Below are 72,089 nucleotides of genomic sequence, written 5' to 3'. Positions count from 1 at the left end.
CCGGGATGCACCGACAGAGGGTCCTTCGAGTCCTCCTGACTGGGAAGTGGAGCAGGGTGCCCATACTCGATGCGCCTAGCCAGGTCTTGGTTGCCGTGCACAGTTATTAGCCCCTAGGGTCCGGGCATCTTCAGACAGAGGTAATTGTGATAGGGTACAGCTCTGAATCTGTTCAGAGTTCCCCGTCCCATGATGACATCGTAGGCGTATGGTACGTCCACGACGTCAAAGGTGATGACCTCGGATCGTGATGCGGAGCCCTCGCCGAAGATGATTGGGAGTTCCATCTGGCTCAGGGCGTTGAGGGGGGCCCCATTGAATCCCTGGAGGGGTCTGCTGCTTGGTGAGAGCCGGCTTCATGGAATTCGGAGCTGTTCGGAGGCATGCACGAATAGGAGGTCTGCCGAGCTACCTCCATCAACCAGTATTCTTCAGGCCTCGACTTCGGCGATGTTGGCTAAGATGACTAGGGCATCGGAGTGGGGAAATTTTACTTCCTCGGAGTCATTGACGGTTAACGTCACGGGCTCGTCGACCCAGTTGGGGGCTTGTCGATGGATGCTAGTGGCTCCGATGCGATGTACCCCACGTGCGTAGTCTCATCGCTGTTGTTTCGAAGTGCAACCGAAGCTCCCTCCGCTAGTGAAAGGATCGAATCGCCCAAGAGGGGGGGGGGTGAATTGGGCGCTAATTAAAACTTCTACTGCTTTCTAAAACAAATAATAACCTTAGCCTATATAAAAGTGAATGCAACTACGTGATTTAAACTAGGACAAGGCAACTAAACAAACACAATAACTAAGAGAGAGAACGGTAAAGAAAGACTAGCAAGAACAAAGATACTCAAAGTAAAATGCGGGAATGTAAATAGTTGGAGAAGAGAACACCAATTTTTTCCCAAGGTTTTGAGAAGTTGGTACTTCCCCCTAGTCCTCGTTGGAGCATCCACCAAGGATGTAGCTCCCCCTTGAGTCACCAAGACTCAAGTGCTCCCTCTTGATTGCCCCTTCTCCATCTCCGGATTGGCGGGCATCAAACCAAGTACATCATCTCTTCCCGGGGCTCCCACAAGTCCTCCAAGAGCTCACCGAGAACACCTCCGATCACCAAGACCGTCTAGGTGTTGCCAACCACCAAGAGTAACAAGCTTCAAGCTTCACTTAACAAAGACCAATCCTAGACAACAGCTAGATGCACATTTGTTACTCTCCAAGCACTAAAGATGTCCTTAATCTTCAACTAAGAACTTGGAATTAACACAAGTGCTGTCTCTTGCTTCTAAATGACACACCAAGTGTATGAGCTGCTACAGGGTCGCAAGAGCACGAAATGAGACCAAATGAGTAGGTATTTATAGGCTAAGGATCAAGAATTAGCCGTTGCCTAACAACCTAGAATTTTTCTTAACGCCGGAAGGTCCGGTGTGAATAACTCTCTCCACATCGGAATATCCGGTGCTAATACCTCTGACAGAATAGCCGTTAACTGTTCCATTAGCCGTTAAAGATCCGTCGTTTCATCCGGACTAACGCCGGATCATTCGGCGTATTGAAATCGGCCAGATGATAGTTTGCAACCTTTCTGTATAAAAACATCCGGCGTTTATCCGACCATACGCCGGGCCATTCGGCGTGTAGAATCACGCCGAGACTGCACTGCAAAGATTGCTCCAGCGATCTCACCACTCGAACGCAGGACCATCCGGCGTGGACTTCAACAATTTTTCAACTCAGAACTCTTAGGAAATTTCTCCGGTGCTGATAACAATTTTGGCGCCGGACCATCCTGACCAAGCTTAAGAATTTTGCTGTCCTCGACCAAAATAAACTCCGGTGAGTACACTCGTCATACAGAGGATCATCTGGTGTGTTGAATTTTCGCTGAATTCATCCAATTGAAACAATCTTGAGTTCTAACTTCTTGGACACTCAACCAAAAGCTTGTATGAGCTACCTAGCTCTATAGATTCACAAGTGTGCATCAACTATGTCTAGACTCACCTAGGTCAAGCTACAACTCTTAACCCCCCTTTATAGTACGGTCAAAAGACTAAAAAGAAATAGAACCTATACTACTCTAAGTGTCCTTCATCTCCTTGTGACACTTAGAACTAGAAGATCCTTAATCTTCATGCACATGTCCTTTGATCATCCATATAAGCGCTTAAGGGCCAAGAGTATCAAAGCATCATTGTGAACTAAGTTTTTCTTTTTCTTTGATACCGTTTAAAACACATATATTAGTCACAATGATACGGTTGTCATTAATCACCGAAACTCTTACCACTTACCTAGGGGCCTAGATGCTACAGCCAGTAACAGCGAGGATGATCTATTTGCCCTGTGCCCCTTCGTCATTGTACTGCTCTTGGGATGACTGGGGTGGTAAAGGTAGGGCTAGCTGCGGAGGATTCTGCAGGGCCAGATGGTCGACCCCTCGGTTTGCTGATGGCCTGCAATCTTTGAACCACTCTTTGGGGGCCCCATCTGTTCAGGCGAAGGCTGCCTGCCTCCCGAGGTACTCCTCTTGGAAGGTGGTGAGGGTTCGGCAGTTGTCGGTATTATGTTCTCGTCTTGCGCTGTGTAGAGTGCACCAGGATTCTTCCTTGGAATGCTGGTTTGGAGTGTGGCTTCGCTCCAGGAGGCCTCCGGAGCGTCCCTGGCCGTGTCCCCTGGGGTGGCTTTGGTTTGGAGCCCCGTGGCCTGGGCTGATATTGCTGATGTTTCGGTGTTATCGCTGCCGCCCCCTTTGGGACCCAGCGGTAAGGGCCTCCTCGAAGCTCCTCTTTGCTGAGGGAGCGGGGGCGTGTGATGATCCGACCTATGAGTGTGGCCTCTCAAAATTGGCACGGGAAATTGACTCTCCAGCTACTCTTTCTCTGCCAACTCCTCCTATCACTAGACTCTCCCCCTTTGGCATCGAAGTACCAAAAAGAGGAAACTAGGACACGACTAAGCATCCGGAGCTAGAGGAGACTGAGGACCCGACGCTGCCGAAGAAGGTACCACGACGAACTGAGAGCTGTCGACCCCGGAGTCTGAGCTGGACGGACTGTGACCCACAGCTGCTGTCACCTCATCAATCTGATGCTGCACTGACTGAAGAGTAGCATCGGGCTCATCAAGTGCAGGCTCAGCGACTGGAGGAGGCACGACTGGCTGCTGCTGCTCGGTAACTGTCGGCTGTGGAGTATCCTCGAAGAGCAGAGGACTAGTGGGCAGAGGTGAAGTCAATGACGGTAACACTGGCCTCTGAGATGTCCCGACAGGCTCTGAGAGAACTCCGGTGGCCAAAAGAGCTGAGAGTGGAAAGCTGGACTCCGGAGTACTGAGCAGACTAGTGCTGCTGCTAGGGAGGGGACTGGGGACTAGAGCTGGTGTTGGAGCTAGTGCTGGCAACTGTTGCCCTGGCTACTGGAGCAAAAATGAGAATAACCGGGTGTTGTTCTCCCTGTCGGCCAACAAAGCCTGTTGCTGCTGCTGAAGGGCTGCAAACATGGCCTACTGCTGCTGCTGGAGAGACTGGATAATCAGTGTCTGCTGTTCCTGCTGGCGAACGAAATTAGCCTGATACTTCAACTGCCTCTCCTCCTAGGCTGCTTGCTGCTGAAGGATCATCTGCTGCTGCTACACCATCATCTGCTGCTGCATCATCTGCTGCTGCTGCTGCATCTGCTGCAAAAACTGAGAAAATTCTGAAGACTGTGCAGCAGGTGGTGGCACTGGGGGGGTCGTCTTAGGTGCTGAAGTAGAGACACTGAAGGCTGTGCACCCTGAGTAGACCCGCCTTTCTCGTGGTCGTGACGACGTGGGAGAGGCGGCAAGAACTCCTGGTCCTCGGAGTTTGAGTCACTGTCAGAGACTACGTCGAAGAATGCCTGTGGTAACTCAGCCTCGGCCTCTGCAAGGGCCTCATCCTCAGCAGCCACTCTCTCTCTCTCTCCTCAGGTGGGATCTGCTCTTGAGCGTGAGCCATCGCTCGCTGACCATGACGCCTGTCAGTAGGAGGAGCTGGAGCATACACCTTAAAGGACCGAGAAGACTCGTAAGCCTCAAAGAACTATGGGGGTCTGGTGGTTTGAGCAAGCAAGAAAGATATGATATGAGCATATGGCTGCTGTCTAAACATCGTCATCCCATCGGCGATCACATCCTCGATCTCACACAGAATGAAGTCCACAATATCAAACGGCTGGTGAGTGAAGATGGATAGAATCAGCCATTGCTGAAGACTGGTGATCGACTTTGCGTTCCTAATCCTCGGTAGCAAGCTATGCCTCAGAGCATTGTGAATGACTCGCACCTCTGGTATCAGCATATCTGGCAGTCTCCGAGAACCGGGAGGGAACGGCGGCCTGAACAGAGGTCGGATCAGGTCATCCGTTGGGAAGATCCCTCCAGTCAGACCACAGCAAGGAGCGCTGTCCTGGATAGACAATCTCGTGCAAACTCCTGTCAGACTCCTGTAGCCTCAAAGCCTCGAGAATGTCGGTCCTGTACAGCCTCTGAAACTCTCCCTGGAACATGAACTGCACAAAGGATCTGTCCTCTGAGATCCAAGCTATAGCATAGAAGACTCTCACCCAATCCTCAACATAGTGGTCTACATCTGTCAGCAAATCTGTAAGGCCTGGAATCGAGTCAAAGTGGCGCCTCACATCTGCTCCCCCTGCGGCTATCCCCATATACCTCCAGTTGAGCGTCTTGTGAATGCTCAAGCTGACCTTCAGCTTCTGATATGAAACAAAGAAGCTCTCCTGCAGGAGGGTATGGAACCTCGGGTCTGCTCCCTCTTCTCTCTCCTGAGGAAACCACTCGTCAACAGGTACAAACCGCAGCTTCTTGACCTTTGGTGACCTGTAGGAGGTCATGTTACGCAAATGTCTCTCTGCCCGTGGCTGAGGCTCCCCTGACTGGTGCTGCTGCTGCTCCTCCTCGGGCTCCGGCTCCTGACGAGCCCTCTTCCGGCTGCCTGATTGGCCGAAAGGCGTCGAGCTCACCCCTCTAGCGGAACGGGAGCGGGTGGATCGACGCACAGGAGTAGCGGTGTCTCTAATCTCAAACCCCTGCCCCTGCTACTGCCTATTGTAGGCATCCACTGCTGCATTTGCTCTCTCCCACTCCTTCTCAGTTGGAGTCCACTTAGCCTTCTCAACAACCTTGCCCTTGCCCTTGTCAGTGCGCTCACGACCCATCTGAATAGATGAAAGATAATGACGAGATGAGCGAACGCATTGGGTTTATGAAATTTTCAAGAAAAGAGCCCCAAACATACCCTAAGCATGTAAAATATGTGAAAATCAACAAACATGCTAGGATTAGGATTACGACACAAGGGAATTGATCAATTTGCAGAGTATTTGAGCCGAATTTGAGCAAATTGATCAAAAAGAAAAGAATTTAAGGCAATATTGGATGAACTTGACGAATTTAGCAATTGAAGCTCAAAAATTATGAACATGTCCTCAATTTATGATAATTGAAAGTCACAAATTGCAAGAATTTGACTCGGATTTGCATGAATATAGATGAGATTTGCATGAATTTGCTTGGATTTGCAAGAATTTGACCAAATTTAGCACAAATCGATGAACATGTACTCAATTTATGATAATTGAAATTCAATTGTCACAAATTGCAAGAATTTGACTCAGATTTGCATGAATATGGATGAGATTTGCATGAATTTGACCAAATTTAGCACAAATCGATGAATATGTACTCAATTCATGACAATGAGTGGGAATACAAGCTAATAAAACAAAGTTTGCCTCAGATTGATCAAGATTTGAAAGAAATTTGAGCAAATTTAGACAAAATTGAATTGAGTTGATCTAGGGTTTGGCACATTTGAGAAATTTTGATTGAAATTTGTGTTCACCACTGCTAAATGGATGTAGAGGCCGGTGGTGAGGAAGTAGCTTGTCGGAGAAGTCAGCCGGCGGCGCTGGACCACGGCGGCGCGGAGAGGAAGGCGGCACTGGAGAGGAAGGCGGCGCTGGAGCACGGGGGCACGGAGAGGAAGGCGGCGCCGGAGAGGAAGGCAGCGCTGGAGCACGGCGGCGTGGAGAGAAAGGCGGCGCTGGAGCTCAGCTCATCGGCGAGTCGGCGAGTCGGCGAGAACGAGCGGCGGCGAGGGAGAAAACAGAGGAGAGGCGGCAGTCGGCTGATGGAACGCTCATATGACAGACAGGGCCCGCTCAAATTTGTGAACACCGGAAGATCCGCTGATTTAGGAATTGAATGCCGGAAAGACACCGGATCAAAAATTCCCGAGAGCATTCAACCCAGGTCGTGAACGTCGGAGAGTCCGGTGACGAGGGCACTGAACACCGGATAAACGCCGGAACAAATTTTCCAGAGAGCACTCCATACTGCCCAAAAACATCTTCTGCACGCCGGAAGTTCCTCTGAGGCATGTACCGAACGCCGGACCTTCCGGTGCATATCCTTTTGAGCTCGTTTTCATTAAACTGACCGGAAGATCCGGTGATAACTTCAAGCAGACGCCGGATCATTCGGTGATAAAAAAAACTGAGCTGAACTAAAATCTCTCACTGCGTCCAAATTTCAAAAAACCACTCAACAAAAACACATATTTGGACTAGTTTGAGTGAAATCTTTATCCTCTCAAACACTCATTTGCAAATATATGCCAAAAGGCTTTACCATATATAATTTTTTTTCGAAATAGGCAACTAAGGACCAAAGAAAGAGGGAGAAAATTCCAAAGGAAATGTTTGAGTCACATTACCTATGAACTTAAAGATTAAGGTTTTAAATTCATTAGGTCATGACTCAATAGGCATTAAGCACTTATATCAATTTAAGCACACTTATAGAGTTGTATGTTCACATCAAGAATGAACAACAAACTCAAAGAGTGGTATTCTCCTTTGTGATCTCTCTACCGCCAATGCTTATGCAATGCAAGACATATGCATGAAAGTAAGCATGAGTGTATATTATGTGAATGCGAGGCATAAAATTAATCTATCTTGTCATATTACTTCCCTTCTCAAGCTTCTTCATGGTGAACCCAACAACATGCCTTGAGAAAAACTAGAGAACCACCATCTCAAGCAAAACCCGCGTTCACCACTATCTTGAGAAGGTCAGACAAGCTCCTATCATGAATGCATCTACATGACAAGGCATCACATGACATTAGAAGCATCGATCACATTTAGTTCATTTCGCAATCTACTAAAAGTGGCTTCATCTAGAGGTTTAGTGAAGATATCCGCCAATTGATCTTCCGATCGAACACAACTAAGAGAGATATCATTATTAGCCACATGGTCTCTTAGGAAGTGATGACGGATATCAATGTGCTTTGTGCGAGAGTGTTGAACGGGATTGTTAGCAATTTTTACGGCACTCTCATTATCACAAAGGAGTGGAACCTTTTCTAGACGAACACCAAAGTCTAACAAGGTTTTCTTCATATAGAGGATTTGAGCACAACATGCTCCGGCGGCAATGTATTCCGCTTCCGCTGTGGACAAGGCTACCGAGTTTTGCTTCTTAGAACTCCAAGAGACTAGGGATCGCCCTAGCAAGTGGCACCCACCCGAAGTACTCTTGCGATCCACACGGCATCCGGCAAAGTCCGAATCCGAGTATCCCAGGAGTAGAAAACTAGCGCCTTTCAGGTACCACAAGCCTATGCTAGGTGTATGCTTTAGGTATCTAAGGATTCTTTTTACCGTGCTAAGATGTGATTCCTTAGGATTAGCTTGAAAGCGAGCGCACATGCATACACTAAACATAATATCGGACCTAGATGCGGTAAGGTAAAGGAGTGACCCAATCATAGAACGATAGAGTTTTTGGTCAATCGATTTACCCGTTTCATCCAAGTCGAGATGTCCATTTGTAGGCATGGGGGTCTTGATTGGCTTGCAATCATCCATCTTAAACTTCTTGAGGATGTCCCTTGTGTACTTCTCTTGATGGATGAATGTCCCTTCCTTCAATTGCTTGATTTGAAATCCAGAGAAGTAGTTTAGCTCGCCAATCATCGACATCTCAAACTCCCTGGACATCATGTCACCAAATTCCTTGCAGAACTCTTTGTTAGTTGAACCAAATATTATATCATCAACATAAATTTGACACAAGAAAAGCTCATTGTCGATGATCTTTGTGAACAATGTGGTGTCCACCCTCCCGATCTTGAATCCTTGGTTAATAAGGAAGTCACGTAGGCGTTCATACCAAGCTCGTGGGGCTTGCTTGAGTCCATAAAGCGCCTTGACCAACCTATAAACATGATTAGGATATCCAGGATCTTCGAAACCGGGGGGTTGTTTAACATAAACGAGTTCATTAATAAAGCCATTTAAGAATGCACTCTTCACATCCATTTGATAAAGCTTAATGTTATGATGTGAAGCAAATGCAAGAAGGATACAAATGGCTTCAAGCCTTGCCATGGGAGCGAATGTTTCGCCAAAATCCAAACCTTCAACTTGTACAAAACCTTGTGCGACGAGTCTTGCCTTGTTGCGTACCACCATACCATGTTCATCTTGCTTGTTGCGGAAGACCCACTTGGTTCCAATCACATTCTTGTCTTGAGGCCTCTCTTCAAGTATCTATACCTCATTGCGGGTGAAGTTGTTAAGTTCTTCTTGCATTTCCAACACCCAATCCGGATTCTTGAGAGCCTCATCTACATGTGTGGGTTCCGAACGAGAGACAAACGAGTAATGTTCACAAAATGAAGCACACTGACGAGAGCGAGTTTGTACTCCCCTAGATGGACTCCCAATGATCAAGTCAATCGGGTGATCCTTGGAAATGTGTGTATGCTTCACTTGTGGTTGTTGAGGTGTATCTTGTGGTGGTCCAACATCTTGAGCTTGAGCTTGAGCTTCCTCTTGAGAGATATAGACGTCATGTGAAGGAAGTGGTTGATCATCCTTGTCTTCATTTTTATCAACTTGGGGTGCCATGGAGGTGTGCGGAATTGAAGTAGAGGGTACATCTTCATCATCCTCTTAGGCTTGATATCCCCAATTGCCATATTCTCATTGCATCTCTCAAGGGTTCATCACCTACATCATCACAAGAAATACCTTCTCCTAGGGAGCCATTAGATTCATCAAACTCCACATCACAAGTTTCTTCAACAAAACCGGTGGCATTGTTGAATACTCGATATGCTTTGGAGTTCGATGCATAGCCAACAAGAAAACCAACATCACAACATTTTTCAAACTTGCATAGGCGTTCTTTTTTCTTGTAGATGAAGCACTTACACCCGAACACCCGAAAGTAGGAGACATTGGGTTTTCTCCCAATGAGAAGCTCGTATGGCGTCTTCTTCAATAGTCGGTGGAGGTACACTCGGTTAGATGCATGACACGCCGTATTGATTGCTTCTGCCCAAAACTTCTCCGGTGTACCATACTCATCCAACATTGCTCTTGCAAGCGTGATCAAGGTCTTGTTCTTCCTCTCCACCACGCCATTTTGTTGAGGAGTGTAGGTGGATGAAAACTCATGCTTGATGCCTCTATCATCGCAAAAATCTTCAATTTGAGTGTTCTTGAACTCCGTGCCATTGTCACTCCGGATCTTCACAAGTGTGGACTCAAACTCATTTTGAGCCCTCTTTGCGAACTTCTTGAAGATCCCAACGGTCTTGCCCTTGTCATCTAGAAAGAAAGTCCAAGTGTATCTTGTATAATCATCAACAATGACAAGACAATATAGATTACCACCAAGACTTTTGTAGGTAGTTGGTCCGAAGAGGTCCATGTGTAGAAGCTTCAAGGGTCTTGATGTAGACATCATGAACTTGTATGGATGAGAACTTGCAACTTGTTTTCCCGCTTGGCAAGCACTACACAACTTGTCCTTCTTGAAAACCACGTCCTTCAAACCAACCACCATTCCATTCTTGAATACCTTCTTGAGTTGGCTCATCCCAATGTGTGCAAGTCGACGATGCCAAAGCCAACCCATAGATGTCTTGGTGAAGAGGCACGTAGTCAAGCTAGCTTCATTAGAGGAAAAATCCACAAGATAGATATGCCCATGTCTAAAACCTTTAATGATTAGATCATTATGCTTCTTGCTAGTTATGACAACATCAACATCACTAAATAAGCATGTGAAGCCTAGATCACATAGTTGAGCTACGGAAAGCAAATTGAAGCTAAGCGACTCTACTAAAAGAACATTAGAAATAGAGAGATCATTTGAGATAGACACCTTACCCAAACCTACCACATTTTTCTTAGAGTTATCACCAAAGGTGACTTTATCATGATCACCCACTTTATCTTCCAGAGAGGTGAACATCGTTACATTGCCGGTCATATGTTGTGTACATCCGCTATCAAGCACCCAATGTTTTCCACCGGCTTTGTAGTTCACCTACACATATGGGATCAAGCTTTTTGTTTAGGTACCCAACCAAGTTTGGTACCTTTCATGTGAGACACAAGAGATTTAGTCACCCAAAGTTGCCTAGGAAGCTTGCCCTTAGCTTGAGTTCCAATGAATTTTGCCATGATTTTACCACTTTTAAGCTGATGCAATAGAAAATGATGATCATTAAACATGGACTTATATTTATAAGGCAAAATAGGAAAGGGTTTAGTAGGAATTGGACACTCCCTCGTGTGGTGTCCGGTGAACCAACTTCCTTGATGAAACAATTCTTGATCTCCGGTGTCTTCATGACCCTTTTTACCGGGTTAGGGAAGCATCCAAGTCCTTTCTTGTTGTAGTATAAAGCATTCTTCATGAGAATTTTCTTGTGCTTGTACTCCCCCTTAGTCAACCGGGCCACACAAGACTTGAGACTTGCAACCTCACTCTCAAGCTCTTGCTCCCTTGCATGGTTAGTCTTAGAGGATGATATAACATCACATGAACAGGAGCATGGTATATCAAGAAGGTCATCACAAGAGGTAGATGCATTGACCTTAACTACATCAATATCAACCAATTCATTCAAGTTACGATCAATGGCATCATAAGCATACTCAACTTCTTGGTGTTTGTATATCAAGCCATTATGCTCAAGTTTTAGCTTGTAGTTACTAGCCTCAAGAGACTTGCTAGATGCAACTACTTCATCATGTTTCTTAAGCAAATTATTGTATTTAGCAAGCAACTCATCATGACTAGAACTAAGCATAGAATTAGCATTTTCAAGAGACTTGATTTTAGCCTTTTGCCTTTTGATAATAGTAGCATAGTCATTCATTAGCTTAGATAGATCATTAGGAGAAAGACCATCATCATCACTACTATCATCTTCCTCACTACTCACCTTGTTGTTACCTTTTGCTATGAGGCACATAGGTGGTGGAGGTAGAGGTGGATCATCATTGACGATGGCGAGGTCCGCGAAGTTGTTGTCTTCATTATCACTTGAATCATCACTTGAGATTTCACTGGAGACCCATTCATCAACAATGTAGGCCTTGCATCCTCCACCCTTCTTGTTGAAGAGCTTCTTCTTCCTCTTGTCTTGATCCTTCTTCTTGTGCTTGTTCTCATCCTCAATTGCATCAAACTTCTTGGACTTGTTCTTGTTTCTCTTGTCGGGATGAGGGCAATCATATGATATGTGGCTAAGGTTACCACAATTGTAGCACTTCTTCTTGTCTCCACCACTGAACTTGTCAAATTTCTTTAAGCGAAATTTGTTCTTCTTGGGATCATAGTTGTAGCCCTTCTTTTGAAACTTAGAGATCATCCTTGTGGTTCTTCACATGAGAAAAGCAAGCTCGGTGTCGGAGTCATCATCATCATCTTCATCATTATCATCATCTTCATCGCTTTCACTTGATGATGGAAGCTTCATCTTCATCTTCTTCTTCTTGTTGTCAACCATCTTTTCTTTGAGAGCAAGGTTTTTCTTGGATGATGACTCATGATCTCCAAACAAGAATATCTCATGAGCACATATCTTTCCCACGGCATCGGTGATGGTCATGTCATTGATGTCACTTTCATGAAGAAGAGAGATGACAATGTTGTATTGTGGCTTGGGAAGCACCATCAAGATCCTACGAATAATGTCTCCATCGAACAATTGGGTGAGTTCAAGGGAATTGATTTCTTCCACAAACATGTTCATACGAGAATACATGTCATTGCATAATTCATTTGAAAACATCTTGAATTGATTAAGAGCATTCATAAGCACATGATATCTTTCCTCACGAATTCTCCTAGAACCCTCATGAATTTCACAAAGAGCGGTCCAAATGTCATGAGCGAATTCTTTGCTTCTAACTCTAGAGAAAACTTCTTCACTAATTCCCTCAAATATAGCATTCTTTGCCTTAGCATTCCACCTAACTTCTTGTTCGGTAAAAGGTTGATCAAACCCAACAGAGGTGGCTTGCCAACACTCGGGGGAAATAGCCTCAAGATAGCTCGCCATGCGAACTTTCCAATAGGCAAAGTTCTTTCCCTCGAACCTTGGCACGCTACTTCCGCTCCCCGGGGCCATTTCTCTAGGATTTTAAGCCTATAAAGAGCACGAGGCTTTGATACCAATTGAAAGGATCGAATGGCCCAAGAGAGGGGGGGGGTGAATTGGGCGCTAATTAAAACTTCTACCGCTTTCTAAAACAAATAACAACCTTAGCCTATATAAAAGTGAATGCAACTACGTGATTTAAACTAGGACAAGGCAACTAAACAAACAAAATAACTAAGAGAGAGAACGGTAAAGAAAGACTAGCAAGAACAAAGATACTCAAAGTAAAGATGTCCTTAATCTTCAACTAAGAACTTGGAATTAACACAAGTGCTGTCTCTTGCTTCTAAATGACACACCAAGTGTATGAACTGCTACAGGATCGAAAGAGCACGAAATGAGACCAAATGAGTAGGTATTTATAGGCTAAGGATCAAGAATTAGCCGTTGCCTAACAACCCAGAATTTTTCTTAACGCCGGAAGGTCCGGTGTGAATAACTCTCTCCACATCGGAATATCCGGTGCTAATACCTCTGACAGAATAGCCGTTAACTGTTCCATTAGCCGTTAAAGATCCGCCGTTTCATCCGGACTAACGCCAGATCATTCGGCGCATTGAAATCGGCCAGATGATAGTTTGCAACCTTTCTGTATAAAAACATCCGGCGTTTATCCGACCATACGCCGGACCATCCGGCGTGTAGAATCACGCCGAGACTGCACGGCAAAGATTGCTCCGGTGATCTCACCACTCGAACGCTGGACCATCCGGCGTGGACTTTAACAATTTTTCAACTCAGAACTCTTAGGAAATTTCTCCGGTGCTGACAACAATTTTGGCGCCGGACCATCCTGACCAAGCTTAAAAATTTTGCTATCCTCGACCAAAATAAACTCCGGTGAGTACACTCGTCATACAGAGGATCATCTGGTGTGTTGAATTTTCGCTGAATTCATCCAATTCAAACAATATTGAGTTCTAACTTCTTGTACACTCAACCAAAAGCTTGTATGAGCTACCTAGCTCTATAGATTCACAAGTGTGCATCAACTATGTCTAGACTCACCTAGGTCAAGCTACAACTCTTAACCCCCCTTTATAGTACGGTCAAAAGACTAAAAAGAAATAGAACCTATACTACTCTAAGTGTCCTTCATCTCCTTGTGACACTTAGAACTAGAAGATCCTTAATCTTCATGCACATGTCCTTTGATCGTCCATATAAGCACTTAAAGGGCCAAGAGTATCAAAGCATCATTGTGAACTAACTTTTTCTTTTTCTTTGATACCGTTTAAAACACATATGTTAGTCACAATGATACGGTTGTCATTAATCACTGAAACTCTTACCACTTACCTAGGGGCCTAGATGCTACAGCCAGTAACAGCGAGGACGATCTGTTTGCCCTGTGCCCCTTCGTCATTGTACTGCTCTTGGGATGACTGGGGTGGCAAAGGTAGGGCTAGCTGCGGAGGATTCTGCAGGGCCAGATGGTCGACCCCTCGGTTTGCCGATGGCCTGCAATCTTTGAACCACTCTTTGGGGGCCCCATCTGTTCAGGCGAAGGCTGCCTGCTCCCGAGGTACTCCTCTTGGAAGGTGGTGAGGGTTCGGCAGTTGTCGGTATTATGTTCTCATCTTGCACCGTGTAGATTGCACCAGGATTCTTCCTTGGAATGCTGGTTTGGGGTGTGGCTTCGCTCCAGGAGGCCTCCGGAGCGTCCCTGGCCGTGTCCCCTGGGGTGGCTTTGGTTTGGAGCCCCATGGACTGGGCTGATATTGCTGATGTTTTGGCGTTATCGCTGCCGCCCCCTTTGGGACCCAGTGGTAAGGGCCTCCTCGAAGCTCCTCTTTGCTGGGGGAGCGGGGGTGTATGACGATCCGACCTGTGAGTGTGGCCTCTCGAAATTGGCACGGGAAGCCTCGCTAGCTTGTGAGCGCCTCCGGTGGAGTTTTTCCTCCTCCGCCCACTCGTATTCCTCGAATTTGCTCGCGAGGACTTCTACTGTGCGTATTGGGCGTCAATTCAGTCGATTGTATAGGGGGCCTTCAGCCAGGCCCTGGGTCATGGCATCGATCACCGAAGAGTCCTATATGCCCCTAATCTGGGCCTTGGTCTGGGAGAACCTTCGGAAGTAGTCCCGGAGGGTTTCGTCTGGCTCCTGCCTGATTGTGAACAGGCTGCTGGAGGTTACTGGTTCGATGAAGGTGCCCTGGAAGTTACTATGGAAGAGGTCTTAGAGTTGGGACTAGGTGCGAATGGTGCCAGGGTCCAGTGCCCAGAACCAATGTATGGCCACCCCTTCTAAGGCGAGGGGGAAGCATTTAGCCATGGTGGCCAGTCTGCCCCCGCTGGCCAATATGGCTAGGGCATAGGATCGGGCGAACTCGTCAGGGTCCGAATCGCCTTTAAACTTGGGCAACTTTGGGATCCGAAAACCCTCTAGGAAGGGTGTGGCCTACAGGTCAGCTCGCAGGGGAGAGTCGTGGTCTTGCAGGGGGTCCTCACGACATCGGCTCTGAGGCTCCGAGGACCGAACTGGCCAAGTCCTTGCACCGAGGGGTTCTTCTGTTTGTGGAGCTTGGGTCGAAACCACGTTGGCCGTCCTAGGAGCGACGGCAAAGGTGTTGGCAGCTTGTTGTTTGGCCCACATGGCTGTCCATAGTTCCTCCTTCTGGGACAGGATTGCTGCCAAGCGTGATTGCCGCTCGGGCGGAACGGTGTTTTTGGCGATAGCACCGGCCGCAGCCCATAGGGGCGCAGCCGGGGCCTTATCTTGGATAACTGCTTTCTACCCTATCTGGGAGATATATATCTACCATAGTAATTATCGTGGTGCCTGCCCCCTGAAGGGGGTGAGCCGGTCGCCAACTGCGGCCTGGCATCGCACTGTCAGGGGTGTCAGGATAGCCTCCATTACGTCAGGGTGTCAGAGCGGCGTCCACTAGCCTAGGCATTTAATGCCTGCCGGTCACCGCCTTGTAGGCAAAGTACGACCGGTGCTCCCCCTCTGGCAGATCTTTCCTGAGGCCTGATGACTCACCCAGTAGCCTCCAGGAAGCTGGCTCGTGTAGCGAGAGGCCGAGGCTTCGGGAGACTGAGCTTTATGGAGGCTAAGCCTTCGGGAGGCAGGACTCCAGAAGATCGGGGCTTCGGGAGGTTGAGGCTTTGGAAGACCGAGCCTTTGGGAGGTCGAGCCTTTAGGATGCAGAACTCCGGAAGGCCGAATCTTCGAGAGGCCCAGGCTTCGGGAGACCGAGCCTTTGGGAGGCTAAACCTTTAGGAGGCTGGGTTGGTTAAGCCAAGGGTCCATCGAGAATCCTTAACAACGACCACCAACAAACTTCTTGAAGAAATCCATGGAGGGGTGTGCGGAGCCCATGCCTCCTTTTGGACCCTGGTCAGAAAGGCTTTCAAAAAAGGTTTCTATTAACCTATGACTCTCCATGATGCGAGCGAGATGGTGAAGAAGTGGGTCAAGTGCTAATTCCATAGCAGGCATGTTCACCAACCCACCCAAGCCCTACAGATGATCCACTTGTAGTGATGGGGCTTGGATATTTTGGGGCCCTTCCTGGTAGCGCCTGTGGGATTTAAGTTCCTTTTTGTCGTAGTCAATACCTTCAAGAAGTGGATTGAAGCTGAGCCAGTCGAAAGGATTGTTGGGGAACGGGCAGGCTATGCTAGCCTAAAACAAAAAAATTTCTACCGCATTCACCCTGTAGATCATACTAGTAGGAGATCATAGATTGTTACCGCTCGATGCGCAGTGCAGTGGAAGAAGAGTTGGAGTAGACCAATCTAATGTCGTGCACATTAAACTCCTCGAGCAGCTTCTCAATCAGATCTGCGACTAGCCCCGCGCAGGTGGTCATGCTCCTCGACCAACTCCGAGCAGGTGGTCATGCTCCTCGACCAACTTCGAGCAGGTGTTCATGCTCCTCAACCGACTCTGAGCAGGTGGTCATGCTCCTCGACCAACTCCTTGACCACGTCATGTTCAACTCGCCGAGAAGATCAGCGCCGCAATAGCAGCAGCACCTTTACGGTATCCACACGTACTGGGTAGAAACACCGAGTGTTGATGTACAAGCACCCCACGCGCGGCTAGGGTTTTTTGGGAAATCATGTGGAAGGTTGCGGCTAGGGTTTCAGAGTGGCTCAACCTCTGCACGCCCTACCCATGCCTCTCCTTATATAGAGCTCGCCAATGGGCTCCCACGTTGGAAGTCCTTTAGGACTCTAACTTCTCATGGATCACAATACAATCAAGACCCATATACGAATCCAATTCACATGTTTTGTTCCAACCCATTAAGTGTGTGACCCGTTAGGTTCATGTACAAATGGCTACAACTCGGAAACCCTTTCCAAACCGAAATCAATAGCAGTCCCTAGCAGGACATGTTGACTCCTGAGTATACATAAAAGATTATATTAGCTGAACTTTGATATACACATGCACCGATCCCTTCCCACATGATACCAGTCAAGCTCAAGGTGAGATACGTGCCATCCTTGTGATAGCACGACCATTCACTCGATTAAATAGTGGGTTCATCATGATTAACTCTTTAATCATATTAGCATGGCCATGCACTTTCTCAATCCAACTACCTCGAGGGGGCCAGAGATATCTCTCCCATTATCAAGGAGGGGCAAATTCCATCTTGATCGCTCATACCCCACGACATGTTTCATGACAAACCTGAAAACTACCTTTATGACTACCCAGTTACGGAATAGTGTTTGGCAGCCTCAAAGTATGCCACTACACATTCTGGAAATCAGTGATGATCTCAGGTCTAAGGATCTTGCAGGTACACCATTTGAGATAACAACTGATGGCACATCATAAATAATAATCCCAACAATATCTCAAGGTGGGTCTATCCAACATCATGTTCTAACATAAATATCCACATTATTGACCTGATATCTCTATACCTATGATCTATGAAACGTGATCATCAATCAATACATGTGTTGATCTTATGTATCATCACAATGATATGTGACCAGGGATCGACTAAGAATAACATCATGATATAAACAAAGAGTTTCATGAACAAGTTACATACTTGTTAATCAATGTAAATGATAGTCACTCTTGGAATAACATATTATTCGGTAGTACATGAATACAGATGTGTGATACAATCATCTCTATGATTTCCTCTAGGGCATATCATCTCCAAGTATCACATCGGAAGCAGCCAAGAAGTTCATCTTGAAGAGCATCATGACAAGGTTTTACGTCCTTAGTAGGATCATCACTGACAATGGGATTTAGTTCTCCAGTGCGACCTTCATTGATTACTACAAGGAACTAGGTACCAAGGTCTGCTTCACATCGATGGCTCATCCATAGAGCAACGGACAAGTCTAGCAGGCTAACGACCTCGTGCTACAAGGATAAAGACCCACGTCTTCAACTTTTTATCCATCTACTCTAAAGTCTGGGTGTCCGAGTTGACTAACGTACTCTGGGAACTACGGACAACATCGAGCAGGGCGACGAGTGAAACACCTTTCTTCCTAGTCTATGGGGCTGAAGCCATGCTTCCTTGTGATCTAAGGATCAAATCTTCCCACATTGAGTTATACGCTAACACGGATGAAACTCTCAGAAGAGAGGATGACCTCAACAACATCGAGGAAAAGAGGAGTCAAGAGCTGATAAGATCGGCATGGTACCAACAAGCTATTCGGCGTTACTATGATCAGAATGTCCAAAAGCAAACCCTAAAACATGGGGATCTCGTTCTATGACTTGTTTAGAACCAACATAATAGCAATAAGCTATCCCCAAGGTGGGAGGGTCCTTACATTGTGGTTGAATCTAATCATCCTGGGCCGTATAGGTTAGCAATGGAAGATGGTCGAGTCCTCAATAACTCATGGAACATCGACCATCTTCATAAATTTTATGTGTAAGTATCAAGAGTACATATGTATTAATAAAGATCAAATTGCCTGAGAAGTTGCATGAATCCTTTTTTTCCTTATCTATTTCCCTCACACCTGAATATCTGGCACTAGGGTAAGCCACTAACCGGGTGTCTCTACCCATGAACACACTCGGGCATGCCCAAACAACGATATTATTAGGGTAACCCTAGGTTTCAAAAGTTTTCTATGACTAAGGGGTAGTATGAGTTTTTTTTCTTTTACTTTGTTTATCATAGCCAGATACCTAATTCCTCTCAGCCGATAGTTTACTTTTCATCTCTTCTTAGCCTCTTGCCTAGCCAGCAGAGTCCTTAACTGTTGGTTCTCCAAGCGAAGGGCATGCATCCTCGACATGGCCAACTGCAAACCTCTAGGTTGCGCACATAAGATTATTAATGAAATATTATCTTGCTGGGTAGGACTTACTATGAGAAAGGAGCCCAGAAAATCCTTCAGGTTACCACTGCCTTCGGACTGACCCACCTGGATGACCTCACCCCCAGGGCATCCGAGAAGGCATCCTAATGATAGTTAGTTCGGGCTCCCGAGGCGCTATGACTTTAGCCTCCCCGCTTCCTCCTATAGGAGACAAGGGCTCAATGGTCTCAGCCACCTGTCCTCTACCCGGGTTGCCTTCTCTGGGCTTAGAGATGTTATCCTTCGAAGCTTGGGACTCTGGGGACTCGGGACGGACACTAGTGTGCCAAGTGGTGAGTCTCCCTCTGATAGTCTATAAAAAAGACGCTAAGATCTCGTTCCTAAGCACAAGAATATTGCCAACGCCAATGATTTTATCTCATATCCAAATAGGGTTCTAAGCCTCACCTTCGGTTCCTATTAAATCAAACACTCCCTTCTTGGTCACAAGGAACTCAACTTGGCATTTAGGATAGGAAAGAGAACAAGTATTTTGTAAGGAGCTTTTAGTGGAAGTCTTTATCATTAAAAGATACATTACAAAAGCTTTACATCCAAAAGATTCTATCTAAGCATTACTACCTTCCTATGTTCCAATCCTACGACAACCAGGGAGAGGAAGAAAGAGAAGACCCTAGTAGAAGAATTGACACTTTAGGTTCCTCCCACCGGAGTAGCTAATGTAGTAGTTGGTTTCTTCGCTGTTGTCGTTGTCATCATTAGAGGGAGAAGGCAAAGAGGAGTCCTTGGCCTATTCCTTCATCATCTTCTCCTCCTGCAAGGGCTCCTCATGGTGTATCTCTTCCTCTAAAAGATCACAGCCCACCTCTTCTTGGCGCAAAGTCAAGGGATCGATAGATGGAACCCCAACCAGTTGCTCGATTTTGGTAGCAGCGGTGCCACCGACTACCTCTTCTTTCATTGTCTCTTCGTCAGAAGAAATGATGATGAGCTCGATGTAGGAGTCCGATTGCGCTGGTGATGGAGGTGGGGGCAAAGGTCCCAACGGAGATGTTGGAGGTTGTCCTAGACTAACCCTCACATCTCTCGAGTTGGAGGAGGATGAGGAAGCCATGGTCATGAACAGAGGCAGAAGCAAAAAGCTCTGGAAGGTAATGCCTGCTATCCCGGGTTTATAAAGACTTCGAGGCTATGAGACAGTCGTGACCATTTATTTTTACAGACCATACGTGGGTCAGATAACTTAATGATTCTTGGTATCCAAAGGTTCTGCCAGAGGTCAAACCATGTCAAATCCTACTCAGAGGGCATGCGCAGACAAAGAGGCACCTGACAATTCTCCGACTAGCCCGCTAATGGTTCCGATTACAACTCAGGGCCATGATTTTTTTGTGCTGGCGTCTTGTCATATTTAATGCTCAAAATCTGTTTCGACGCATGCTGGAGCAATTGGAACAAAATCCTAGGAAAACCGAGGCACTACCCCAACAGATGCGCACATTTTTCAAATGTCATCAGGGTCCTTTGCCAGGAAAGATTTTTTTCACCACTGCATGAAATTTTTGCTGTGATAGTTCAAAAACCATCAAGTGAGGAGTCACTTTCCCCAATCCTTTTCAGTACTCCAGAAGGTTGGGACAATATTTTTCGGTTGACCCGAAATCCCTACTCGAATGAAATACCCACTCAGTGGCTTACGCGGTCACCCCGAGATGTTTAAAATCCTGCCTAGATGACCTGAGGGCTCCCATATATCCAGATAGATGTACATCTTGTCCTGGGACCTGAGTTATCACTCGAAGAAATGGCCTGTCATGACGTCCCCCTTGATCGGGCTAAGTTTTTTATCCGTTTCATCTTCACTTCACGTACTAATGTGGGGCTTGGGGCTTGACAATGAGTAGTATAAAACTACCGTATACGATTATCCCCTAGGGTTTCCTAGATTCTCGCAACATATGAGTATATTTGGAAAGGAGTCCCTAGACATACAGAAACTGCCTGCGAGTTCGAGGATATCCCTTAAACGAAGAAGTCTATCCCTAAGATTAAGGATGACAGAATTCTACTCAGAAAGGAGTCCATATGCTACATAGTAACCCCATATATATACAGAGTCTGGGGACCCTACGAAGGACAAGCAATTCAAAAGCCAAAAACAAGCGCTCAACGAGCCCCAAGCCTTGTGCAATCGCAATCTACATCGACATCTCACCAAGACTACGCACAAGGAGCCTTCGACTATGTTTATTATGAGGACATCACTCCTTTAAATACACACAAGGTGAACTTATTCCTCACTGTTCATGCTTTCTTGGTAAAGGATGTGATACTGCTAATTTCTTGTGATGTTTTGTTTCTTAGGAACATGGGAGAAGCACAACAACATCATTTGGACATCACCCCTTGAAGTCCAATCTACTCAGACTCGAAGTTGTTCTCAAGTAAGACTCCAAATTTGGTCGGAGTCTCAGGACAACATGTCAATAAAACGGACATAACTTCTGCATGCAGAATCAAATTGAGATATCCTTGGACTTGATGGAAAGCTTATGATGAGCACCATCCAATAGATCTAGTTTCACCCTTAGATTCCTTAGGAATTAATTAGAGTTGATGAAATAAGGTTCTCCATCACTGTTTTGGACCATGCCGGGTATTGTAAGTGTGTTGGGGACCGAGTCCAGGTTGTGTACACTTCTCCCCATAGCCATGCAACCTTAGGTCGACTTCCTCAAGTCTTTATATATATATATATGTATATATATATATATATGTATATATATATATATATGTATATATATGTATATATATGTATATATGTATATATGTATATATGTATATATGTATATATGTATATATATATATATGTATATATATATATATATATGTATATATATATATATATATATATACAGTAGTTGTCATAGTTTAGGCTCGGATTTTTCTTAGATTATTCTATTTTAGACAGTTTTGCCATATATCAGTTTGTGGAACCTCAACTTTGAGTTCTTCATTGGTAATTAGCAATAATCAGATTGCATCTACCATGTTCTTGCTTGTGTTCTCAATTCGTTTGTAGAAAAAGCCTGCTTGGTAAGATTAACCACGTTCAGCACGATCAATAACTACAGAGTAGTGGTGTAGTGGTTGCGAGGGTTCTCTATCTGTTCTGGTCAGAGCCTTTGGATCATCAACATCGAAACTCCACCAAATCGACTTATCACATTACCTTTCATAAGATCAATACAAGAACACAAGACGTATGCCAATTATCCTTCTTGATATACTCCTATTAGTTTAGACCCATCTAGGTTAGCCAAGACTCCCTTATAATCTGTCTCGAAGATCAATATAAGAACACTTGATGTATGATAATTATCCTTCGGGTGGCCTGAACCTGTATAAATCTATGTCTTCTGGTGCACGATTCGGAAAGAGGGAGTATCCCCTACTCTGATCACATATTTGTAAGATCAACAGTTTACTAATCATCGACATTCATAACTACCAACAGGATCCTAAGTAGAAAACCACTCTATATATGGACATATATGAAAAGTGCATGCTGTATCAATAATCCAAGCAGATAGATTCCTCAAATTAGTAGTGCTGATGAGAGCCTCACCACCAGATTCATTTGCAACAAAACTAGCCTTGACAGATTTTTCCTTCTGGGACTCATTATTCCTTTCTTCATCAATTTCAACTTTAAGCACTAAGAAATATTATGTTTGTTTTTCATGAAGTAACGACAGAAAAGTCCTTATTTATAGTCTCTTGATTTAGATCTAGACTTTGATATAGAATAATTGCCTTTATGTGAGGATCTACCTATAATAATTAAACCCTTAGCTTTAATGTCAGAATGAGAATAAACATCAAATTTCTCCTTGGATAAAAAATTTGATATTCTCTCAAATCTAAGGGCATCATGATTGCCATAATGCATAATTTTCTTGAAATATTTAAAGGTAGCAGGCAAGAGGTAACCAGAAAATAACCTTATCCTCATCATTAATTTTCACATCTAACTTTTCAAGATCAATGATGAGCAAATTAAACTCATTAAGATAGGGACAAAATTCCCCGTACGTTGAGCAGTGCCCGTGTAGCAGTTTTTAGCCAAAAATCTAAATTGTGGAAACTGATAGGGACGAAACAGAGCATTGTGGGTGTGCCTATCTGCTGCTTGACCTAAGACCATCTCCAACCATATTTCATCTATTTCGTACCCTTTCTGATTCCCCTCATCGTTCACATTCCCTTTATTTTCTCTCATCTCCAATAGCTTCCCTTGGAAGGGAAGCGTGAAGGGAAAGGAGAGAGAATCCCATGGTGGAGGAAATGGGAGAGAGAATCCCTTCGTGAAGGGAACCATGAAGGGAAGTTGTTGGAGCGCTTAAGGGAATGAGAATTCCTTCGTGAAGGGAACAAGACTTGCGAAGGAAAACCATTGGAGATGGTCCAATACACGTGGAAGCAGTGGGCGATGAGGGTCATTGGTGGCCGGAAGAATGGATGAGCCTTGTGCGTGTGAATTAGAGCCACACATGATATCGGTTCATTGGCGACGACAAACACTGGGCGATTGGAGACCACATATGTGTATATCTCATCCAGGTGAATCCGTTTGACTATCTAAACATCTTGTTTGAGCACCTAGTGAATCTATACGAAGCCCAATAAATCTAGATTGTTGGAAAAGAAAAAAAAAAGGTTAAAAAGGTTGGATGGATCTACCATTACCCTGATCCATCTAGAACCTGCCCGACCAAGCCTGACCAAGCTCAGCTGAGTTGACACCCAAACCCTAGCCATCGCTAGCTGTCTCTGTACGGCCACCGCACCCCAGCCACTGACCGTTGCCTTCCCTTCACTTCTACTACCCAGCCATCGGCTATCGCTTCCCGCACGTTGCCGCTACTGCCTAGCCTGTAGAGAACATGGTCTTTTTAGGGCATGTATGTGATTTTGTTGATTAATAATAACATAGTTAATGGGACTAACATGTTTGTCAAGTATATGCCTTAGTAGGTCTCATCGATGCAATACATTAAAGAAGCCACCGAAGCGGGACAAATATTGGATTGAATCGGACAAGTCTCAGGAAAATTATACACGTTGGATGGTCCGACGCAGAGGCATTGGTACACACCGTAGCATTGTTCTTGGCTTCTTTATACACGTCAGATGGTCCAACGATGAAGAGTTAGCTATGCTAGAGCATTTTCCAGAAGTTGGTTTCAAGTGATGAAGAGTTGGCTATACACACCGGATGGTTTGATGATCAGAGGCTTCTACACGCCGGACAAATGCACAAGAGAAGTGGCTTGGTTGGCTCAAGTCTACACACCGGATAGTCTAGTGATGGAGTTAAAGGTAAAACCAGAACATCCGGTGTTCTCAATGAGTTTGAATGGAATTCCAATGGCTAGATTTTGTTACTGTACATGCTAGATGTTTTGGTGTTTGGACTAGTGTTAATGCCGGAACATATGGTATTCACAGTCTTTTTGACTATTGGAGCAATCGCTAGTTCGTGGGTTTGAGATTATAAATACCACCCACTCGGTCATTTGAGTGTGCTAGAGTCCAAAGAAGCTCACATACACTTGAGGAGACATCCAAGCCATCAAAGTGCTAAAAGTGGTCATCCAAGGTAATTAGCATAAGATTAGAGAGTGATTGGTACTATTAGGCCTAGAGAGAGTTGTTTCTACGTATTGCTGCCTAGAGAGAGATCAAGGAGTGATCTCACCTTGTACCAAGTGGTACGTCAACACCTTGGAGTCTTGGTGATTCACCGGCACTGTGAGTCTTGGTGGCTAAAGCTTGTCAACCCTCCGGCTTCGTGTGGAGCGGTGGCAAGAAGCTTGTACAGGGACGCGGAGACCCTTGCCTTAGTGGCGCAAGCTTTGAAGTGAAGACGGCAGCAAGTGACCAGAAGATGGGCTTGTGGTGAGTCTTGCCTTTGTGGCTTGGTGACTCAACCTACTCGAGGAGCAGAAGGGAGGGAAGAAGGAAGAAAAAGAAAGGAGAAGAAAGGAAGGAGGAAGAAGAAAGAAGAAGGAGGAAGAAGGGGAAAAGAAGAAGGAAAAAAGGGGGATTTCGTGGGATTCACCAAAAACCATTGTTGATCTATGACCTTCGCATCAAGGGTGGTGGTACCTCCGATCGTGTTTAGGTGAACTTCCTTCACTACCATCGATAATAGGCAAGTGATGTAGGGGTGTCGCTAATGTTGTGTTTATATTCATGTGTTTGCATCTATTGCAATTAAAATGAAGTAAAGAACATTAAGAACAATAATATGATCTACTTCCATGTTCAATCATGGAATGGGTATTGGTTGTTAAGCTTGCTTCCCTAATTTATTCAGATTATGTGTGTTGATTGCTCAATTGTGCATGGTCTACATTATATCACATTTGGAGATTTGAATCCATGTTGTTTCACTGATTTTGACGTTGCCATGATTTACACATGGATGGAAGATTTTGTCGGCATCCTCCTTTTGATGCTATTATGAAGTGTCGAGTAATCATGTCGATCCATGTGCATACATATGCACTTCATATGGTGATAAAAGGCCAGTCATCACCATCAAACCATGACTAGTACTGATACATGGATTTGCATGAGAAGTTGGCATCATCCAACATTAAACTCTCAAATGAAGTTGCATCATTGCATTCATACATTTTCATACCATCTGAAGAATATGAAACCCTGGAGAGTTGGTACTATGATATATGGGCATTTTGGGTGTTTGTTTGACAGTCACCATGTCGGAAGGTTGTACACCCTTGTTTGGTTATGTTTTTGCTTACTATTATGAATTGTCTTTTTTTTAAGACTGACGATGGGTAGTGTAAAACTATCGTATTCAGATACCCTAGGCTTTTCTACATTCTCAGGGTATATCTCTACCCCTAGGAAGGGAATCCCTAGACGTATAGAAACTACCTACACATGCCTAGGATATCTTGTAAATAGGGAATTTTATATCCAAGAATGATGAGGAGAGACTCCAGAAGTTGTACGATGACCCCCTATATATATGGAGCCAGGGGACCCTGCGGAGGACAAGTCCATCGAAGCCCATCCAAGTCATTCAAGTCTGCAGGAGCTTTGAACCCTCGAGCCTTCTGTAGTTTAGATCTGTATTAGTAACTCTCCTCGACTACTCGCAAGGGAGCCCTTCAATTAGGTTTGGATCCATCTAGACTAGCCAAGAACACCCATGTAAAAAGTCTCAGAGATTAATATAAGACCAACAAGATGTATGGCTATTATACTAAGGATGGCCTGAACCTATATAAAACTCTATGTGTGCTATGTGATTCGTCTATTGGAAGCATCCCCTATGCTTTCTACAAGTTAGTGAGATTGGCGGTTCACCAATCATGGACAAATATGTCATGGGAGATTGTGTTCACCAATGTTGTATCATGTGGAAGAGTATCTTTTAATTTCCCATGTCTTGGCCTATCTTTGAGAGTAAGCTTTTGCTTCAAAATCAGTGTTTCGTTTTAATTGAAGGTGAGATATGTATATATTTATAGTCAATTCTTACTGAGTTTATCCTACCCCGTTAATTCTTTTACATGTATGCTTAGGTGGTTTTGGCGAGCATAATGGGGCTAGGTTAGAAGCTTGCACGTTTCACACTGTTCACTCTATGAACTTAGCTAAAAGTGTGACACTTGTGCTTGAGATAACCTTTTGGTAAAGAAGTTTTAATCACGTTTGTACTGTAAAAAGTTGTATGGCTTGGTCGAGTCGTAAGGAGCCTTGTTACTGCTTATATCATGTTTATGTATCATATTTTTGTCTTAACCCGTTTTGTTGTGCTAGTTATATTTCAAAATACAGAGGAGGTGCTGTCCAAATTTTAAATTTTTGGCTAAAATATGCTTTAGTTGTAGAGTAGGATGTTACAGGCAGCACAAAATTTTGACAAGCGGTGCCATCTGAATGGCGGTGAAACAAGCTCAAGTACCATTTGTTAGGAAATTAGACATGAGAGACACAAAATTTAATATGGAAAAACCTCTAATACAGAGGTAAAAAATTACAAGAGACAAATCTCTGTTACTATGGTACATAGTTACATATATAAGGGTCAAGACTTCTATCTTTGAGCGACATTTTCACTGTAGTTCCGATAAAGTATAAGGTTGAGATCCTGGGAATTTTTTGCAGGTTCTACACACCCACTGGTCCCTTTCGGGAAAGTATTGTTCTTAACTGAAACGTCCTTTTTTATGCTTTATTTAATTAGTGCATATTAGATATAAGCAGGTTTGAACGATAATATATTCAAACATAAAGGGCTTCATATTTATTTTGTGTGCTCAGTAGGAGTGACAAAAAATACATATTGTTTACTGTGAAGAGCATTTTTCTGTTGCAATGCATAGGTACTTAGCTAATACACACATTAATAGGAGTTGTAAAAGTTGGCAGTGAAAGTACCCAGACCGGAAAATCGATAACAACAAATAAAAAAGAATTCAATGACAACAACTGAGAAGAGTGGAGGAGCATCCCTCCGTGTCTTCCCTCCAGTCCACTGATTCATACGAAAGACGGTGAAAGGAACCGGCTGTTGATTCCGCTAAGAATCACGAAATCGCTGGATCGTCCGTTCACCGATGAAACCGGTGGTTCATAATGAAGTAATGATTTCTAGTTATATATTTTGTAGTAAGTCTGGTTATATGCACGAAAATTATGCAAATATACCAGTGCACTGATTGACAATAGGATTTTGTGATTTCCCACATTCTCACAAAGAAAATATTCCGTTGTGTTATTCGTTTCTGAATCTTATATGTGTACTAATTGAATCAACTGCTACATTTTCCTTAATTTTTCTCAAACAAAACTTCATTAGTTACTTTTAGTTAAAAAACCGTTACCTATTTCAAAATGAAATTTTGGAACATACAAACTTTTCTTTTGATATAGGGTAAAACCAAAGACACACACGACTCACACACCACACTCACACCCACGCACGCACACGCGTGCGCGTCCTAATCACACACTGAGGACACATTGGAGGACTATACTCTCAGTGTGCGAGTACGCACATCCTACTTAACGCACACGCATGTGCGTACCCTATATTGTGCCTGAGATTCATCCCGAGAGCAACTGGGGGATAAACCCCCTGGTGAGATCCTGATTTTGATCCCAGGGATCGAACCTAGGTGATAGCGTTCACACCTGAGCGGCTGACCAATCGAGCTACGGCTTGTTCTCGTGCAACATACAAACTAGCACTAGAGAAGAACATGCTATCAGTTGCGGCTCAAAATCACCAACAGTGATGGATTTTAAACCGTCACTGATTACTCAGCACTGATAGTCACATACTATCAATGCCAGGTATAGAATCGGCACTAAAAATTAGCATCAGTGCCGGTTTGTGGATAAAATCAGCATTGATAGTCCACTATCACTGCCAACAACTGACAATGATAGTGTTTCCCGCCCTTTTTAAATTTTGGCGGTTGCAACTAATATTGTGCCTAATTTCAAATTTTGGCCGTTGCCGTCAATAGTGTATGGTATATTTATAGACACGCACATATAAATTTAATTCACGAGACGTCAAGTTTCATCGCAGCATATATACACAAGCACATATAAATTTAAGTCATAAAATATCAAATCTCATCACAATATATATAAACCGCATAAACATCAAGTTTCATTACAACAAAGATAAGAAGTTCAAGGTTTCTTGCTAATCGAAGGGTTTGAACTCTGTCTTTGTTTGTTAGATGAAGGTAATGAGATTGATTAGCCAAGTTCATGGTACTCGCTGGTCGGTCTAATGAATTCATTATTGATGAATCGACAAGTTGTTCTTAAAGTGCATTGATTTCAATAGGCAAGAGTCGATCTGTGGCCAGGTTGAGGAGCTGTAATTTCAAGAATTGAAGAAATGAATTCTAATGAACATGTATCAAACCTGAAAATTAGTTATCAATATGTATACCGCCTACCTCAACATCGTTCACCTGGAGCGACGAGTCTTCGGTGAATCAGTGCATGAATTCCATTACATATACAACACATAAATTGTTGCCCAGATCCTTCTTCCTATAATGGAAGTCATATCAGACTATCCATTCTTTTGTGTATGGCCGACATCTAACACTCTTCTTGATGTATCATGTGTACACTCTGTATGTGTGTGATTATTACTGTAAGTAGACTTAGATTCAACAAATCAAAGATTACAAGAGAAATAACGAAATGATCAAGTTTACCTTTGTAGAAAGTCAATGACGGGTTGGTAGGCTTCTTTTGGATTATTTTATGAGTCAAAGACAACGATCTTGCTAATATATGGCTGGATGATTAGGAGGATCCATTGAAAATGGCACATAGGTCACCATAGGTTAGTTGATCCTAATTTCAAAAAGAATAGAGTATTCATAGAGGGAAACACATACCCAAAGTGGTAAGGTAAAAATATGTATATCTTCAATTGTAGCTCCAGAATACACTCCAATTCATAGTCCTCGGTTTCTTTTGGTATGCTCTGGATCATTGTCGGGTTTACTTTATGTGGGTCGATGAATCCCACATGGTGGATGCCTTCCTTCCTACATTTGTGTACCTCCATTCTACACAAGAAATAAGTTAAGACATTCAATCTAATGGTACAAAATGTATATTTTGAATTATACGTATATAACACTTATAAAGTCCAGCAACTCATGATAGACACATCAAGGGTACCTTGCTAGTACACTCGATACATTTTCACGAATAATATAAAAATAGTGATGTCCCCGTGGAGGAAATCTCGATGCTTGTATCTGGCCTCGAACATTTGTTTACCTTGCATCGACTCCTTCATGTACCACGCATGAAATTTCCGAAGTTGACATGTTAGGTGTTTTCCACACGTCTAGCACGAACAACAGTTCGCTCACATTAAATTTCCATCTCTTAGTTGCTTTTGGTTCCAAGGACTCGTCTAGAAATTACTTTCATGTCATTTTGGATTCTTCAAGAAATATTTCTAAATTTTGTTCTTGGCATATTTGTTTGATCGTAGACTCCTTTAAGTATTTCTTGCTACTGATGCGCTTGTAGTTTGATTTACGCTTAGACAAAATAGATTTTGCCATCTTCAAGAAAGACTCCCGTGTTTCTACACGAACTGGTATTTTCTTCTTAAGCTCTGGCTTTTGCAAGAATTTCTTAACACTGGCATCCACTATTGCTCTGGTTTCCTCTGCAGTTTGTTCATAAGGCAACTTCTTAGGTGTTGTCACCTTCTTAGGTGGCCTTTGCTTCTGGGATGAAGTCGATTTCTAAGATAAACTCAAATTCCTAGATTGTGCACATGATGTCAACTTCTAAGGGGGAAGAGTTGGCTCCCTTAGTGGCGATGGTGGTGACTTCTGAGGGGGAGGAGTTGGCTCTCTTGATGGCGGTGGTGGTGACTTCCGAGGGAGAGGAGTTGGCATTCTTGGTGGCAGTTGTTGGTGATATGCCCTAGAGGCGATCGAGTTTACGGATTGGATCTGCTAATGGGCTATAATGTTGATTAAAGGTCCATTAGGGTTTAGAGTCATAATGGGCTTTAATGTTGATTAAAGGCCCATTAGCGTGCTCTATATAAGAATAGGTAGGGGCCAAGGCGCATTGAGTTTTTTCGAAAAACAGATCTTGCCACCAAAAACCCTGGCCGCCTCCTATTCCCGAACTCCCTTCGAAACCCTAGCCGGGCGCGCGGTGCTAGCACACCGGCGCACGGTGATTCCATCCTTGTATGTGTGGATACCGTAGAGGCGCTGCTACTATTGCGGTGCTGATCTGCTCGGGAGTACTCGGGACGTGCTCGGGGGTGCTCGGGTCGTGCTCGGGGTACTCGGGTCGTGCTCGGGGTACTCGGGACGTGCTCGGGGGTACTCGGGTCGTGCTCGGGGGTACTCGGGACGTGCTCGAGGGTACTCGGGTCCTGCTCGGGGGTACTCGGGATGTGCTCGGAGTACTCGGGACGTACTCGCGAGTACTCGGAAGGTGCTCGGGACGTGCTTGAGATGAGGTTGACGATCGACTACTTGACGCGCACGACGTTGGATTGGTCTGCTCCAACTCTTCTTCCGCTGCACTGCTCGTCAAGTGGTAACGATTCATGATCCCCTACTCGCATGGCTTCCTGGTTGAATGCGGTAGAGAAAATTTATTTTGTGCTAGCGTAGCCTACCCATTACCTAACAGCAGTTGTGGCGAGTTCCGTGGGGGAGGAGTTGAAGATCTTCTTGGTGACGGTGGTGGCGGCGGTGACCATGGTGGGTTTGACTCCACATCTGATGACTCATTTGTCTCTTCTTCAAGCACTATGTGGTTCTTGTGCCACAGAACAAAACCACCTACGTTTGATCTGAGCCTCTTGGAACCCGTTTCTCCAAGGTAATCCATGTGAATCTTACAGTATAGCCTTCATACGGAGTCCATGTGGACATTCGTGTATCCCTGCGGTATCAAGAGATCATTGAAGAGAGCCCCTTTCACGCATTGGTCAACCTGCCCCATAGGCACCATGGTGGTAATGTTCAAGGTGGGCACGACAAGCTTGTATACTTTCCTTTTTGTGATGTCGTTCATAGGGTAACGGGCTGATTCTTCTTCTGGAAACCCTGCAGATGCGCAACTACTCCAACGACCACCAGGGATCAAAACATTATCTTTGGCTTGCTACTGCCTGTTTCCTTGCTGAAGTGCTTCTTTGATTTTGGTGTCTGTCATTTGTCGCTCTTGTACAAGTTCTTGTCGTACTAAAACCAACACCTCTGCCAATTCTTGTGGGAGTTGGCCTTGTTTGCCTCACTTAGTTGTTATGCTTCCTATGATAGCTTGTACTCTATGAAATCATTCCAAAATGGTTCCACCATCAGATAATCCTCCCATTTCGGTGTTCATCCATTCAGGTAATAATTCTCCATAGCTTACCCTTGAAAGTCCTGAACATGGTGCCCATTATTGATATGGCACGACTATTCGCTTTGGCCATGTTGTATCCTTCAGGTATTCAAACTTTGTCACCAACTTGCTCCACATAAGTTTCTTTATGTTATTGGGAACCACCCAGTTGTCATCTCATATGCCTCTCCAACTTCTATATGTGACTGCAACATGGTCCCTCACGAGACACTCGATTGCTGTCTTGAACGGCCTCAAAACAACTTTAGGTCTTGTGGGCACCCCAACTGAATTGACCTATGTGATGAAAAAACATCCCTCGAGCATCCTACTGGAACCTCATCCACTCCTCTCTTCTTTGAATGTCTTACCCTCCAGAGCATCAGCATCAGGATCGATCTGACCATCTGGAGCATCATCTTCGGCCTTGCCCTATGCAACATCAGCGGATGTCTCAACCTCAGGCTGATCCAAGTTGAGGTACGCACTCGGGCTACTGCCTTCCATCTAGTCCAGCTCCATGTTTGTAGGCTCATCTTGTACCAAGGCTAGACTTGGATTTGAGGAAGGGCCTTGTACTGCAGGAGAGGCGGGGTAGGACTGTGCACGGCGTTTGAATTTTGGACGTGCCATTCCTACATTAAAATTTTAGAAACAAGAAGCATTTGATTTAGAGTTAAAATTAATGATATGAGTTTTCAAAGATTGGAACTCAAATTAATTTCATGAAAGTACTGTTGATGAGGTAATATAGTCAAATGCCCGTGCGTTGCAACGGGAGCCAAAAATTTCCACGATGTAATATAGTTGACTAAATGTGACATGATGAGCTGCAACAGTTATCTTGCACCACACGATATTCATGTTCTACAAACCAACTTGTCCACTAATTCATCGAAGAAAATAGTATGGTACATACATATTCGTTCCACATATATTTACAATCTATACATCTCTACTACCATACATACATAGAGAGAAAGAGGTTAAAAAGAGAAATAGCTAAAGCTGAAAAGATTATATATTCATTCCACATATATTTGCAATCTATACACCTTCAAAAATTTGCATGATGTAAAATAGTTAGATTAGAAAACATCGAATATTTTCATGGCTAGTTCCTCTTGACAGAAGCAACATCATGATACCTGCATCATAGTATCCAACAACATGGCTGTTTCAACTACTGTGCCAAATGTTAATCATGCATCCAAACTTGCCATTTTTAAGATAAAGAAATGCAAAAGTACACATAACATAAAATACATATGATCACTCAAAAGATCTTCCATTCTAAAGAAAGATAATAACACAGTTTATTGTCAAAAGACTTGATAACACAACTAATTCAAGAGAGCAGCACTTTAACTAGCTTCAATCCTCCCCATCTTGTTGTACCATTGTCTAATTGAAGTATTTTGAAACGTTGCATAAAAGCGTTTGACATTAATCATGAGTGACTCAAGGATAACTAAAACTGAAATGAGCTAAAAGGACAGCAGCTATACAACTTCAAAAGGAAACATTTGATTTGAAAACAAGTACTGAAATCATACATCCAAATGACTCCATCATCCCTCTTCCAGCAATCACTCCTATAGCGGCATGAGGTCATGCTCCAAACATCAGTATACAAATGAGATATTTGGCTTACTCGTACCATTATTAAAGCATGCAGAATGTACAAAGGACTTGGAATGCAGTAAATGGTCCTTAACCGGCTTGAGCGGAACTATCAACAACCACCACTCAAGCCTAATCACCATTCCACCACATCAAATCAGTTCTGAACTTGTACCCAATTGCCACAGAACCATAGTTCTATTTCTCGCGAATGTTGGATCATGCCACCGTTCGACTTCTATAGATTAATCTAGCATGGCTAAGCATCCAAGCTAACTTATGATGACTTACCCAACTGGACCAGGCATCAAGCAATGATAAGTTCACAACATTCAAGGATGGATTACATGCAACAAGTAGGAGACAACAACAACCAACATATCAAAGACCTCCTAATGCACATATAACATAATAAAGACCACATTTATCATATTTCATTCACCAAAATAGGTTGAGATATGCTTAAGTGTTTGCCTTGGAGTTGCTTAGAATCAAGTTCTTCAATCACACAATTAGAAACCCCTTCGATAAATCCCACGTCACTCTCTGGCAATTCGTTCTCTATTCAATAAGAAAGATGGAGTGCAATAAGTTTGAATGAAATGCAATGAGATATGCTTCAAATTGTATGAAAATTTGCAGAGATGTAAAGGAACAAGTTATGAACAGATGAGAATAAGAATCATCAATTGTAGAGTTAAATTGCTCATGGTATAACTGTTTAGTGAGGTGATGTCCAAAAAGGCAACCTTTTAACTATATTGTGAAGATGAAGCATAAGTTTATTTTAAGGAAACTTTTAACATGATGGCCATCATTTTTCCTAGATAGGAGTTGGTTTCATATCCTTTGGGTTTATGATCTTTTCTACACAAAAATGACAAGTGATAATCGCTAACATTTCACATTTTTGTTCAAGCATGAAAACTTAAAGATTCATGAGTGAATGTATTTTTATCAAAGAGTGTGTCATGCATGGGAATCAACAAAATTGGTTTTACCATTTTTGGACATTACATGATTTAAAGGTGATTTATACAAGCTTAAAGGTATAAATTCTTGGGTGCTTAAAGGTATAAATTCTTGGGTGGGAATAAAATTATTAGATCACAAGCCTCTGGCATTTTTAACATATGAAGCAACAAGAGGCTAACAATACTGAGTTTGTGATTCTTGGACATTTCTAAGATTTATCATGCTTGTAATAGAGTATAACATATGTAATGTAAGTGAAGCATTTCAGGACATTTTCATATATGCATGTATTTTTATCATCCAAAGCATAGTCCATGTAATATGACTAAGGCATTTCCTGAGCATTTTCATACATGCTTGTACTGCTACAAAGCTATTTAAATACCAGGAATCAAAATTCTGTAGGAATCAAGATTCAAGACATGCGTAACCCTAATCACATACACCTAGGAGTGGTGGAGACTCACCTACGGGGATCCGGGCGTAATATGAACAAGGGTTCCCGATCTTCCGAAAGGTTCTGGTAACTCTCGATTTGGTGGAAACGAGACACAAGTCGATCCGGCTTCCGAACAACACGATCCGAAACCCCGCAATCGCAGCACCACGTCTCCTCTGGTTATCAACCGGCGTTGCACGGTTGACCTCGCCAAGAAGGCTAAAATCCTTGCCTGCGAATCGAAGAACACAAGCAAGAACAAGGAAGAATGCAACCAAATTGCAGATGAATGATTAATCTCACGAGTTGGGGTCTCACAAACCGACGAAACGGCGAAACTGTTCTTGACAGAATAATCTAAGCAAAATCCAACCCTAATTAGGGTGGCGGCTACTGTATATAAAGGATTAGGGTCGGCCAAGGACCCCTGGACGCGTCCCTAATGGACTCCAACACGATACATGGCCCAACGGACCAAAAACGGTGACGCAGCACCGGGACAGATTCTGGACGCTGACTTGTTTCGACGTTTCCCGTTGACTCAGACGGAATTTGGACCTCAAACCAACGCCATTGGTTTCCTTATGAAATTATCTTTCCAACCATATGTGAATCGTCGAAAACGGAGTCCGGATGCGTCCTGGGCGTCCGTTTTACTGCTCGCTGGTCCTGGAGGTCGAGGCTGATTCGGACTCGAGTTGGACTGGACCTCCTGCTGTTGTTGGACGTCCTAGCTGCTCCTCCACGCCTCCAAGTCTTCCTCTATGTGTCTCCTTGTCCTCTCCATGATTCCTAAGCAACACATAATCATTAGGTAGTAATCTATTCTCAAAATTATATAAAGAGTTGCTTAGGAACGAGCTCACCTCTAAATTTAATTGTCGTGCGCGAGCCCTTGTGATTGGACCTTGAAAGTTCAATGGAGGATCATTGTATGTATCCGAGGGAGTGATGTCCTCATCAGGGCGGTCGACGGAGAGGGGGCTCGGGTGACCGGTTGTGAGGAAGAAGATGGAGGAGGTCGCCAGGAGGAGGCTGCCGGTGTCAGGGTCGCGTCGGGAGAAGGCGGCGGCCGGCTGCGAGGCAGTGCATTAGGAGGAGGGGCGGCGCGTTGGGAGTCGGCGGGGCGGCGCATCAGGAGTCGGTAGGGCGGCGCGTAGGCAGAGCACAGAGCAGGCGGTGGCAGGTTGAAATGCTGAATGGTGCGAACGAGACTAAGTGCTACCTATATAGATGTATCAGTGCCGGTTCTAGTTAAACACTACAACTGATACCGGTTATTACTTATAACCAGTACTAATGTTTTTATTTCTTTCCAGGGAAATTTTTTTCTATTACATGTTAGGGAAAAATGCAACCCCCCCCCCCCAAAAAAAAAAAATTGGCTTTGTTGCCACCCTCCCCCCCCCGCCCCAAAATAGTATATGATTTAAATAAATGTTTTTAATTCTGTTTTAATTCTAAAAATAGTTTTAATGTTAGATTAAATGTTTTAATTTGGAAAATAGTTTTAGAAAATCTAAATTAATTATGATAATGTTAAAAATGTTTTATTTGATAAAATAAATGCTTTTAATAGGTGTTGTTGCATATAAAATTAGTTTTAATTTTAGAAAAATGCAAATAAATTGTATAAAATTGTTTTAACTAGTTTTATGTTGAAAACATTTTTGGAAAATTTTAAATAAATGTTTTAGGCCTTTTAAAAATTAGGTTTAATTTCAAAAAAAAAATTTAGGGGGGTTTGCAACAAAACAACTTTTGAGGGGTAATCTCAAAATTTGACTGACTTTTGGGGGGAGGGGTTGCATTTTTCCCTATATATTAACCTTCTTAGTGTATAGAGGTCCTAAATATAAATTAAAGTATATTATTACTCCATACATGCCCTCGATATGCATAAAACATATTCTTTATCCATACATGTTCTAGATACAAATTAAAGCTTATCCTAAATTTATACAAATTTTACCAAATACATGAAAGCTGCTTTCATTAAACGATTAATGCTTCATTATGGTCGTGGCATATGTAGGTAGCTTCCTCAGTGTCATCAATGAGAGGCAGTTCGAAATTCTCTCCAAAAGGAGACAGGTCATCGAATTTATCATAGTCTTCTTCGTCAACAACATCCTCAACACCGACAATCTTTCTTTTTTCTTGAAGAACCACATGACGCTCCTCCTTGTTAGCTGGATCCTAGTCCTTTACATAAAAGACTTGTGCAACATCCTTGGCAAGTACGATTGGTTCTTCTCTATATCCGATGAGTTTGAGGTTCACGGTAGTCATACCATACTTGTTGACCTTGACTCCCCCTAGGAGTCTTACCCATTGACACCGAAACAGAGGGACCCTCAACTCGCCATATTCAAGCTCCCAAATCTCCTCAATGAATCTGTAGTAGGTCTCCCTACTGCCAACGCGGTCATAGGCATCAATATGGACACCATTATTTTGGTTAGTGATCTTGTTGTTTTGTGCTCTCTTATAAATGTATAGCTGTTAATCTTGTATGCTTGGAATGTGCGAATCATAGTTGATGGATCATTAGCCAACAGTTCCAATAGAACATAGTCAGTATCCTTACCCGTCATGTGTTTACGTAACCAATTACCAAAATTATCTCTGCGCTCTCTTGCGATCCAATCCTCTGACTTCGTTGGATTTGTAGAGTGTAGCATGCTCACGTGCATATTGACATACAGGGCTGCTACAACTGATTTTGGCAGAACGACGAAATGTGCTTGAGTGAATGAAACACGATCTTTGATATGGACTGAAGTATGAACTATTGTCCCTTTCCTCTTTAGACTCCCCTTATAGCGAGATATAGGAATACCAATTGCATTCAATTTCATGTAGACAATGCAAAACTCAATGACCTCCTCTATAGTCCACCCTTGGGCAATGCAACCTTCTAGTCGACCTTGGTTATGAACATATTTCTATAGAACCCCCATGAACCTTTCGAAATGATACATCTGATGTAGAACCACAGGGCCAAGGCTCTTTATCTCACTCACAATGTGAACAATTAGATGGGGCATTATAAAAAATATTCGAGGGAAAATAGTCTCAAACTGACATATAATTTATGATTAGGTCTCGGACCTTATCGAGCATAATACCTCTAATTACAACTGGAAACATCTGTGTCAACATCACGTGAAAATCATGAGACTTAATGTCAACTAACTTCTTATCTTTCATGTTTATTAAGCTCCTGATGTTGAAGGAGTAAGTAGTCAGAACTTTAACATCACGCAAGCAACCACACAGGCTGATCTTCTCTTCCTTGCTCATAGTGTAGCAAGTTGTGGGAAGTTTCTTTTTGCCGTTGTCTGATTGTATGTAATGTAGGTTCATTTCTTCCAGGTCCAGCTGTGTATTTAGTGTATCTTTTATTTTGCCAGATATGTCTAGTAAGGTATCAATCAAGCTATCAAACACATTCTTGTCTATGTGCATGACGTCGATTGTATGTCAGACCATAAGATACATCCAATAAGGTAGAAACTAAAATATTGATCTCTTTTCTCATATAGGAGCATGTTGCCCAACCGGGAATTTTGTACTACATGGCCCCTTTCTGAGTATAACTGTAAGTTTTTTTACCATCTTAAATATTTGTTCTCCAGTGCGAATTTTTGGAGCTTGACGAGGCTCCACTATCCTATTAAAAGCTCTTTTATTCTTGCAGTAAGGGTGATCCGGTGAAAGAACCTACGGTGACCCATGAAGATCATTTTCCGACTGTTCATCAGGCACCGCCCCCCTGTTTACTCCAAGCACTGAACACATCCATTATACCCTTTTATAGTCTACCCTGATAGGTTACCAAGAGCAGGCCAATTTGAGATTGTTACGAACAGCATTGCGCAAACAGTGAAATTCCCACGTTTGTACTCATCCCATACTTGTACGCCATCTTTCCAAGTACAAGAAGATCTTCAACCAATGATTTGAGGTACACATCGATATAGTTGCCTAGTTGATTCAACCTACTAATCAACAAAGGCATCATAAGATACTTTCGTTTCATACACACCAAGGTGGAAGGTTGTAGATACATAGCAAAATATTAAGCCACCTTAACATCATCACTCTCGATATCATCAATGTTGCGCTTGTATCGTGGTACATTACAAACGCGACACACTTCCAAGTCTGCATCCTCGCTGCGAAACAACATACAGTCGTTTTCACATACATGTATTTTCTCTACTTCCAATCCCAACAGGCAGACAACCTGTTTGGCATGGTACGTATTTTTGGGCAACATGTTTCCCTTTGGAAGCAATTCTCTCAAAAATTCTAACAATTCATTGAAGTGCTTATCGGTCCAACCATTGCTAGACTTCATTTGTATCAGTATCAGCACCATATGTAACTTGTTGTGCTTATCTTTACAGTTTAGGTAAACTGGTGTTTTAGAGTCATCTATCATGCGCTGAAACTTTTGATGTTGTCTTTCACTAGTGAAGTCTCCCTCCCATCGCGCAACATTTGTTCTATATCGTCTTCATTGTTGCTAACAAAAGTATCGTCTCCATCGTTCTCAATAAAAGTATCATCGAATGCTACAAAAGTATCATCGAATGCTGACATATTGAAGTCTTCATAAGCCGTCATATTGTTACCTCCATCTTCTTCGACTGTTGGGTTCCCTTCATGCACAACATCTTCAAGTTCACCGTTCTCAGTCCAACGGGTATAGCCAGCCTTGAAACCCATGTGAATCAAGTATGCACGAATCTGTTCTATGTTTGAAAACTGTTTCTCATTCTTGCGATGGACACACGGACAACATATATAATGATCGGCATGTTTCCTTTATGGCTTCTTGTACGCCGTGGCAGCGCTAAAAAGGCTTCAACACCATTAAAGAACTATGATCCTCGATCCTTGTACATCCATGATCGGTCCATATGCATATTATTATAATTAAACTCATACAACTTATAATCATTAAACATTTCAAAATCTAAAATAAGTTCATTGAATTACCTCGCATCTTGATTGGTCCCTATTTGAGGGCTCATCTCCTTCCGGTATTTGGGCCGGGTCGAGGGACCCGCCTTCCAAAGGCTGCCATGTCCGATTGTGACCTGTAGGTGGACGTGTCGTCCCTACAAATACCACCCTGGTTTTTTTATGCAAGGATGCCACTCGAATGACAGTTCTAGTGTCATTTTTGCAATTTTTGAATGGCAAATTTGCAATAACGGTTCAAGTAGTGGCAAATTTGTAATTTTCCTAGATTTTAATGTACGCACCCATATCTATTTACATGTGACTTTAATATACTCCTTAAATCATCTACATTGAAAAAAATTACGATCTTTATCTAAATTATAGTTCAATTGGAGCACTTGCTCCTTTCAAAATTCAACACCAAGAAACAACCATCTAAATTCAAATCTAAAGCAATCTAGCAATTAAATCCAATTATGAATGAAATGTAGATCATCTCTATATATCTAACAATGATAATATTGCAAACTTTTCCTAAATTAGATCTCAAAATTTATTTCCATAGCACAAGCACCAACCATCAACACTAGAGCAATCTACCAAGTAAATCTAACTAAAAATGAAATATAGATCATCTTACTAACCTCAGAGCATCTTGACTCCTCTAAATTTTGAATGTCCTAACTGCAAGGATGGAAAAAATAGCGGCCGTCTATGTTCTGCTCAGGTTGGGGTTGGCTTTGTTCTGGTCGGGCTGGGGAAGAAGGTGAGTTCTATACTGTAGGGTTCATCAGTACCGGTTGGTGGATAGAACCGGTATTGATAGTGACTTTTAGTTTTGGTTCTTAGCGGTTCAATTATTGTCCGCGTGAGAGATTAAGAACCAGCACCGATACATTTTCAATCATTATTGTTCAACCAGTACTGATGAGACGACACTTTTAACCGATTCTGTAGTAATGTAGCCCCTACGAAGCGTATGGGTTGTCGACTAGGAGCCTTGATTAGGGCACGTGGAAACATTTGTTTTGCTAATAGAGAATACGAAACTTTTAATCCCTATCCTCGTTGACTTGTCCAACACCCAACAAATAAGAAGAAAAAAATGTTTACGGTTGACTCACGCGCGGCATGCGTCTTTGCTCATGCATGCATACAACAGACGCGCACATTTTACTGAAACCCATGGCGCTCCTTGCATGGTGTACCGAAACCAATCTGTTCTACGCAAACCACACGAAAAGCTCACAGCAAGGCCTCTTGTAAGTCAAACGTGTTTAAACGAAACACATCAGCACTCTATAAATACGAGCTTAGCAGGTTAATTCTTTACTTGACTGAAAAGGTTGCCTCTCAAAAGACTAGGTTTTTAGTGAAGAAACAAAGGATAGGTAGATATATATATATAGGGAATAGGTAGTTAGCAAGTATGATTGCCAGATCGCACAAGGCCGCAATCCTCCATTTGCTGCTTCTTGGGGCAGTACTACGGGCACGAAGTGCAGGGCTCAGATGGTGTACATGCTCCTGCCAAACTGCAACTTCCAGGAGGTGAACCTGGTGCTGTGCATAGCGGCTGGGGCCGGGGGTAGGAACATCACCGACGCCTGCTGCTCGTTCCTCATCAATGGAGGCCTGGAGGTGAGTCAGGTAGAGATCTAGCCCGGGGTTTTCAGCGATGTTGTTGAACTAGGTGTTGAGCATCCGGATGATCTCCGAGCTCTCTTGTTCACCTTGGTCTTGAGATGCTTGTCCCATAGGACATACAGTGAGATTAGCAATAAGATCTGATCAGCCCAATTGTTGTAGCGGAAATGAAAAGAGGGGCTTCGGAGTTCAGACTCACATGAACTCTTGGCTTCTCGACATAATTTGTGTTGGCGATTTCGTAGAGCTTCGTGACGCTCTTGGCACCATTAGATGGTCGTCAGTCTCCTTGGTCCTGTCAAAGAGGGGCTTCACCCCTGCAATTCATACACACACAGAACATGCAATCGAACAAGAATTGAAATCAATCGATGACTGAACCCATGAAACAAGACATAAGAGGGCATCTGATAGTGTGAGTTACTGTGATGCCGATGGCGTTGTCTAGCCCCTTGAGCTTCAGGAAGGCGAGGCACAAGGATGCCTAGGGGCACACGTAGGAGATGTAGAGGTGGTACCTCCTCGGCATGGCGGGGAACCAGGTGGAGGCATCCCTGGACACCGAGCTCCGGAAGGTGGACAGCGATCGATCGAAGGCGCCAACATCGGTGACCTCATCCTTGGTCCATCGCGGCGGTTGGGGGTGGTAGGGGAGGATGGGGTATGCCCTTGGCGATGAGGCCCTGCTCTCTCCCGACGGCGAGGCTGGCGGAGATGGGGAGGGAGGGGGCCGGACCTGAGGGGGCCAGAGAGGTGGTGGGGCGCTCAGATATGAGTTTGCAGTTGTTTGGAGAAGGTTCTGTGTCTATATAGTTAAGACATGGGCGTTGCGTTGGGCATTGCAGTGCGAGAAGCTCCAGTTAAAGATGCGTCTGTACTCGTTGCGTGGGGTGTTGCAATGCGGGACGCTCCAGTTAAGACGCATTTGTATTGTGTTATTAGTTCAGATAATTTTATTTAGAACAATCTGTATTATTAATATAGACGGTTATAAGTGAAAATTGTCTGAACTAAAGCGTCCCACCGTACGGAAACTACTATTAATATTTTTCAGACGGTTCTAGTTTGAAATTATCTGTAATATCATTTTCACAGACAGCTCCGAATAGACGTTTGTACAAAAATGTACTACTAAATTATTTCTGTAGTAGTGATCAGCAGTTGCGAGCACGGAAGGTGCTGCTGGCACGATGGATTCTCCAGCAACTCAGGCCGCCGTCACACCACACCGCCGGATCCGGAGAAGAAGAGTGCAGTCGAGAAAAGGCAGAGGACGGGAGGATGGACGCGAGCACTGGCAACGGCACTAGCGTCGTTAGCCGAAGCAATGCGTGCCGGCGAGGGGACAACAAACACGCTGACGTTTGTGGCTGTCATAGCTGTATTTTGGTTCAATCGGATAATGGATTCATTGATAGGATAATCAGAATTCAAAATTGAAAGGTTGATGGATGGGTCAAGGTGTAGAGATATCGGGAATGCGATGCAGTGCAATACACAAACTGCTGCTGTTCTTCCCCCTTTTTTCAATGGAAAAAATAGAAACAAAATACTAAGTTTGGATAGCATTGTGGTGAGCATGCATAGTACTGCTATCAGCGAGAACAATTCGAATTCCTATCATTCCCATCCTTTCTTTTTTCATTACAATACGAGTGCATTCTCTGCACATACTGCAGCATCATGCTCATGAAGGACGAGGCTCGCCTAACGTAACTGTAGCATCACTGACCACATCAGAGGACAGTTAATGCCAGAGGAACCATTTCCGCTCCTGAATGCTGCCAAGGTTCACAACTGTACAAAGAACACTAGACGAAATTATGAACCATCTTACTATTTGCCTTTATCAATATACGCAATGTAAAGAAGGGCACATGCATGCACACATTAATTACTAAACTAATAGTCTAAACTTCAGTGATACACGAATCCGTGTCCAGAAAACAACTTGGGCATTCACATGATTATTTACTAAGAAAGTGACCACCAAAGCTAAATAATATCAACCTTGGATGCACACACGTCTCACTAAACGCGAATCATCATAAAATTATCAGAGAACACAATATAATCTGGTCATCACCTTACCATAAAACCGCTATACATTTACATATATATGCACTGCTTTCTGCTAGATCACAGCAGTCACAAGAATACATCTCTTAACCAGTATTTGTAGGTCAACACCATAAAGCCAACACACATCTAATCTGCTGCTCAGTAGCCATCGTTTCACATGGAATAGGTAAACATTGCAACTTGGTTAAACGGTTGCTTAATTCGAAAATCTGGGAACTAGTCAGTAGCAGGGGAGGGATTACAGTAGAATAGTTAAAAAGACTTCCGGTTCATACTTGGATAATCACCAAAACACGCCTCCCAAACTTATGAAGTACACCCCTGAAGATCTTGTGTAGCTGTTGTCAGAACTGTTAGAAGTATAGTGGTCCTAGCTAATAAGATGACGATGCGTGGGTTCGTATTTCATGTGTAATGAATTCGAATCATAATGATCGTCCACTAATCCCAGTTTTCTCCCATACTCGAGGCTAATCGCCCTCTAATTACCGGACTTCTCCCGTCAAGAAGAGGTTTTGATTTAACCATCAAGACAAAAGCCCTTTGTTGAATTTTTCTTGCTTGCTTGCAATGATGCGTCGCTGCCCCTTTATATAGAGAGGGGAAATTATAATCCAAATCTAACTTCAAATCTTAACTTACCTAATTTATCTTTAGCTGAATTAAAAACTAATCAAATTCTATCTCCTAATCAAATCCAACTTATCTTCTGCCCATAACAACTAGATAACTTACCTAAACTAATTTGACTCTTTCAATAACTACATCAGCTTATACATTTCTCAGCAGGAGTCATTACTACATGTTTTCTGTGACTAATGGATATAGTTGACATAATTAAGCAAGTTCAAGTGCTTGTCAAACAAATTTACAGGTTTAGTTAACCTGAGGCACAATCGGACAAGTTTGAGAATAAGAATTCTGGCGTAATTCACTCCTATATCTTCTGGTGTTTATATTGATGTGCTAAGCATATGCATAATGTCCATTGCACTTGATGGTTCATCCAAGTTTAACTTCTCACTGCATAATGTACAAAAGATCAATCGACAACAGCTACCTAAGATGGTTTTGTCTACATGGCTAACTCTGTGCTATTGTATGTTTCTTAGATTTTATTCTTCACACCAGAAAAAAATTATGTCGAGCTGTCCATTGTAATATATTGATGTCAAGCATGTGGCTTTTTGGTTTTCTAACAAGACTATTTTGTTAGATCTCATCTGCCCTTTGGAAACTAAATATAGCCTATTTGAGGAAGCTGATAGGTTAACAGTATATGCAACAACAAAAGGGTAATATAGAATGTTTACTGACACTTGTCTTTTTGCATTGGTTGTGTCAAACATTTTTTCTCTCATTTGAATAAATGAGGGTGGTTGTGAACTGTGATGCTGAAGTAATACATGAGTTGTTGGTGATTATGCTTTGCTGAAAATAAGTTCTTCAGCAATTTTTGATATTGCAGAGAACAGGATTTATAGTTCACTTTGCTACTAGTTCCGTTTCTAAGATATCATTTTTAGACATTCACATGCTCTATAACATACACCTTTGACCATTAACTTTTATGCAAGGTACAACAAGGAATGTTTTGGAAGTACTTTGATGACAATTCTACCAATATTATTTGAATATGACGAATCATAATGCTTCAACAGATATCATTGGTCAAAGTTTCAAAACTTTAATATCATGCATTCTATTAGGCACTCTATGACGGTAAGTAAAGTTTCATAAGGGTGCTCAAGCTCAAACGGAAAAAAAACTATCAAATATCAAACAAGTACTTGTAAACAGTCGGACAATACATTACCATATTTTTTGCCCTACAACCTGTTACTACAATTTCCTTTCAGAAACAAGAACGATGAAACTGGTTGCTCAGATTGATGAGAGAAGATATCCTCTTTAAGCTGATGCTTGCTTGTTGCAATATTTCCAGTTTGCCACTATTGTTCATAAAAAACTGTGCTGCATATTAATTGAGGGCAACTCTGCAGAAACAACTTATGCATGGAGAGCAATACTTGAAACACTTCATACATGCTGTAGCTTGTCAGTAGTATCTTAGCCTTTATTTGATAATCTGAAGGAATAGTTGACTTGCTACACTTTGACAATGATTTTCTGTAGATAGTGTAATGACCAGATTCAAACAAGTGCCAACAATAGCAGTTACGCAATTATTCTATATGGTCACTGGAATATTGCAAAAAGGGAACTCCTTGGAGAAAAGTTACCTCTTTGCGCCTTCTTGGGAGCAGTTACACCAACATTTGATTTGTTTAACTTAACAGTCATATTGAAAGTTTCTATCACAGCTGTCTCCACCGTTTCCAGGGTTCCAGAGGTGAGCAGAACTCTTCCTTTCTCAGAATAATACCACTGGACCCATTTAGCTACTATTTCCTAAAAGACCCCTGCAACAGATTGACAAAATGGAGAAACATAAACATCAGGAATCAAAAGAGTAAATTTCAAAAACCTACAACTATTTTTTCTGAAAGGGACTACTATTATTTTATGTTCTGAAATAAAAACTGTTACTAGTACTATTTTTTCTGAAAGGGACCACTATTATTTTATGTTCTGAAATAAAAACTGTTACTAGTACTATTTTTTGTATTTATAGAACCCTTGTCAAGTAGTCCTGGGGTCATTGAATGCGCCATCAACCCTGATTCCTCTGACTCCGGGTTAGACTTTCAAGTGGCAGTCAATAGGACATGAATGCACTCATGGCAAGCAATAAGAATCATGCAGGTAATGGTAAAAATATAATTTGGGTTATGTCGAGACCGGCCCAAAAAAATGACCAATCTCATCTATGTGCTGAGCCTAAAAATCAATCCTAACACATAGTGACTTTGTAGATAAATATCATTACAGTATCACACTTAATCGTCATTAAACGTCTTACAAAAGTGACTTTTAAGAGTCAAGATCTAAATAAAACTGCAACGGAACTATGTAGACTCTAATCTTTCACGACAACTCCACAGGCAAACTAACGTAGAAAGAAACTTAGAACGATCCATCCTCAACGAATTCTCCAGCATCATCTCCAACTAAGTGTTTGGTAGCAAGAGTGAGCACATGTTGCACTCAGCAAGTTGTGAGGAAATATTATGCATTTGAAGGCTTAACAACAATATAGCAATATGGTTCTTTTGCAGAAAACAACATTTACGTGAAAAACATTTGAAAAGCAAGTAATAATTAAGTAAACAGTAAATAAACAACCACCTCAAGATTCCAACCATCTTGACTTAATCGACTTTCAACCCCTCAACCATGGTTCCTACCACCAAAGTTGAACAACACTTCAATCATAGTTCCCACCACTATGATTGATCAAACCAACCAAACCATCAAGTTCTAATCATATGAGATTTTTCTTGCCACTCTTGACTATGAATACAGCTGATTAACTAGTTTTACACTCTGTAGAGGTCGTACACTTTACCCAAGGTATGACCATACTCTTTTGCCGACACCCGTAACACCTTATACATTGCCGAGGTGTGCGCCGAGTTGACCACTTCAAAGCATTTACAATGCTCCTCTTAGCACGTGCATACCCACTAAGGTTTTACCATCGCGTGAATACACCTCAACAACGGAAACCCACTCTTGAGCTAATGGAACATCCTAGAAGTACACCCTTTCGTTCCACACAACCGGATGATCTACAAAATACTGAGTAAGCAAATTAATTGGCTATGCCCGTCATGTTCCAGGATTGTGGTTGTACTGTTTACACGGAAAGATCCCTTCACGAACCGTTCCTTAGATTTGAGCAAGACTACCACAACCCAACCGTACATCCTGTATCGTTCTCATCATCTATTTTCTCAAATCCCTATTCCATGTTGCTACAAAAATTAGGCCACCATCTTACACTTTAGTTGCATAGGAACATTTATCAAATTCCATTGTGCCATTATCATGATCACCATCTCAAACAAGGTTAAACATCATCTACCGTTTTATAACCAAAATCATAACCATGGCAACAAAGATGATAAAGGAAAACTAGAGTAAAACCTAACTCTTGGGATTCCTGACAAATTATTAGCATGCATATTTGTAAAACAAAATTTTTAAAATTAGGATCAATATGGTCAATAACACAACTTGCCTTCACTATACTCAGTTGGATCTTCGAAGTCTTGGTACTGAAATCCTTCTAGCTCCTTCGGAACATTAGTGTCTACTCGTGAACACCAAGATCCAAAAAGAATCAAATATCACGTAACAAACATCATCATACACAAGATCATATTTTTTGGACATTCAGGCAAAAGAACAAATCAAATTAGAGCTATGATTAACAAGTTGCAGCTTCCGAACGATTAAAACAGGGAAAAAAATTAACTACATATTAAATTATGTGATTAAAAAAATTTCTAGAATTTTCTGAAGCAATATATGATTTTCTAGGATTTTTTATGATTTTTCTGAAATTTTTTAGCATTTACTTGAATTATAAAACTATATAAAAACATTAAACAGAATTAAATAACATTACCAAAACATTATTAAACATTATTAAAACTATTTCCTACTTTATCCCTATTTTCCAGAATTATTTTTACTAAAGGAAAACATTACTTTAAGCATATACCGAATTAAACCGATTATTGAAACATATATATTGCATCATCAAAACCAAAACAAATAAAAAGAAAAAGGAAATGCTGATTGGGCTGCTGATTTAGCATCTAAATCCGACGTGGCGTGACAGCTGAGCAAAACAGTTGACGTGGCCAGCTAGCGCGGCTATCCGATGTGGCGGCTAACGACGCTAATGGCCGGTAGACAGCGCCGTCAAGCTCATTAAATCTGGACAGTTGATGATGGATCGGACAGCTTGGATTTAAAATCACGAAGGGGTATCTACCGATCTAATCTCAGCCATCAAGAACAAATTGAATGGCGGAGGACTTACCCTTCTCAGCTTCGGTGCGAAGGACGGCGTCACACCCCTCCCGCGGCGGCGCACGGCGGAGCTCGTCAGAAACTGAGCTACGGTGCTAGTTCATTGATGACGTGCAACAAAAGATAATCCTCGGGTCCTGGCGAGTCTATCTGATTTACACGTGGGTGATGGCAGGCTACACAAAGAGCTGGCGGCGGCGAGGTATGCTGGCAGTTTTCAGAGCTTGGTGTAGTCAAGGTTCTACGGCCAAACTCGCGACGAGGAGGTGGGGAAACTAATTGGGATGCCCTGGGAGGGGTCCTCAACCGCATATTTATACCAGAGACCCCTTGAAGAGTCCTAATCGATTTGGAGTTGGGGTTTCTGGCTACGAGTTGAACTCAAACTCAAATCCTCGAGTTTAAATCATCTTTCCTTGGGATAAAGCAGCAATCGGACACGAAGTCCATGGCGAACATGCTAGCTGGCTTCTTGGTCCTTTCCTTCCTTTGCTTCCTGTGGGATTTGATTGGGAATCCTCCTTCGTTTTGGATGATGAACAGGAGAGAGAGGGAGGGGAATTGCGGGAGGAAGGAGAAGACAGAGGCGAGCTGTCTCGAACACACGCGTGGGAACGGGCTGGAATCGACATGCGGCCCGGGAAAGAAAGAGCGCCAGGAGGGAGAGAGGGATTGGCTAGGCCGGATAGTTGGCCAGGTTGGAAATGAAAAAGAGAGGAGGGAGGAGAGGATGGACCTGAATCCGGGTTTAGGCCCGAGAGGCTTTGCCTTTTCCCTTTTTTCTTTTCTATTTCTTTTCTGAAGTATTCTCTTATGTATGTACATAAATGTATGTATAACATGTATACTTATTATTATTATATATATAGCAGCACACACATAGTATTCAAACAATTCCAAGCAAGTATATATTTATACATATATATATACATTTTTTTTTAGCCCTTTCCATATATACATACATATAAATGTATATACATGCATATGTGATGCATGTATATACATTTATATGTATGTATATACGCACTTAGGTTTTATTTAGTTTTACAAAAGCTTCATTTCCTTTTTGTTATCTCTTTTGGATTCAGAATTTTTCACTGTTACAGGTTAACTGAAATAGGAAAATGTTATTATGGCAGCTTCTAAAAGAGTGGAGATGTTGAGGAATATCACATCAAACTTCAAATTAGCTTCTAGATAAAATGTAGTCCTTTGTAAATAGTGATGGAAGCCTAGGTCCCTATTATCCCTTCCTTGAAAACCATATACTCAAGCAGTAGATTTGAGACCAACTGGCTATCAGTTGTTTTCTAGCCAACTAAAATCGCTGTCCATGTTCTTTGTACCTTCACAGGTCTTGTGTGTTTCCTTAACCTCATATATATAGACAACTTCTTCATTCATTTAAACAACACAAACATCTAATACATGCTAGTGCCAAACAAATTGGTGCTTAACAGATGATAGCTCAGCTTGATAGGGACGCCTTTGTGGGCAAAACCTACATGCACGGTCTGTGGACCAATCCATGGCTTAGTAGAGGTACTGCATGACAAGTCTTAGGGCCAAATAAGTAGTTAGAAGAAGATAAGTTAGTTTGACATAATTCAGCTGGGGGATAAGTTTGGATAGTCTTTGTCTTTTTCGAATAGTATTAGATTGTCAGGGGCACAAACAATTAAAAGGAGGCTGCCAGCATTGTAAACTTGAATTTTCCTGGATCAAGTTTAGCTGGCATCGGGAGATAGCTTGCCTCCAACATCACACTACTTATCAATCTAAGTCCGGGACCCACAATCTTCTTTGCCCTTCTCTCACATTCCACAAAATCCATAGCACAGTTATTTTCCTTGGTTTCATTAGAAACTAACCAGTTTCTGGCCAATACTAATAGAAGTTTTATTTCAGTATTAGGTCATGGTTCTTTTAGATAACTACAGATCAAAACAGTGACTTACAGCCTGTTAAAAAAAACTGTTCCAGAATAGTTTCCAAAGCGCCAAATACTAAGCTATATAAAGAACGTCTAGTAATATCCGGTATTTAATGGGAGTTATTGTGGAGGGCCTTGCATTGCTCAGAAGTTATACAGAGTTCACAATTCTGTTGTGAAAATTTGCTTGTCTTACAAATTGCACATTCAAAGTTTAACAGTTAACACTCATGCCTAGATTCTTTGATTCTTCTATATTAATGATAATAATAATACTGGATGGCCAACATATAAAAAATGTCATATATGAACATATAACATGAATTGGAAAATAAACATTTTCCACAAAAAACTATAAAGTCAAGAAGTTTCCATAGGATTAACCAATAGAAAAAGAAATGCAGCACTACCAGGGATCTTGCAACTTGCAAGTCAATAGTTTCTTACTGTTACCTTTGAAAATTGTGTCTCCAAAGAAGAAGCTGCCACACCAAGAGGTTTCATATTGTCGGTGCATTATCCGGATAATTGACTATATAAGTTGTTTCTGGATTTTCCTCTCTTGTTTGAGCTCCTTGATTGCAAGATGCATTTCTCAGATTTTTTCTTCTAGTCTTTTTAACACGCTGGCTATTGTTATTCTGATCAATTATGCTGCAACTTTGAACATCATCTTGTGCAGCTACTCTTTCCATATCATTTTGTACTTTCTTTATCCGTTTCTTTGGCACTCTTTTTGTTTTCGGTACACAATTTGATGGATCAATCACAATTTCCGTTCCAGGTACACCTTGTTCTGACTGCTTTGTCTCTGCTTCCTTATCACTGCACACTTGTTTCTTCATTTTGCCTTTGTTTTCAGAGAGATGTGCTCTATGCTTTTTGCTAGATGAAGTTCTTTTCTCTTGCCTCTTCTCTGATCTTGAAACTTTTGCAGGTCTGTGTTGAATGGTTTCTTCTTGCAGGGCATATAGTGACGGTGTGCTAGCATTATCAAGTATCCTAGTGGTGTCTGCTTCCAACCTAATCTGGGTCTTGTTGTGTACTGTTCTATCTTTATGCTCATTCCCACTCGCATGACTTAGCTGTTTGTCATTCCCAGTAGAAATACATGGTTCTGGTTCTTTCATTGATTGCATGCTATCTCTCCTGAGATCCACAGGCTCTTCTCTGCTTCTCTGAGGTGATGTTGCAGTCACGGTATCAGCCATTACTGGAGCTTTACATCCTTGTTTACCTATTATGCTTATATTATGAGTAAACTCTTCGCAGTGAGCCGTGTGAGCAACGTTTGCAGAAGTCCTGGGCGCTTCAGTTTCTTTAATGCCATTGAGATCACTCACACTAATGTCCAGGGGTGTTTTGTTGTTTCTCAACTCAGATGGTGACATGTTGAAACAATCAGATGACAAACCATCAGCTCTTTCTGAAACTACATTGGTACTAAACTGGTGAGCATTATCCTTTGCACAAGTCATATGTTTGTCACTAATGAACGGCAGAGATGGTTTTGTTCCTTGAATGCAATCCAGATTCTCTGTGCATATCTCTGCAAATTGTTCTTTGCTTTCAAATTCAGATGATGTGGTGGTAATACTGTTAGGGCCCAGATCATGATCCTTTGCAGAACCAGTTTGTGCTTCTTTTTCTGATGCGTATATCATAGAAGTTCTATCACTTGCACCAGTCATCTTCTTGTTATAAGTGGGCTCAGGCAGTTCTATTTCTCCAATATTATCCTGATTTTTTTCACTAGTGTTCATAACTGGTTCTCCATTTTTCATATCTTCTCTGCTTCTCTGAGGTAATGTTGCAGCCACACTTTCCTCGATCCTATCATTCGACAAACTGATACCAGTTAAGTTGCTACTGCCTGATACTTCATCAGGATCAGATTGGCCACCATAACTTGCAGAAACTTCTTTGTCAATTGCAACTATTGGGTGTGAAAAAACAATATCTTTCTTTTCTTCAGTACTACCTTGTTCAAGGCTTCCTTCTACTGGTGTGTGAACCTCTGTAACCGTTCTTCTGATTTCTGTAATATTTGCATCACCATTAGCAACAGTTTTGCAACTAAATGCATTGCTTAGGACGAACCATTCCCTTGATTCCTTGGCTCTTTTGATGTTATTCATCAGTTCTTTCCTGTCTAGATGCGGCCTTCTTAATAAAGCACCTGGATATCCGTGTGCCTTATCTAATCCATCCCTTTTCATCCCATGCCTATGCATATAAAACAACCTCCTCGGAAATTTGGACTTACTGTTCCTCCAGACCAACTTGGATGCAGCAAATACAAGGCAGACACTGCATAATGCTGCAAAACCGCTCCATGCGAAGCCCCCCAAAGGAGTCGCCATTCTCTGTGCAACTGAAACCTCACCATTCACAGCTGGCGATTCCATCCTCTCAGTGGCAACAAACTGAAACAATGAGCTGTTCTTTGGAGCCATATGCCGGCCGCTTTTGAGCTCCTTGCCCATCACTCTAGCACAAGACATCGTAGCATCCGAATAGCAACTCCGCTCTCCATCTGCAGCCTCACTCTTGTTAATGATTTCATCTTCATCTACCTCAACGTGCATCACATTCCCTTCTGGGTCTTCATAAACACTGAACACAGGACCAGCCCCAGTCCCGCAGAAAGTGATTTCCTCTGCAACTCCAATCACATCCTTCTCATTGTCCAATTCAGACTTCGAGGCAAAATTCCCACTTCGAAAAGCATCCAGACCACCAGAAATTTCCAATTTCTCGTCAAGATCCGACGATGGCTCAGCACCCAAAGAACCAGATGTTGGTTCTTGGCTATCCAAAGACCCTAGCTCGGGGAACACATCGTACGGAGGACGCACCTGGTGCCGTACAACTAGCGGCGGCAGGGGCGAGGTCTTCTCGCGCAGCGCGTTCCGACGGCGTGGCGGCGGTCGTGGGAGCCGCGCCAGGACGAGGGAGACCTCGCAGCTGGAAGCCGCAAAGCGCTTCCAAGAAAGGATTCTGACGGCTGGGGCGTACCTGGGCGCCGGGGTGGGGTTGCCGGCGATCTGGCAGGAGAAGCGGGGGGACGCGAGGAATGGGGAGGAGGTAGAGGCCGCCATTTGGGGTGGACGATGGGAGCTAGAGGAGGAAGGCAGGTGGGTGAAGACGAGAAGGGACGTGGATGGCCATGGCGGCTGGGGGAGCTAAAACCTTGGCACGCTAAGTCCTTGTCTTTGGAAATGGAGAAGAGAACGAGTCGCTTGCGCCAGCTGTGGCATTATGTTGGTATTAAACTAGTTACATGTATATTGTAACGGAAGCAAAAATAAAATTATTGCAATAAAAAAGAGGTGGCCGGTTCCAGCAGAGGAGGGGCAGTGCCAAAGTCTGCCATGGGAGGGGTAGTGGCATGGTGAACGGTGCCTATGACCGGGGCAGAGGTACAGTGAGAGTGGTGGGGGTGTCAATGGTAGTGACAGTTCTCACTGTTATGAGAAAGAGAGTGAAGTATTTAAAGGGATAGAGGAAACGAAGTATTACGGTAGTTAATTTAATAGTTTCTGATTAGATTGGATAATTAAAAATTTAAAGATTTGAAACAAAATATCAACCAGATGCTCCCTTTACATACCCCTTCAAACATTTAGAAAAAAAACAAATATGTGAACAAAATAGAGCAATATTGTCGGGTACTCTGGTAAGGGAAACATGTATGTTCATTTTGATATAAAGTGATGTTTCTGATTCTTTAAATCATATATTTCATCAAAGTAAATCCTACATCTTGATTCTGAAATGAAGAAAAGAAAAAGGTAAACTAAGAAAAATAGAGTTACTACTTATTTTTAAGTGCATGGCTTGATTCCCTAGATGGCTCAATCATAGAGCCCTTCAGTAATTTGTATTCATCTTTGAAAAGTGAAATAAGACAGTAAAAAATTAAGGTATAAATTTGATGTAGATAGCTTATGATAACATTTGAATATACGATACAACTAAGCTAAAATAATAGCACCATTTTCCTAAAGTGACAATGGCACAATTAAGTTACAAAGATGAATATTTTGGGACTAAATTAGTAAAGTGAATAAAAGGTATTATCAGTTGTGGTATGTGGGAATAGTTCCTTAGTTTTTCAACCGAATAAGGAATTCATGTCAGAGTAAACTTCATAAATTTGACAAAAACTCTAGTTTTAGTATTAAAAAGCTAAAATTCACACTAGGGGTTGTCAAGTATCAATAATAAAGGTTACAGTAAAGAGCTCACGACCCACACTATCTTGAATTATATTAGAAGCAATGTTCAAAGTACCATTGACATGAAAAAATTTGATAATCAGTGCTCCATCGTCAATTAGCTCAAATGTCAAACACGGCCGAAGAAGCACCACTAAGAATGAGTCAATAAACTAATTAACAACCTTACACATGACATATCAATAAAAGGTCCTATTTGGACTAGATGAATTCCATAGGAATTTTGAAGGAACTGTACCAATTCCTACACAATTCCTATGCTCCAAACAACTCATTCAAGATTACGAAAATGCATATGATGTAGGTCCTAACTTCTTTCTTGATCCAATATGAAACTGAATTTAGTTAAGGTGAGAACAGACTTGACAATCTTAACACTAAACAATATATTGAGAAGCAAAATAATCAAGTGTGGGTTAAAGAAAGCATCATTAGCAAGCTCATCAACAGATAGGTCTCAGGTTGGTCTCCGCATTTGTGCCACAAAGACGTAACTAAAAGAACCAGAATTAGATTTACATTTGAAGTAATTCTTTATTGTCATGTCGACCAAACTTCTTAAGCCTGCTTCTCACACTCTGCTCAAATGAACCAAGCGAATACTTAGCTTCCCATAAACAACCTGTAACCTGACAGCCATTCGTATGTCGCGCTCCAACGCATCGTTGATCAGCTCAGAATTTTTCTTCAATTCAGAGATAGAGAACCAAAATTCAAAGTTAAAAGGAAGTACATGAAACTCCAATATACGTTCTCACAACCTTTTTGTTAATGCACTGCAACAAAGATAATCAAGCAATCAATCGTGCGAAGAATAGCTCAAGAAAGCAAGGAAGAAGCTAGGAAATGATCATAGAGGGCCTACACAGTTGCTGTTGTCCGAGATCGATCCACACATGATCCCTTGCCAAATCCTAGTTTTTCTCTAGTTGTCGCATTCTGAAAAAAAAAAGAATCAGAGTAGCATAAGATAAATGAAGAAGCATAGGTCAAATCTATAAGTAGTCATAACTAGTTATCCATATAAGTCTCAGAAAGGGTACAACTAATATCTTTATTCAATTGCTCTACTTTTGATATTTCTAGCCGTGCAACCTTTGTCACTTCATTGACATCATTTTCCATGCACCTTTTTACCTCTAAAAGTTAAAAATAAAAAATAAAACACATTAGTGATGCAACACCAGGGCAAGAAAAAAAATGCCTATGCTGCCCTATTTGTAGAAAAAAAATGCCTATGCTGCCCTATTTGCAGAAAATAAATGCCTATGCTGCCCTATTTGCAGAAAATAATTGATATACCAAATGGAACCTTTCATCGATGTTGCCTTCGTGATAAATTTTGACTCCTCATTTGATTTTTGCACAAAATGAGGTATTTTAGATGAACGGCCAATATTGTTTAGTCAACAAGCTAGCTAACAACATCTTGAATATGTATTACATAGATATATTCTGAAGTAATGCTAAGATATGATAGCTCCAACATCTAACAAGGGTCCCTGATACTTAGATAAATTGTACCAAAATAACTCCAATTTGTTGTTGACGACAGCCACCATCTGGCCAATGGCGCTGTGCATGTCACCCCCTTGCCGCCACAGTTGTGTCGAACGCGTTTCGTGGGAAGAAGAGCGCCGGGAGGTACGACACACAGTCGCCCCAGCAGCAGCAGACACGGGTGTAGGCGGTCACATCGCAGACGTTACTGAGCATCAACAGGACGTGTTGCATGACACTTATCTATTCAACCTATTTATTCCCTAGGGAGTTTCTGGCTAGAACAATTTTATTATCACACGCAAGAGAATGATCGCCTAACACACCCACCTAGTGTTTAGAGCTCTCATTGTAATGTTGCTCTAAAACAAAACAATCAATGATAGTAGAGAACAGAGGATACCAATGTTCAGGAAGCTATCAGGCAGATGTATCCAAGTAGTTAAGAAAATCTATAGTCATGTAGGGAATGACAAACTTTGTCAAATAAACGCTAGGTCATAAGGCAACGGTGGCAGTGGGCCTAGCGGGGAGGAGGCAGGGATGGGGTGGCGGGGAGGCGTGTGGCTCGGGAGAAGGCGGGGCTATTACATAGGGGGCCCACCTGGCGACGCGGCTCCTATGTGAGAGAGGGAGATGGGGTGGGCGTGGGACTCATGAGTCTCGAGCGGAACTTTTTGGGTACTTTTTAAGTAGTAGATATCATGAAAAAGAAAACATATCTCTCCCAAAGTTTTGCCATACATGGTTTTTTTTTTATCAAAATCAACCAGTAATAGTTTTATCTAATAATTAATAGAAAAGTCCATTTTACTAAATTTTCTGTTGTCCATATAACCACTTTAGACTCTATTTTTGTCTCAATTTACCCATCAATTACAAAATAGGTTAATTTACATCCTAATGGTACCTTTTATCTTTATGCAAACCATGTTTTAAGTTTAATGTTGTGAGGTCATTTATGACATCATAACTTATGTTACAAAACATTTAAAAAGTCATGACTATCTGTTTAGGTTGGAAACCTAAGATCAGTTTAACCATTTAGTAGTCATAAACAATTAGTCATAAACAATTATGAAAAAAATAGTAAAATTTCAAATACACTTTTATAAGCAGAAATAAATCAAATGTCACTAGGGAGTGAAAGTGTCTGTTTTAGTAGTTTAGGGGTGAAGTGCATTGAAAATAGATTAGGGGCTATGTGCACAAACTGAAAATTTGAGGGGACAAAATAAACTTTTCCCTTTCGTTAATTGCCAGGAAGTAAATTAAATTTCAGTTAGCTCTCAACATCACTTGATCCTCATCTACTACCACTTCGGCCTCCATTATGATTGGGAAAATTATCACAAACACTGTTTTTTAAGGCGAACAACACTTTATTGTCATTTTATATGGTTAATGTATAAAACTGTGGTTTTGCGGAATTTGATCCTTAAAGGTGCAGTTTTGGAATACAATATGTCAAAGAAAGCATAGTTTGTGAAATTGAATCTTTAAAGTGTAGTTTTGCGAAACCAGTTAATAAAAGTGCGGTTTTCTAATATTTTTCCATTGTTAATATAGTCTTGCAGATATTAAAAGTATAGTTCTCCAAATATTAATTTGGAGACTCCAAGTTATATACAAACAAATAGTAACAGGATGTAGAGGTCCAGCATCAACTTGACACCACAAATAGCACAGCAAAAAACAACGAGCCTCACAGAGGAACAAGTTTTTAGTTTTTTTTTTATTGGTTATGCCAAATGCGGTTAATTTCCTCAAAAAAATGTGGTTAATTTTTACAATTTCTTGAAGTGCATAAATTTATAAAACCAACTTGTTGGTATTGGTGCTAATTTTGATTTGGTATCTAATAAAAGCATAGAATCCTACAATATTAAGATCTTTTTCCCAAAGGTAAAGATCTCCGATGGCCAGAGTTGGCGAGTTGCAGTAGAAACACCAAGGGACCCATGTGGCATGTAGCGCCACCTGAGGAAGTTGAATTTGCCCTACATCGGCAAGAACCTCTTCATGTGCTGCAAGTAAAGCAAACCACCTGTAGCAATGATGAATGATCATTTTGTCATAACATGCTTTGTTCTGCCATTTCCAGATGAGATGGCCCAGCAAATGGATGCCAGACCAGGTATGTAGGATTCTCCTCTATGTGGCAGTAACTATTTGGATGATCCAATTGACTAAAATGAATTGTCCTGACACTACTGCAGAATACCTCATCAATGTCGGTTCAAAATCGCCATCAGCGACGGGTTTTAAATCGACACTGATTACTCGGTACTAATAGTCACTGACTATCAGTGCCGGGTATGAAACCGGCACTGAAAATCACTATCAGTGTCGGTTCCATCTACGAATCGGCACTGATAATGAATTATCAGTGCTAGTTCTAAAATAAAACCGGCACTAATAGATATTCGGTAGCAAAAAAAATAGCACAATCCAAAATGCATCACATCCATGCATCCATTCTTCTAATGTTTAAGTCACGATAAACGCTTAATACATTAATTCAAATGACATGCATTTCTAAAATTACATCAAATACCATTGCATACATAGTTGATATCTAAAATTTCAACTCCAAATATTGTTACTATCACACTAAAACTTAAGGTGTGACTAGTACTTTCCTTCTCGGACCTTCCTGCATTGAGGACCAAGTAATGTATACCCCTATTGCTGAGCAAGAAGACATAAAATTGAAGTCAATCTGCATCCAAGTGTTCTAGTAAAAATCCTACAGACAAAGTGCAACAATATAGAGGAAAATTTTAATATTATTGAAATAATCCTAACTATAAACTATAGGTTCATGTCACCAATCGTTTCAGCTATATGTAACCGTGATAGCCTAGGAGTCATTGCAAGCACACCCTCATTCTGTTCAAGTGCTTTCAATTTCAAATAGCTGTAGTCCAGAAACATATATCCAAGTTGCAGGTTAACCGATTGTAGAAGCGCATAAACAATAGATCTTTCAGCCATAAGTCTTTGATCTGTTTTGGAGCTTGATGCTGTTAAAGTGATATATCCTTCTTTAGGAAAGCAATGCTAAAAGAGATAGTGATCTTCATTTTATTGTTATTTGCCAATGTGGTTGTCACCACAGGTGGTGTGCCACCAAGATCCGCAATAATGTCATGCAGCCATTGTAGATAAGGAAGCATCTACATCAATCCGCATGTTAGTTTATGAGTTTGTTAACTGCAAACTGCAATATTAACTGATCTTTTATAATTTATAGCAAAGAGATTTTCATCTCTGAGCATGCAGATGTACCTACGACAAAGTCATAGGTATGTCTACATGCCCAGAGAAAAAAATGCCAATGCCATATCAATCAGCAAATGTGCATAATCTCGCAATTATGTCAAGTCACCAATTGCAGAACAAGAAAGTACCCAACTAGTTACTCATTGGAAGTGATGATAACATCTAATACACCGATATAGCGATACACATCTAATATCATGACATACACATCTAAAGGTGGCGGTGGAGGGGAGAGGGCAGAAGAGATCTAGTGCACGCGTGTTAGAGTGAGAGTAAGATGAGCTATTGGCACCAGAGTTAAATTTAAAGGCGTTCGGGAGAAGCCGAGGAGGGGACTGGAAGTTGTATGGTCTTTGGACTATCACTGTTGGTTCATAAATGCAATCGGCAGTGATAGTCATTATCACTATCGATTATTAAAGGTATGCCTTTTTATGAACTGGTGATAACCACTATCACTGTTGGTTCTTGTTGGCTTATTTTTTAATGTGCGTTTTGAGCTTACGAATCGATAGTGATAAATTATCAGTACTAGTTATTGTCGAACCGACAGTGAAAGGGGGTAGAGATGACTCTTTTTTAGTAGTGGCAAAATCTATATGTGCTAAGTGGATGAAGGACACAACTCAATTTATGTTAGTCTCCCTTCACCTCCACTAGTAATATGAGACTAAACCCACTATCTTCATTTTCTTAATAGGCCTTTAAGATTTATTCAGAATTATATATTCTCAAAATAAGGTGGGTCTGGCCCATATATTCTAACACAACTCTTGAATGGTACGGCTAGGAACATGTGAATAGTGCTGACGCTAAAGATCAACACGTAATATCGCAAATAACCAAATTACTTCACTTTCGTGGAAGCGCACGACTAGTTTTCAAGCAAACTAGCAAATGGGATAATTCTCCCATTACGGTGAAGAACTGGCTATTTTACAAGCAAGAACAACAAAGGATACCTACTCTAAATTCGCAGAAGCACACGACTGATTTACAGGACAAATCAGCAAAACATGGCTACTCTATTCTAAACCTAGATGCGAAAAATAGAAGAAAGATAAAAGAACGATTTGAAAGAAGAAAGGAATTGCCGAACGCACTGATCTTCGTTGGGATCGTGTTCCACATATGGAACAAGTCTGTACAACGGATCGTGATCCGGAGAAGCAGGATAGTGCACGCAGTCACCACCGCAACCTTCTAACATCCTAACTACTCTGTACACGATCACCATAGCATGACCCGTTACAGGCTTACAGAGTTTACAGGAGGATACAATGAGCATATCTACAAGTTCTAACACTCCCCCTCAATCACAACATGGTTCTTCTCATGTTGAGATTGCGACATATTGCATCAAACAGATCTCTTGACAGTGGCTTAGTGAATACGTTCGCGAGCTGATCCTTTGATGAAATGAACCGTACCTCCATTGCCTTCCATACAACTTGTTCTTAGACAAAATGGAAGACCAGTTCAATGTGTTTCGTTCTAGCATGGCACATTGGGTTGGTAGTGAGGTAAGTAGAACCAAGATTATCACACCACAATAATGGTGGTCTACACTGAAAAATTCCAAGTTCTTTCAGTAGTGATTGCAGCCATATTACCTTAGCTATCACATTGGCTATGGCTTTGTACTTAGCTTCAGTGGATGATCTAGATACCGTAGGTTGTTTGCGTGAGCTCTAGAAAACCAAATTAGTTCTAAGGAATATTGCAAATCCACTGGTTGACCGCCGATCATCAGGGCACCCGGCCCAATCGGCGTCAGAGAAAGCACTGACAGTGGTTTTTGGTGATTTCATAAATTTTAGTCCATAACAGAGAGTACCTTTGATGTATCGAAGAACTCGTTTCACTGTTACCCAGTGTACATCTGTAGGAGACTGAATATACTGAAATACTCAATTGACTGCAAATGATAAGTCTGGTCGAGTAATTGTTAAGTGTTGTAAACCCCCAATAATGCTTCTGTATTGAAATTGATGTTCTTCATTCAGTGCTACTCCTTTCTCTTTGGTCAACTTTTCACTAGATGACATTGGTGTGGAAATTGGATTACATTTCTCCATTTGTGCTTTCTTGAGTAGATCAAGAGCATATTGCCTTTGTGACAATACAACTCCATCCTTTTCAGGTTTCACTTCAATACCCAGGAAAGCACAAGATCCTTAACTGCAAATTCAACTTTGAGTTGCTGGATCAATTTACTTGTGGCGGTTGATGAGGAGCTCACAATGATTATGTCATCCACATAAAGCATATAGATTGTAATTCCTCCTTGACTGAATATGAAAAGAGAGGCGTCAGCTTTAGATGACCGGAAACTAAGTTCCTGAAGTTTTCTTGTTAGTTGTGAATGCTAAGCCCGTGGAGCTTGTTTCAATCCATGCAGTGACTTATTGAGGTGACACATATAGTTCTCTGGTTGGTTAGGATCCTCATATCCTAAAGGTTGCTTCATGTAGACCTCTTCTTACAGGACACCATGCAAAAAGGCATTCTGGATGTCAATTTGATGCATTCTCCATCCTTTGCTGACTGCTAGTGACAAAATGACCCGAACTGTTGTAGGTTTAACAACTGGTGAGTATGTGTAAAGATAATCAATTCCATAGCGTTGCTTAAATCCCTTAGCAACAAGACGTGCCATGAATCTGTCCACTGAACCATTCGATTTCTTTTTATTCTGAACACCCACCAGCTGTGAATCAGATTCATGCCCTTCTTTTGTGGTACGAGATTGCAGGTGTCATTCTTGATCATAGCTGAGTACTCATCATCCATAGAATGCCTCCACTCCAGATGCTTCATTGCTTCCCAAAAATTGCTAGGTTCAGGCAACTCTGAAGCTCCAACTTGAACTGTTGTCGGATGCCTGACAATAATCAAACCTGTAAATTGAGACAGTCCATCTGAATATCTTACTGTCCCATCCGTGAATTCCTTTGGTCATGTGATGTTATCACAGAGTCTGGTGTGCATTGGGTGCTGTCTGATTAGTGCGGTAGGTTGATCTCCAGAGGAAACCTCATGGTGCTCACTCAATTCAGGTTGTTCAGGCTGCTGAACTACAATGCGTTGTTCTGAATTATCTAAATTATTGCCTGATGATCCTGATGAACCTGACGAACCTGCATGAGTCACACTAGTACTAGAGACATTAGTGTTAATAATTGGGTTAGGTGAGTCATTACTCATATGGTGACTGTTTATAGCTGGATCAATTTTGTGGATTTTGAGGACCAATGAGATCATGCTCATGATAGAGGACTTGTTTGACTAGAACAGGTAAGATAGTAGGATGGTGAGAGGCTTTCGGTGAGTGCATTTTAGTGTTTGGATGAGCTGCATAGGGAAAAATGCTTTCATCAAACACAACATCGCGTGAAATGTACACTCGACCAAAGGATCTATCAAGGCATTTGTACCCTTTACGAGATGAACTATAACCCAAGAACACACATTGTTTTGTTCTAAAGTTCAGTTTCCTGGAATTATATGCACATAAATTAGGCCAGCAGGTACATTAAAAAACACGGAGGAAAGAGTAATCAGGTTCAGTGCCGAGGAGACGATGGATGGGTGTGCCATGTTCTATGGTGCGGCTGGGCATTCGATTGATTAAGAAGCAGGAAGTTTGGAAGGCTTCATCCCATAATCTGAGGGGTATGCTAGCTTGAGCTAAGAGTGTAAGGCCTGTCTCGACGATGTGTTTGTGTTTTCTTTCTTCTATCCCATTTTGTTGGTGAGTATGTGGGAAAGAAATGTGGTGAGTGATTCCTGTCCGGGCAAAATAGTGATGTAGTCGATTGTATTCACACCTTAATCAGACTGAACAACATGAATTTTGGAATTTAGCAACATTTCTACATGCTATTGGAATTGAAGAAAGATAGGCTCAACTTCAGACTTACATTTCAGAAAGTAAATCTAAACAAATTTGCTATAGTCATCGACAAAGGAAACATAATATTTGGAATTGTACACTGATGGTAGAGCTGGTCCCCAAATGTCAATGTGGATTATTTGTAAAGGAGCAGTAGATACATGTAGAGAAGAATCAAAAGGAAGTTGATGTGCCTTTCCTTGTTGGCAGGCATCACAAATTAAAGAAGAATTGTCTGAAACTACATCTTGTTTATTGTTCTGCAGAACTCGGGAAATAACTGAAGGAGCTGGATGCCATAGTCGTCGATGCCACTGCTCTTGAGAGGTCTTGGCAGAGAGTAGGGCTTGGCTAGAGCTGTTATTTGGAAGTATGTAGAGGCCACCCTTACATTTTCCTTTGAGAAGTGTGGCTCTCGTGTCCTGTTCCTTGACAAAGATTGAAGTGGGGTGAAATTCAACAAACGCATTATTGTCTAAGGCCAATTTTCAGACAAAAATTAGATGTTTGTTAATATTGGGAGCATGTAGAACATGATTTAGAAAAAGTGGACGATTTGAACCACCAATAAACGAATTCCCAATGTGAGTAATAGACAAACCTTCACCATTTGCAACCTTAACTTGATCCCCTCTGGTGTAGCGTGTTCTGGTTGTCAGTCGATCGAGATCATTGGTGAGGTGATCTATAGCTCCGGTGTCGACATACCAATTGGGGTTGAGCACATAGCCGGTTGAGGCGGCAACAACAACTTTGCTTTCATCGTCGACCTGGTAGCTGTGGTCAAAACGGTACTAGAAACGAAGTGCGTCATGGCCAGTCTTATGACAGACTTGGCACTGGACATCACGATCGCCACCAAACCTTGAAGCCTGACCACAATCACCGCGGCCACCACCACCACCACCTAGAGATCTATCACCGTTTTGGCTTTGACCACGACTATTGCGGCCACCACCTCGTCCTTGGTTCTGCTTACATTGTTAGCTGAGGATACCTGAATTTCAGAGTTGTTCTATTCGATGCGCATCTTGTGGCCCAGCATGTGAGCATACACGTCGCTGACAGTGTAGGAGTCAACACGTGTGGTGATACTTGTCACCAAGGAGTCGTATTCACTGTCGAGACCACGAAGAAGGTAGGCGATCATCTCTTCATCTTCAAGGGGCTTGCCGATGGCAGAGAGAGTGTCGGCAAGATGCTTGACCTTGCAAAAGTAATCAGCAATGGTCATGTCCTTCCTCTGAATTGTGGCGAGTTGCATGCATAAATGCATCACTCGCGCACGAGAGCTTGACGCATACATTTTCTCCAGAATGAGCCATGCGTCATGAGACATCATCGCGCCCACCACATTCCCGAGCACCCCTTCAGTGAGAGAGGAGATGATGACACTTAGGACAAGCTGGTCTTGATAGTACCAGTTGGTGAAGTTCGGGTTAACGACGATCCGACGAGAACCACCCTCTTCATCAGCTGGCAGAGAGATGGTTTGGCTTGGGCACGGAATGGAGCCGTGAATGTATCCGAGGAGCCCTTGGCCTCGCAAGTACGACAATATCTGAGTTTTCCATAGCAGATGATTCTCTTGTGTGAGTTTCACATTGATCATGTGATTGAAAGATGGCATGGGCAGTAGACCAGATTGAGCAGAGGCGGAAGCAGAGATATTTGTGGCAGAGAAGCTTGGGGATCCGGCCATGGAGAGATTTTGGTGTTATTTAGATCGTGGCTCTAGATACCATGAAAGAAGAAAAGAACTACCGAACGCACTGATCCTCGCTAGGATCGTGTTCCATATATAGCACAAGTCAGTACAACAGATCGTGATCCGGATAAGCAGGATAGTGCATGCAGTCACCACCGCAACCTTCTAACGTCCTAACTACTCTGGACGCGGTCGGCGGCCACCATGGCATGACCCGTTACAGGCTTACAGAGTTTACAGGAGGATACAATGAGCATATCTACAAGTTCTAACATGATTCTGTAGATTAATTGTGTGTATGCAAGAAAGAATCGGCCGTGACCCCTTCTGTTTTATAGGGCGCCTGGACTTCAGCCTTGCGGGCCACCTCCGAAACTGAATGTCAAACGAGTGGGCTATGTTCCATCGTAACATATCTGAACCAGAGGACCTTCCCTTCCCTGTCTCTAACCAAACACAGCCTTGCCGGCTTGGACTTCCTTCTTTCTATCTATTAAATTTCCAACCGAACTCCTATATCCCCTTTCGGCTGTGCATGTTTCTATATTTCCAGAGCTGAAGAAAAATTGATCTGTCTCAGTTATATCTCACCGAACAATCTTTGTTTTACTCAATTTAGTTACGTATCTCCATCTAGCACTTTCCTGAATCGAAGCCCAATATTTCCACATCGGCCAATGTAAAACATGGCAGCCGAATATAATTATAATGGCAAGATATGGAAAGTCTAGTCTATATTCCTTTTACCAAATAACGTTTAATTTTGGCAAGCATATTTCCCAAACACCCCACCAATGCATACTAGTAAAAACAACCAAATAGTCAGAATGAAATATCACATGATTTGGCTTTGCTCTAATCTCACCAACGCTACATTCGAATCACTGAAGAATCAATCAAAGCATCAGATAATGACTGGCCATTGAGCCAATCGACACGACGAGGCATATCAACTCTTGTCTCTAATGACTGGCCATTAATGTCGATGATTGGCATGCACCCCAATTCTTCTCTCTCTTCTAACCATTTAGGTGGTTTGTTAATTAGCAACACTAATCAAATAACGGCTCCAATAATGAACCAGCAACCGAATCAAACATTAAAAAACAGTTAACAATTCGGCTGATACCCTATTCAAAGTATGGTCAACTCAAATTAAAATAATGTCAAACCTGACCATCAAAAAACAGGTGCAGCTATCGCATGTCCGGCGTTTACAATTTGATGAAATCTGGAAGCCTTCTCCTGTTGTACACCTGAACACACTATCCAAGTGTCCAAGACTTTCTGTCAAACCTCCGTTCTTACTGAAATCTGCCCCCCTCGAGTCCAATATGTTTCTTCGTACTAGGAATAGAAGACACCACCAAATCTTCACCACCATTCTTCGGAGGACCTTCATTTGCTTTCATTGTAAATCTTCTCTAGCATTTGGTGATGCCCCGTATATGAGACCACGTCATAGCACACACGCCGATATATAGAGACTTGACTGTCACTTCCATTGCAACTTCAGTTATTTGGAAGTGCAAAATTGCGGACGACCATGTAAGGTTCCCGTCGGCCGATCCCGCCGACGAGGTCGATCTCGATGTCACGGTGGCGAATCAGAGGGAGAAAGGATGGCGAGGAAGAGAGACGTGCAGAGGAAGAAGACTCAGAGAGGTGGTGTTCGAACGTTATTCTTGACTCAGAGAGGTGGTGAATCAGAGGGAGAAAGCGCCATGGCACCCGACAATCCCCGCCCCTTAAGGAGCAGCTTGACCCCAAGCCGGTGCACTCGGGTACCGATGACGAAGGTCCGACTCATCCTCTCCCAAGTAGCTAAGGACGACGACAGACGATGCCCCCACTGAGTCGATGCCCCCACTGAGTGAGGACACGGTGAGCAGTTGCGGCACCATGCGGCAACAAGGCACGCTCCAAGACGCAAACTGGAAGAAGCAGCTGCGAAGGGGTCGGTACAAACTGAAGAGAGATCAACAATGACCTGATCTTGAGCTGGAACATGTTGCTTCAGCTGGGATACACGGACAACCAGATGTATCTGACAATGAGCGGGCATATCAAGCTTATAAGCAACTTTGCCCACACGCTGTAAAACCGCAAAAGGCCCATAGAAGCGGAATGAAAGCTTATGATTGCTGCGGGAAGCCACTGAAGATTGCAGGTGCGGTTGGGGCTTCAAGTAAACCAAATCACCCACTTGATACCTCCAGTTCAGTTCGATTAGCATCGGCATGGTGTTTCATGCGTTGCTGCACGCTCAACAGTTGCTGATGGATGAGGCGTGCCAGCAGGTTGCGTTCCTTGAACCAAGCCTCCAGGTCCAGCACTGCACAGTCTTGCGGATTGACAATGACGAAATGGCGAGGAGGGTGACCATTTAATGCCTCAAAAGGAGGACGACCCAGTGAACAATGGTAAGCGGTGTTGTACCAAAATTCAGAGGGGAAGCCACTTACAGTAGTTACGCGGATAGGAGTGAACCGTGCAACGAAGAAGGCCTCAAGGCATTAGTTAAGACAGTCGGTCTGGCCGTCCGTCTATGGATGATAAGAAAAGCTCATCAATAATTGAGTATTCGTCAGTTTGAACAGCTCCTACCACAAATGACTGAAAACACAATCCCGATATGATCTGATATGATAGCTTGAGGCAGCCCGTGAAGTCGGTAAATGTTGTTCAAAAACAACTGAGCAACTTGCAGTGCAGTATATGGATGGGAGAGCGGTATAAAGTGACCATACTTGGTAAATTTGTCAATCACAACCATGATCACATCGAAATTGCCGGATTTGGGAAGGCCTTCTATGAAGTCCAAGGTCACCGTGCAACAAGCCTGAGAGGCAACAGGTAACGGTTCTAACAGTCTAGGCAATTTGGTGTGCTGCACTTTAGCTTGTTGACAAATAACACAAGGCTGAACATAAGAGTACACTAATTCTTTGAGCTTGGGCCAGGCAAAAAGAGATCGCACACGATGATATGTCACATGAAAGCCCGAGTGACCGCTGATCCCACTGCTATGTAATGCCTGAATGATGTGCTGTTGATCCAGTGTGTTATTACCCACCCAAACACGTCCTTTAAATCTGATGATGCCATTCTATAAAGAAAAACCTTTATCGTTGGAGTTGGAGATGCTAAGTTCAGTCAGAAGCTGGTGACTGTGATCATCGTCGATATAACAGAATGCCAACTTCTCCATCCATGAGGGCACCACCGCAAAGATTAGACAGACATTGACGAAGTCAGGATGTCGAGACAATGCATCGGCAGCAGCGTTGGCACTGCCCTGCTTGTACTGAATCTTGTAGTTGAGATCAGTTTCAAGATAGCCTTTTACTGCAGTTTGGTTGAGGCTCTTTGTTCAACTAAGAAGTGCAACTGCTATGGTCTGTCTTTATGATGAACTCTCTAGCCTGAAGATACGGGCACCACTTCTCAATTGCCAATAGGACACTGCCATACACTCTTTTTTATAGGTAGACCGAGCTCTATTCTTTTCACACAGAGATTGGCTCAAAAAGGATATGGGATGACCGTCTTGCATCAAAATGGCACCAATATAATCCCACTATCACAAATGTTTTGTCGAAATCCGGCACAGCCGAAACTGGAGCATGGGTTAAAGAATGCATATGAAATGCTCCATCAGTGGTCGGTGTCCATTGGAATGGCATGTCCTTCTTGAGTAGATCTGTTAGACGCCGGCTAATCATGCTATAATGCTTAATAAAACGATGATAATATCTAGTGAACCCAAGGAAACTGCACAACTGTTTAACCGAGGTGGGTATAGGCCAAGCAGCAACAGCGGTGATCTTGGAAGGATCAGTGGCCACACCTTGTGCAGAAATACAATGACCAAGGTATTCGATTGATGACTAAGAAAATGCACATTTGGAAGGCTTCATCCCAAAGTGATAGAGATGGAGAATTTCAAATACCTAACAAAGATGTAATAGATGGGCATCCAAGGACTTGCTGTAAATCAGAACATCGTCCATAAACACTAGAACACAGTGTCGCAGCAAGGTGGCAAAAATATGGTTCATCATGCCTTGAAAAGTCGCGGGAGCATTCGTCAATCCGAATAGCATGATGAGAAATACAAAGAGGCCATGGTGAATGCGAAAAGCCATTTTAAACTCATCTCCTTCGGCAATACAGATCTGATGAAAGCCAGCACTGAAGTCGAATTTAGTAAACACAGTGGCACCAGCTAATTCGTTGAGAAGCTCATCAAAATTGCTGGATTTGGGAAGGCTTCCTATGAAGTCCAAGATCACCGTGCTCCAAGCTTGAGAGGGGATAGGTAACGGTTCTAACAGTCTAGGAAATTTGGTGTGCTTCACTTTAGCTTGTTGACAAATAATACAAGACTGAACATAAGAGTGCACTGGTTCTTTGAGCTTTGGCTAGGCAAACAGAGATCGCACACGATGATATGTCGCGTGAAAGCCTGAGTGACCGCTGATCCCACTGCTATGTAATGCATGAAGGATGTGCTGTTGATCAGTGTGTTATTACCCACCCAAACATGTCCTTTAAATCTGATAATGCCATCCTATAAAGAAAAACCTTTGTCGTTGGAGTTGGAGATGCTAAGTTCAGTCAGAAGCTGGTGACTGTGATCATCCTCGATATAACCAGATGCCAACTTCTCCATCCATGAGGGCACCACTGCAAAGATTGGACAGACATTGATGAAGTCAGCATGCGGAGACAATGCGTCGGCAACAGCGTTGGCACTGCTCTGCTTGTACTGAATCTTGTAGTTGAGATCCGTAAGTTTCAAGATAGCCTTTTGCTGTAGTTTGGTTGAGGCTCTTTGTTCAACTAAGAAGACCAAACTGCGATGGTTCGTCTTTATGCTGAACTCTCTAACCTGAAGATACGGGTGCCACTTCTCAATTACCAATAGGACACTGCCATACACTCTTTTTTATAGGTAGACTATCATGTCCCAAAGCCATAATTACGTAATTAAGTCTAATCATACTTTATAAGCATTAGATTTAATTTTGAATAATTTTATTTCAGAGCATTATATCACTTTATTTTAAATCAATCGGATGAGAGACGGAATGTCAGGAGAGAAAGAAATGAATTCACAGTTGAAATAGACTTATTTCGCTAATACATGGGCTCCACCCGGTGGGCCAACCACCCCTCACTCTCTTGGGTAGCAGCCCACCTGCCCTCTCTCTCTTCCTCACTCCCACCTGTGCTCCCTCTCCTCTCCAACCGACCAAGCCAAAGGAGCCCCTCCCTCTCTCAAGCACTCTCTCCTTCTCCCCAAAATCTCACTTCAAGAGAAGGAATCGAGGTATGCATGTATTACTAATGCGATCCTTAGCTCCTAAGCTCCTCCTCCCATCCAATTCATTTTTATTTTCCCAAAGGATTCGAGCCAATTTTGATGTCTTTTGGTTTTCTTGGTTGAAGCATGAGTACAAGCGTTCTTCCTCTTCCCGAGCTTTTCCACCTTCCACCGACGGTCACCAACCTTGGCAAAGCATCTTGGGTGAGTCTCCTAGACTCCCATGGCAAGGATGCACATTTTGGTGGGTCGATTACGAGTTTGGAGCTAAGTTTGAGAAGTTCTTGAGTTCTTGAGCTTTAGAGCAAAGAGAGAGGATTCAGATGAGTATTGTGCTAGGAATCGTGCTGCTAGGTTGGTGAGTAAGCTTTAGATTCTATGAACTATCTCAAACATATTTTTCTTTGGTTTAGAGAGGCTCACAAATCAAATCAGTCGAGTTTTCCCCCTCGAAGCAACCTCTCTGGACAACTCGGATAGTTTGGGTAGCCCAGTGAAAACCTCAATGATTTGTACTAAAAAATAGTTAGGGTTTAGGGTGCAAATTGAGTCTAAAACCTTTTGTATAGTGTATATGTATGTTTATGTACGATAAATTTAACATGCGAGTTGAATTGGCTGAGGAAGATCGTCGAGAAGTGCAAGTTTGTCTAACCCGGATAGTCTGGTTAAATCCGGAGGGTCTGGGTAATTCGCGGTGCTTTTAATCGAGCACCCTCACTCGGAGCCTCACCCGGATAATTGTCACGTCCCAAATTCTTAATCACGCATTTAAGCAAAACCATGCTTCTCAAGCATTATGCTTAATTTTTGCGTAATGGTAATTCGGAGCGCTAATGCACTTCGTTAAAAATCATTTGGATAAGAGAAAGAAAATTGGGGGAGAAAATAATAGAAATTGCATTGAAAATACCCATTTTCTCTAACATATGGACCCCACTAGTAGCCCCACCATCCCACCCATCAAATGGGGTAGCCCCACCTGCTCCCTCTCTCTCCTCCCTCACTCTCCACGTCCTCCAAGCTGCTGTAGCAGCAGCTCTCCTCCCTCTCCCACTCAAGCACTCTATCTTTTCTTCCAAAAATCTGAGCTCAAGTGGAGGATTCAAGGTATGCATGTGGTACCATTGCATTCTCTATCTCATGAGCTACTCATCTATCCAATCCATTTTCATTTTCGTGGAGGAATCGAGTAGTACTTGAAGTTATTGGCGTTCTTGAACTTTTTGGAGCAAAAATGGAGGTTTTGGTCGAAAATGAGCTCTAGATTCGTGTTAGTAGTTGATGAGACATGCTTCGAGCTTGTGTCCTCACTTATGGGAAGAGGTGGGACATATGTTCGCCCTTTGTGGGGTTCTCATACAACAATAGCTTCCAAGCGAGTATGGAGATGTCGCCGTTTGAAGCTCTATATGGCCGAAGGTGTCGAACACCGCTGAATTGGTCCGAATTCAGCAAACGGGCTTTCCTAGGTCCGGATTTGGTCAAGGAGGCTGAAGATCATGTTCTGAATATCTGCAAGAGTCTTCTCATGGCTCAATCCCGGCAAAAGAGCTATGTGGATCATCGCCGCTGAGATCTCGAGTTTGCAATTGGAGATCATGTGTATCTCAAGGTTTCACCGCTCTAGGGTGTTCACCGATTCCAAGTCCGAGGCAAGTTAGCGCCTCGTTACGTGGGACCATTCCAGATTGTTGCTCGACGTGGAGAGGTGGAATATCAACTGGACTTGCCTCCGTCTCTCTCCGCCGTGCATAACGTCTTC

General features: G+C 42.5%; 1 protein-coding gene and 1 non-coding gene across 4 annotated transcripts; both read right to left on the bottom strand.

Annotated features, from left to right (window-relative positions):
* Window positions 1-42,838: 42,838 nt before the first annotated feature.
* On the bottom strand, window positions 42,839-53,607 carry LOC133926794 (uncharacterized). 3 transcript variants are annotated; one of them, XR_009911186.1, is made up of 3 exons: window positions 50,820-53,607; window positions 45,733-45,912; window positions 42,839-43,204 (listed from the first exon to the last, which is right to left on the bottom strand). XR_009911186.1 is itself a non-coding variant. In XM_062372895.1 (2 exons), the coding sequence occupies exon 1, from the start codon at window positions 53,465-53,467 to the stop codon at window positions 50,867-50,869; it is 2,601 nt and encodes an 866-aa protein (XP_062228879.1). In that variant the 5' UTR covers window positions 53,468-53,607; the 3' UTR covers window positions 45,627-45,912; window positions 50,820-50,866. The 3 variants fall into 3 exon arrangements, 1 of the variants encoding a protein (XP_062228879.1); XR_009911185.1 differs by lacking the exon at window positions 42,839-43,204 and adding an exon at window positions 43,353-45,619; XM_062372895.1 differs by lacking the exon at window positions 42,839-43,204 and having other exon boundaries at window positions 45,627-45,912.
* A 10,709-nt stretch (window positions 53,608-64,316) lies between these two features.
* LOC133927876 (small nucleolar RNA Z247) lies at window positions 64,317-64,455 on the bottom strand. The gene has a single exon (XR_009911372.1). It is a non-coding gene; the product is annotated as a small nucleolar RNA Z247 (small nucleolar RNA).
* Window positions 64,456-72,089: the final 7,634 nt, after the last annotated feature.

Source organism: Phragmites australis, chromosome 8, assembly GCF_958298935.1.
Source record: "Phragmites australis chromosome 8, lpPhrAust1.1, whole genome shotgun sequence".
NCBI lineage: Eukaryota > Viridiplantae > Streptophyta > Magnoliopsida > Poales > Poaceae > Phragmites > Phragmites australis.
Note: the sequence above shows the minus strand (reverse complement) of the source record. Positions and strands in the feature narration are given on the sequence as shown.

Coding starts and splice junctions, on each gene's coding strand:
- LOC133926794 (XM_062372895.1), bottom strand. CDS start 53,467: ATGGCGGCCTCTACCTCCTCCCCATTCCTCGCGTCCCCCCGCTTCTCC.